Here is a 72,089-nt window from a genome sequence, read left to right on the forward strand (position 1 = left end):
TTTTTGCCTCTCTCTGTTCCCTGACTTGTTATTGCCAAGGGATATTTCTTAGGAAATATAACCGCTTCCACTGGATGTCACCAGTCTTTGAAATTTGGTTGAGGTTATTCCTTTGTGCAATGAAGAAGTAGGCCAACTAGGAACTGGGTACACTTTCGTGAGTTGCGCAAGACGTGAAAAGTGGCGCTGGTTTGTTTTCATTCCTGTATTGAACACAGATTGCCCCGTCTACAATTTGATCAATTATTAACGTTTAAAAATACCTAAAGTATTATTACAAAAGTAGTTTGAAATATTTTGGCAAAGTTTATAGGCAACTTTTGAAATATTTTGGAGTGACGTTGTGTTTTTTGTAAGCTGTTTTTTTCTGGATCAAACGCGCTTTATAAATTGACATTTTGGATATATATGGACGGAATTAATCTAACAAAAGGACCAATTGTGATGTTTATGGGACATATTGGAGTGCCAACAAAAGAAGCTTGTCAAAGGTAATGCATGTTTTATATTTTATTTCAGGGTTTTGTGTACCGCCTGCAGGGTTGAAATATGCTAACTCCTTTGTTTACTGCTGGTGCAGATGGTGCAAGCTATCAGATAATAGCTTCTTATGCTTTCGCCGAAAATTTTTAAAATCTGACACGTTGGCTGGATTCACAACGAGTGTAGCTTTAATTGAGTATCTTACACGTGTGATTTAATTAAAGTTTGTATTTTATAGTATTTTATTTGAATCTGGCGCTCTGCATTTTCCCTGGCAATTGGCCAGTTGAGACATTTGCGTCCCGCCTATCCCTAACTAGTTTAAGGTTAAATACACATTTTTCAGGAAAATACTTTTTCTGTGGCAGTTAAGGTGTTAATGTGTTGACAGAATAGTGTCCAGCTGTGTGTATGATTCAACCTTTTCTCTGCGCTTGCCACGCCATAGACTGAACCTCTTGGTGTGACGTGGGATCTCAACACTAGAGACAGATTTCAAAGCATCTGCCATCATTTTCTTGACAATTGCTGTTCTTGCTGTGAACAGAATGAAAATCTGCAAGCCCTGTGGAGCAAAAGCAAAAACACAAAGACATTATCAAGTATTTTCAGGAACACACAAGGACAAACAAAGGTAGTGTTTCCATAAAGACCAGCTCAATTTATTTATGTTTACTAGGTGTCTAATTTTCATTAATGTCTCGATTCTGTGGTACAATAGTACACTAGTATTTCTAGTTGACGTTTGATTCATTCAGCAGACACTCTTATCCAGAGTGACTTACAGTAGTGAGTGCATACGTTTACTACCTGAGTGGTGGTGAGAACACAGAAGGAGATGTTGAGTATGGTGTACATGGTCTGGTTCTGTGTAATGAGCAACAGATAGCCCAGGATCCAGGAGAGACCGAGCACCACAGCCAGAGAAAAGCTACTGAGGAACTTCTTCTTCATCGATGTGTGTCTTGTACTGGGAAACATAACCAACATACTTAGAGTGCTGTAATAGACTGTTGTAATGCTGTGGTATAAGAACAGTATGCTACCATTGACTGAGTGGGTTAGTGCACGGTGCTCATTAAATTGTATGATTTGATTACTAATGACTGAATTAATAATGACAAAATAATAATACATTTGATTTATAACAGCTTTTCACTGAAATACAATTTTAAAAAATTAACAAGCTCGTTAGTAGGCATTTAAATCAATTATGACTACAACGTTCTACTTTGTGTCCCCAAAATTCCCTCGTTAACGTTACCTGGTTAAATGTGGGTTGGTCTTGCATGTTGTAACTGTAAAACATACCAACACCACTGTGTTGAAGATAAGCATGAACGCCACAGGGATCAGGAACCCCCAAAACATTGGCAGCTTGAAGTCAAAGTTCCCCTTTGGATCGAGGGCAGCAAGCCAGCAACTGAGAGGTCAAATGAATGAGTTAGAGAGTGGGACAGTGACAAAACAGGACACCAGTGATTTGAATAACGTGGTATGAAGTAGACATGGTGGGTGGCATAAGTAAACAAGAAACCTTTGAACAAAACGGATCATCATTATTTTTTTAAGAATAAATATATTTACATTGCCTTTGGCCAATTATTAGCATGCATACGAACATTGATAGGGATAACCTTTAACATCAGGAGTTATGTAATAACTTAACTATAAAGCAATTGCCCCACTTTAATTTAAATTGAACCTATTATAAAATAACCACAGAAGAGGAAGTGAATTGCAGTTCAGCACAGCACTCAGGTGTAGTAGTATAGTACAGTAAAGTATAGTATAGCATAGTATAGTACAGTACAGTATAGTTCAGTACGGCAGTAGTATAGTAAAGAATTTTCTTACAATTCCTCCTGCCTGTATCCCAGTGGATCATCCACTCTGTAACTAATTCCTAAGGTGAGGGCCACCACAACTGCAGGCAGTCCTAAAGGAGAGAATGATGTTGTTATTTCCTGGTAGATTTGCATGCAGCCATATACAGAGTATATATACCACACATACATCCTCTAAAGACATTACATCACTATACAAGTAGCTTTTAAGTTCTATTTCAGGCTTATTAGAGCCTGAAAATATCACCTAGCATTAGTTTTAGTTCAAGGAGCCACGGGCTAATGCCAGCCAAAGCTCCTGAAACTACTAAAATCAAATTTAAAAAAAACTACTAAACTACTAAATACTTTATTTTCCTCCATGCTGTCCTACCCCATCCGATGGCCACGGTATAGGCTGTGAAGTGTGATGGGCTGGTGGCCAGGCTGTTTCTGATCATCAGGAAGACATGTGTGGCGAACAGCGTGTTCCAGGTGAACGTCCCCAACAGGAAGTACTGCAGCAGGACTGCCACTGCAGTACAGGGCCCTCTGTCCCGCTCTGTGTGTGTGTCGGACAGGGGGAGAATGTTGTCCTTCTGTATTTCAGGTTTGCCCAGCTGTTTATGAGGGTTGTCCACTCCCATCATGAAGAGGAGGGTGAAGATCAGGAGACACATGCAGACGCTCATTAAGAGGACCGTTGGGTTGGTTTTGCGTGATTTCCTAGGGACAGGTGATAGACAACACTATGTTAGGGAAGTTATATGTGTAGCTATGGATGTGTTGGTTCATTAATAGTGGGTTTTATAATAGTTTCACCTATCAAGTCCTGTTGGATCAGACAAAGGGCTTCTTTACACTATTGAGAAACACCCAATATTTTGAAATGGTTCTGGAACCCTGTAGGATCTTACTGGGTAACGATCTGGAATGTTATTGTATATTTTGAATTGGTTCTGGAACCCTGTAGGATCTTACCGGGTAACGATCTGGAATGTTATTGTATATTTTGAATTGGTTCTGGAACCCTGTAGGATCTTACCGGGTAACGATCTGGAATGTTATTGTATATTTTGAATTGGTTCTGGACACTGTAGGATCTTACCGGGTAACGATCTGGAATGTTATTGTATATTTTGAATTGGTTCTGGACACTGTAGGATCTTACCTGGTCACCATCTGGAATGTTAATGTTAAACTCAACCCTATGATGGACATGGAGCATCCCAATGTGGTGATCCAGTTTAGCTCATCAGCGTATTTATAATCCCTCCTGAATGACTATAGAAAGAAAGAAAAAATACATTTCAACACAAAGTTTCTGTCACAGTCATACTGTATAAAGTCATCACCCTCATGTGTCTGGATATGCTGCGGTAAACCATAGGTCAGCGGTTCTCACACGAGGGGTCACCTGATATGAAAATGAGAATTTCCAAAATCCTGCAAAAAACGTAATCTCAAAATCCCTGTGGTTAACCTTAATTTAATGTAGTTAACCTTAATTTAAATAAAAATGATTCAAATATTAAACATAAAATTAAACCAGAGTGCGCCTTAGATTGTGGCAGAAGGCTGCACTTGACCGTTGCACTTGAATCATTCCCAGTTAAGGTGACCACATTTCAAATGCACAAATGCGAGACAACAGGAGGATTTATGGGACAGTGTAACCTACCCTGTACCTAACTTCAAAATAGACCAATGCATCATCTGTCAATCACAAATGATAATTCTTCCTGTTTTGCCAATGAAATGTCCAAAATGCATCTGATTGCCAATCGTTTAATCTCAATCAGATTCATGAGAATATGCATTTAGATATTCTTGAGTTACTGTTTCATGCGCAAATTAGAGCAGATGGTGTTAGTATATAGCCTTCCTGAATTTTTTTCAATCAAACCACATTCTGCTTAGTGGCATGTGCACTGTTGAGGTTTGGCTGCATTATCATCTTTTGGGACTGTTCAGCTAACCATCCTAAATCTCATGGGGGGTTGTTTTTAGTGTAACAGTGACATTATACTATGCTATTATATTTGATTCTGTAATGCAGAATACTAATTAATCATTAAGTGATCTTCCAAGAAATTGTTTCAGCTTTTTTATACAATGTGTGGGTCTAATCCTGAATGCTGTTTGGCTCAAACTACATTCCAGCTGGTGTCTATTCCACAAGTGTGCGTCTATTCCACTGGCTAAATCTATGATGTTAAAATGCCTATTTTCTCTGTTCCATCTGACTGCGCTGTCCACTGTCATCAGCCCAGCCAGTCAATGTATAAACTTGATCTCCACTATAAAAAGCATCTAGACATTATCTCACATTTCTTTTAGACTAACATTTCATTTTCAACAACACTTGGAGATTTGACAGGGAGGCAGTGTTTCTTAGCCAGTCGAAATCGTGATTCAACTGGCATAATTTTTATGGATATATATACAAAGAAATGTCAATTGAAAAAAGGTATATAATAAACAGCTTTTATAAAAAGTCTCTCTCTCAACGTGACTGCAAGAGACAGGTTGGAATGTCTGACTGATGGTGGTGTTTGAATTTATGGATACAATCTGGGATGTGATTGTTTGCAGGACAATGTTCCAAAATTCCGCACAATCCGGGATATGTGGTCACCCTATTCTCAGGCGAATTGGGAGGCACAGAAACTCACATCAATACCTTTGTCAGCTAACACTGAATCTAAGAATTGATTCTATAGCTAGCAATCAATAGGAAACTGACTGAACCACTCAAAAAGTCCCCAGCTTTCCAAATGGACATTTGTTGTCAGGGCCAAGATGCCCATTCATTTACTTTTGTTCGCTACATGTCGGGGATGTTATTCACGGTGACATATTGTTCTGTCTCACGATTCTCGAGCATGAAACAGCACAGAGGATGCATGACTATATTGACAAAAAAACAGATTCCATGGGATTGACTGGTGGGCAAAAGAAAAAAACGCCTTTGTTGACTTTCTTTGTAATGAAAAGAAACAACGTGTTGTTGCCTATGTAAATTACATATTTGGGAAATGGAACGAACTGAACGCAAGCATGCAGGGGAAATACAAAACAATCTACAGATGAGTGACTGGATCAGTGGATTCAGAGAAAATATTTATTACTGGAGAGAAATTTGTTCGACTGTTAACCTGCCTCAGTTGACATGCCAGTAAGTGAAATCAAAAGCTTCAAGAGCCATTATTGTCATACCCTGATCTGTTCCACCTGTCCTTGTGCTTGTCTCCACCCACTCCAGGTGTCACCCATCTTCCCCATTATCCACTGGGTATTTATATCTGTGTTTTCTGTCTGTCTGTCTGTCTGTGCCAGTTCGTCTTGTTTTGTCAAGTCAACAAAGTTACGCCGTGCTCCTACTTTTTCCTTCTCTGTTTTTTGCTAGTCCTCCCGGTTTTGACCCTGGCCTGCCGCCTGCCTGACCATACTGCCTGCCCTGACCTCAAGCCTGCCGGACCATACTGCCTGCCCTGACCTCGAGCCTGCCTGACCATACTGCCTGCCCTGACCTCGAGCCTGCCTGACCATACTGCCTGCCCTGACCTCAAGCCTGCCTGACCATACTGCCAGCCCTGACCTCGAGCCTGCCTGACCATACTGCCTGCCCTGACCTCAAGCCTGCCGGACCATACTGCCTGCCCTGACCTCGAGCCTACCTGCCACTCTGTACCTCCTGGACTCTGACCTTATGATCTCTTGCCTGCCCCTTGGATACTAATAAATATCAAAGACTCAAACCATTTGCCTCCCATATCTGCATCTGGGTCTCGCTCTGTGCCCTTATGACCGAATGCATAAAGCATTTTGGTTCCTGACGCAAAGGAAATAAATATCCTGCCGTCTCCCTCCGAGCATTACAACTCATGGTACCCTTTGATAGCTCATATCGGTGTGAAGCTGTATTTAGTGCACTAGTCTGCATTAAAACCAAATAACGATCCAGGTTGGAAGTGACAGCAGAGATGAGGGGAGCATTGTAAATCACACCCCCTGATTTTGAGAAGATCCAAAGCAACATGCATCAAGTACAGTGGGGCAAAAAAGTATTTAGTCAGCCACCAATTGTGCAAGTTCTCCTACTTAAAAAGATGAGAGAGGCCTGTAATTTTCATCATAGGTACACTTCAACTATGACAGACAAAATTAGAAAAAAAAATCCAGAAAATCACATTTTTTATGAATTTATTTGCATATTATGGTGGAAAATAAGTATTTGGTCAGCTACAAACAAGCAAGATTTCTGGCTCTCACAGACCTGTAACTTCTTCTTTAAGAGGCTCCTCTGTCCCACACTCGTTACCTGTATCAATGGCACCTGTCTGAACTTGTTATCAGTATAAAATACACCTGTCCACATCCTCAAACAGTCACACTCCAAACTCCACTATGGCCAAGACCAAAGAGCTGTCAAAGGACACCAGAAACAAAATTGTAGACCTGCACCAGGCTGGGAAGACTGAATCTGCAATAGGTAAGCAGCTTGGTTTGAAGAAATCAACTGTGGGAGCAATTATTAGGAAATGGAAGACATACAAGACCACTGATAATATCCCTCGATCTGGGGCTCCACGCAAGATCTCACCCCGTGGGGTCAAAATGATCACAAGAACAGTGAGCAAAAATCCCAGAACCACACGGGGGGACATAGTGAATGACCTGCAGAGAGCTTGGACCAAAGTAACAAAGCCTACCATCAGTAACACACTACGCCGCCAGGGACTCAAATCCTGCATTGCCAGACGTGTCCCCCTTCTTAAGCCAGTACATGTCCAGGCCCGTCTGAAGTTTGCTAGAGAGCATTTGAATGATCCAGAAGAAGATTGGGAGAATGTCATATGAAACCAAAATATAATTTTTTGTAAAAACTCAACTCGTCGTGTTTGGAGGACAAAGAATGCTGAGTTGCATCCAAATAACACCATACCTACTGTGATGCATGGGGATCAGTATGATGTGAAACATCATGCTTTGGGGCTGTTTTTCTGCAAAGGGACCAGGGCGACGATCCGTGTAAAGGAAAGAATGAATGGGGCCATGTATTGTGAGATTTTGAGTGAAAACCTCCTTCCATCAGCAAGGGCATTGAAGATGAAACGAGGCTGGGTCTTTCAGCATGACAATGATCCAAACACACTGCCCGGGCAATGAAGGAGTGGCTTTGTAAGAAGCATTTCAAGGTCCTGGAGTGGCCTAGCCAGACTCCAGATCTCAACCCCATAGAAAATCTTTGGAGGGAGTTGAAAGTCCATGTTGCCCAGCAACAGCCCCAAAACATCACTGCTCTAGAGGAGATCTGCATGGAGGAATGGGCCAAAATACCAGCAACAGTGTGTGAAAACCTTGTGAAGACTTACAGAAAACGTTTGACCTCTGTCATTGCCAACAAAGGGTATATAACAAAGTATTGAGATAAACTTTTGTTATTGACCAAATACTTTTTTTCCACCATAATTTGCAAATAAATTAATAAAAAATCCTACAATGTGATTTTCTGGATTTTTTTCCTGATTTTGTCTGTCATAGTTGAAGTGTACCTATGTTGAAAACAGGCCTCTCTAATCTTTTTAAGTGGGAGAACTTGCACAATTGGTGGCTGACTAAATACTTTTTTGCCCCACTGTATGTCTCCTATATCACCATCTCATTAGTGGTGGTGAGATAAGAGACATTATGTCAGACAAATTTACAATTGACTATCATAGTCCCACATTAAAAGTGTGTGATGGGAATTGAGAAGACAATCAGAAACACTGTTAGAATGTTTTGTAACTGACTGTCATACCCCATCTTAATTACTACAAAAAAAGGAGAATTATTAGGAGAATTATCACATATCAAAATTGGGTCATGGGCCAAAAAAGTTTGTGAATCCCTCCATAGGTCAGAGTGTGGTCAGTAAAAGGAAGATGAATGCAGCTAGCTACTCACCATCAGCACAGCAAAGTTAGTGGTGTGATTACAGAAACATCGCAGGCCGTCTGCTGAGTGGTTGACTTTGGAGCAGCCAAAGGTGCTCCAGTCTTTCAACGTGTAGTTCCATGACACGCAGGCAAAGTCATAGAGGGAGGTGTTGGGAACAGCCTGAGAAGTGAGAACAGACACAAACTCACTGTAAATCCTTCAGCAAAAGACATGCACTCACAGTATTCCTTATTTAAAAAATAATCATCATAAAGTAAATTGTGAAATACAACAGGTCATTAAGCACATGTGGGAAATAATTATTATAGATCATATTATATACATGACAACATATGCTTCCTGGTTCACTATCAAAAACTTGCTTCCCTGTTCACTGGCCAAAATATAAGCGTCAATGGAAACTTTGATCAGGGTTGTCAAACTCGTTCCATGCAGGGCCTAGTGTCTGCTGGTTTTAGTCTTTTCCTTTCAATTAAGACAGACAATCAGACGAGGGGAGTTCCTTACTAAATAGTGACCTTAATTCATCAATCAAGTACAAGGGAGAAGCAAAAAGCCACAGCAACTCAACCTTCCGTGGAATGAGTTTGACACATGACTAAGATAATGATTAACTTCCCATTATGTTTCCCAGAGAATTTGGACCGCTATGCATTTATTGATTCTAAGATAAATCTTACTGTGGGCTTGAAGAGCATCTCAACATGTAACCCAGACACTTTTCCCAGGTTAGCAGAGATGACCCTTCTGCTGGTCCCTGAAGAAGCACTGAAAGCCCTGGACTTGAAGAACCGGTCGTTTTGGTAGAGCACAAAACCAATGGAGTTGTTTGTGTTTTTACTACGTAAAACTGAGTGTAGTGAAGGAGAGAGAGGGAGAAAGAGAGAGGGGGGAGAGAGAGATTGTTTATCATATCAGGACTTCATATACATAGTAGCTTGACCTTGCCTTATAGGCTTATCTCATGTGACTCAACTTTATTGGACAATCAATATTTGTGGCACTGCTTACCTGTTTTCGACGACCACAAAGAGCAGTTAAGTTCTCTCGGTGAAAGTGGTATAAGGAAGGATACATTATGTTTGCATACCAACATTGACTCACCTGATGGGAATTTTATGACAATCTGGACATCGGTTGAACCTCCTTTGTCAGCTATCAGTTCAGAGGTATTGGTGTTGAGATGAATTCTGTTGGCCACAAAATTACCAGATCTTCCTGGAGACGGAGATTAAACTGATTTAGCAATCGAAAGCAGAACAATATAGTGTTACTTCTGTACTTGTCTGTAGAACAACAGATACAATCCATACCAAACCTTATTGACCAACAGCAGAGGAGAAACATTTGAAAAATTAGAAGTTTTACACAGATATAAACTTTCACTTTAAATGCCAGTGTGTAGGTTCACTAGCAGTCCCACCCACCAGTCAGAGCAGTAAACTGGATCCCTACTGTGTCACTTGGTACTTGGACAGACTGGACTGCCAGGTTGGGCTGAACCACCAAGGACACATTATTGTACTGGTCCAGGGAAAACTTCTCCAGGGTCTCTGTGAGGCTGGGAGAGAAACACAGAAAAACATTAGTGTACACGCACCCATACAGACACGCACTGAGGCACAAGTACACACATAAACTCAAGCATATGTAGAAATACACACCACCACACACGCACGCTCACACAGACAAACACACACACACACACACACACACACTCCTGTACTTTTGGACAGCGTCTCTCTCCTGTGTACTCTCCTCACTGGCATTGAGCAGCTGACTGATGGTGGTTACAGCTGCCACTGCGATGTCCTGCAACATAATCAAAACCAGGGGATGACCCTCAAGTGTTCAAGTCACTGCAGTGACAACCTCACATTTCTCTCCAGAACATGTCATAGTTCACGACTTGATTTCAAAACATCTTATACCTCTGTGATATTTGCAGACTGAAGCAGTGTGTTAGCTATCTGAGCTGCTGTGGTGATGTTGTCAGCTGACAGCTGCTCTGGTTGGGAGGTCAGGATCTGAGTACTGAAGGCCAACTGTAGTAAATCACCTGAACTGCTGGAGATCTGAACAGGGAGAGACAAAGATTTTTAGTATTGTTTGTCAACAGAACATTGTGGAAGTGAAGTTGCACTACCAACTGTGAGTACATTTCAATATTAAAATTGTCACTATTAAATATGTGGATCAGTTGGTAGAGCAAGGCACTTGCAACACCAGGGTTGTGGGTTTCATTCCAATGAGGGACCAGTATGAAAATGTCGCTCTGGATAAGAGAGTCTGCGAAATTACAAAATGCCCCAAATACCATAATGTGAAACAAATAAAAAAGAATGTTCTGCATCAACTGTTAAGCAGAATAAAGGAACAGAATACGTGATCTGAAGGTAGAAGCCAGTTGTTACTGATCTTCAAACTGTAAGATCCACTCCTCACAATGATGACCTAAGTAACGCAACATCGAGACTTGTCAAATTTCAGGATCATAAAAAATATGCTTATTGACTTACATTTCCTTGAATGTCACCGAGGGTAAATTCACACTGCAGTTCATGAGGAGGACCAAACATTGGAGAGCCAGTGTCATTCAAACATCTTGCTGAGGCTCTTGATAAACCAGCTGGAGGAACCAAGATGAAAAGATACTCAAGGTTTTGTGTTACCTAGTCCAACATTAATTAGGACTGTAACAGACAAAACATTTTTTCTCATTTTAGGGACATAAAAGTGGTGAATAACGTACCACTGGTTGTCTTCTCATCACACAACTCTTTTGAATAAGCAGACCAGCCAACCGTTGTTCTTGGGTAGGAGAAATGACCAATGATGGTGGAATTGCAGAAATTCCCTATAGGAAGGAAAATATATTTCAACATGAACCAAATGTATGACTGAACATAAAATATACATTCTGAATGAGAGATCCAGAGTTAGGTATAGTATTGTAGTGGTGTGTACTGTGAATGGTAGATCCAGGGTTGGGTATAGTAATGTAGTGGTGTGTACTGTGAATGGTAGATCCAGGGTTAGGTATAGTAGTGTAGTATTGTGGAGAAGTCTGAATGGTAGATCCAGGGTTAGGTATAGTAGTGTAGTATTGTGGAGGAGTCTGAATGGTAGATCCAGGGTTAGGTATAGTAGTGTAGTATTGTGGAGGAGTCTGAATGGTAGATCCAGGGTTAGGTATAGTAGTGTAGTATTGTGGAGGAATCTGAATGGTAGATCCAGGGTTAGGTATAGTAGTGTAGTATTGTGGAGGAGTCTGAATGGTAGATCCAGGGTTAGGTATAGTAGTGTAGTATTGTGGAGGAGTCTGAATGGTAGATCCAGGGTTAGGTATAGTAGTGTAGTATTGTGGAGGAGTCTGAATGGTAGATCCAGGGTTAGGTATAGTAGTGTAGTATTGTGGAGGAGTCTGAATGGTAGATCCAGGGTTAGGTATAGTGTAAGTGTGTGGATGTACCCTCTGAACAGGTCTCTCCGGTCCACTCATCAGGACAGATACAGACGCCACTCTGCAGCTCACCACTGTTGATACAGACCAGAGGAGGGGTTGTGGTGGTAGAGGTGGTGGTGGTGGTGGTGGTGGTGGTGGTGGTGGTGGTGGTAGTAGAGGTGGTAGGAGAGGTGGTGGTGGTGGTAGAGGTGTTTGGGAGACTGGTACTGGTGATAGGGATAGAGGTAGGGTAACCAGTAGTTGGAAGACCAGTAGTAGTTAGGTATTCGGCAGTTGGAGTGTCAATAGGTGTAAGGTCAGGGGTTATAGCAGAATCAGTAGGTGTAGGGTCAGGGGTTATAGGATAATCAGTAGGTGTAGGGTCAGGGGTTATAGGAGAATCAGTAGATGTAGGGTCAGGGGTTATAAGGGAATCAGTAGTTCTAGGGTCAGGGGTTATAAGGGAATCAGTAGTTCTAGGGTCAGGGGTTATAGTGTAATCGGTAGATGTAGGGTCAGAGGTTATAGGGGAATCGGTAGATGTAGGGTTAGGGGTTATAGGGGAATCAGTAGATGTAGGGTCAGGGGTTATAAGGGAATCAGTAGTTCTAGGGTCAGGGGTTATAAGGGAATCAGTAGTTCTAGGGTCAGGGGTTATAGGGGAATCAGTAGTTGTAGGGTCAGGGGTTATAGGGGAATCAGTAGGTGTAGGGTCAGGGGTTATAGGAGAATCAGTAGATGTAGGGTCAGGGGTTATAAGGGAATCAGTAGTTCTAGGGTCAGGGGTTATAAGGGAATCAGTAGTTCTAGGGTCAGGGGTTATAGTGTAATCGGTAGATGTAGGGTCAGAGGTTATAGGGGAATCGGTAGATGTAGGGTTAGGGGTTATAGGGGAATCAGTAGATGTAGGGTCAGGGGTTATAAGGGAATCAGTAGTTCTAGGGTCAGGGGTTATAAGGGAATCAGTAGTTCTAGGGTCAGGGGTTATAGGGGAATCAGTAGTTGTAGGGTCAGGGGTTATAGGGGAATCAGTAGGTGTAGGGTCAGGGGTTATGAGGGAATCAGTAGTTGTAGGGTCAGGGGTTATAGGATAATCAGTAAGTGTAGGTTCAGGGGTTATAGGGGAATCAGTAGATGTAGGGTCAGGGGTCATAGTGGAATCAGTAGTTGCAGATTCAGGGGTTATAGAGGAATCAGTAGTTCCATATTCAGGGGTTAGAGTGTAATCGGTAGATATAGTGTCAGAGGTTATAGGGGAATCGGTAGTTGTAGGGTCAGGGGTTAAAGGGGAATCGGTAGATGTAGGGTCAGGGGTTAAAGGGGAATCCGTACTTGTAGACTCAGTAGTTGGAGTGTCAGTAGCTGAAGGGTCAGGGGTTATAGGGTCATCAGTAGTTTGGATAGTTATTTCAATGGTGGTTGGAATGGCAGAGGATGTGGTGAGATCCCCCTGTTGAAAAGAGACTTTAAAAAAGAGTATTAACTCAGTAAACAACATAAACAAGGATACATAGTGTCAGTTCCTATAATCATAGCAGATGATCCATGCTGTTCCAGTTTCATCTGCATCAGTGTAGAAATGTTTTCTACTGTACTTTATAACAGAAATAAGTCATTATCACTGCCAATAAACGGTTGATAGCAAAGGCTACTCTGTTATCAACTGTATCTGAGACCTGACAGTAGTCTATTCACCGTCAATAGTGTCTGCATAAAAGAACGTCTGAAACAATGTCTTGAATGACACTAATGTATTCTTCACAGCAAACAGACAAAACATTGATCAATCATAAACCAAACTTTTAAATACTTAAACCAAACTGTAAATACAGTAAATTCACATATTGGTAATAATCAATTGATAAGTTAAATGAATCATAGATTTTTGCACATTTGAAGTGAAAGCAAATTTCCTACACAATTCTCAATCATACAAGAAACTTAACAACATCATCATACACTGAGTATACCAAACATTAGGAACACACTCCCCAACAGACACACACATATTCTGCCCTCAGAACAGCCTCAATTTTTCAGGGTATGGACTCTACAAGGTGTTGAAAGCATTTGACAGGGATGCTGGCCCATGTTGACTCCAACGCTTCCCACAGTCGTGTCAAGTTGACTGGATGTTCTTTCGGTGATGGACCATTCTTGATACAAGGGATCATAGCTTTCACCTGGAATCACCTGGCCAGTTTATGTCATAGAAAAAGCAGGTGTTCTTCATGTTTTGTACAGTCAGTGTATGTCTGAACATCTAAAACCACCCTGAATGAATCAAATATATAGCAAGTCTTACCTGTAGCAAAGACAACCATAATCCATAGCTCCTTCATCTCTGCTGTTTCCAGTCGTCCAGTGTCAGCAGACTGCACATTATTAGACCGTCTGTGGGTCTTATGCTGCTCTCCTCCTGTCACAGAGACTGCAGTAACGCGCAGATACCAGTTAATTATTTACTTTTGATATTAAGGGGGAAGTACTGTACATTGACTCCAACACAACTCACATTGTCAACAGGATCAGTAAAGACACACACAAGTAGATCAGCTACATGACTGGATGAATAAAATGGATACACATGGATGGATACTGTGAGGACCAGTCAACCAATAGCATTAACCAATAGCATCTCTTTGCAAAACATTATTGGTTGCAGCTGGCAAATTACAGTACATGTTTTGGTAAACATAACAACTGTTTTCCACTAGATCAGGTGTAATCAGATCTCCGGATTAGAGTGGAAGAATAAAACAAAGTAATGGAAGTGTCTTGGAGGTTTGGATTAGAATGTGAGGCCACTAGAGGGTGTAATTCTCTAGAACAGGGTTCCCCAAACTCAATCCTGGGGCCCTCCTGGGTGCATGTTTTGCTTTTTTGCCCAAGCACTACACAGTGAATTAACATAACCAACTCATCAAGATTTGATTATTTGAATCAAACCACATCGAAACTATGTTGAAATTATAATGGACCTACATGTATAGTCTCTTCCCTCTGTCCAGCTTAATAAAAGTAAAATAAACCCGAGACAGTCAGGGAGTCTGGAATATTCAAAAAGCGTTTGATAGAGGACTAATTTTATCAAAAGTTGACTGTGAGGAAGTATAGTATCTAAAATACAATGGGGGTCATCACTGTTGGCTCACCTGAAAGGTACTCGCCACCCTGTGTCTTCTGAGAGCCGGATGTCACTGTAATCGTTACTCCTTCTTCCTCCTTCAAGGAACTCAGAATCACCTTACAGGAATTTGACTGGGTGAAATGGAGCTGCTACAATAAACAGAATGGACACACAGGCGCAGCGTGAGTAGAGTTCCACATTTGGCGGCTCCGGTGCGGGACATAGCACCCACTCAGATCGCGGAACCGACCATGGAACCGGGCTGAACGCCATGCCCGAACTGGGCACCGGGCGCAGAGGAAGGCTCTGTGACCTTGGGCACAAAGCACATGGCCTGGGGCACAAAGCAAGATTTACAACCGTGGAAGAAACAACCGTTGTACTCAAACACTGTCTCAACACCGTCAATCTCTCTGTATCCATCTCCGTGAAACGGCCCAATAGCCATCTCCCCTCTATTCAAAGCATGTTGAATAAAAATGTTTTCATCCTGGGCCAAGTACTCCAACCATTGAATGTACCCGCTAGAGTATGACATGAATTGTCGGCGGTAGTTGTCATGCGATGAAATGGCTATAAATGCCGGGGGTAAAGGTAGGTTTTCATGCATGCCGATGCAATAGTTGTACCACTCCAGGGGTCAATGCCGGCATCTTTGATGACCTATTCTCAGAATCTGAGGCATCCTTCACGCAGTATAACCACATCATTGTCACAGTATGACTCCATCTCTTTATAGAAATCCAAGGTAATATGACGTACTGTCTCATACCATGTCATGAATCTCTCTCGCTCTTTGGGAGACATTTGATCACACCAATACATTTCATGGGGCTTGGATAAGATCCAATATAATGTAGATTCTCCTCAGATGTGAAGAAATTAGGAAACCAACCTTTTCACAGAGTTTTCAAAACCCAAGGCCTCAGGCATTAGAGGCAATCGCATAGGTAAGACATTTAGACTGTCAATGTATCTCTGGTTGAAAGCGGGGTCTCCGAAACACAAGCTATTACTACCTTGCGCTATGACCCTGGGTGCAACACCTTGTTGTATCAAGGGGTTCAAAAGAAGATAGGAATCATAGGCTCTAGAATTGTGAGCTACAAACGTGAAGTTTCTGTACTGGGGTTTTCTGAAGTGTTTTAGAACGAGTAGTGCACAGTTGGTTCCCTCTGCCGACCTCTTTTCACCCTTGAAAATCATGGTAGATTACAAAAATAGGCAAATGAACCCCGGATTGCTGATTAGTCTCAAAGTCATAAAACACATATTTCTCTGAATGTTCATCTTCAGCCAAGGGCTTAATATAGCACTCGTGTGGCACTTCTTGAACCACTTCAGTGTCTTTGCTTTTCAAAGGCCCTTTACAGATTGGGCAATTTATGATCCCACACACGTGAGTTTTGGGGTTGACTGTTTTAAGGTTGTAATTGCAATGGCATTTTGGTCATTTCTTGTTAATGTCACAACTGCTTACAGATTTACATGCTTTGGGGTACCAGGTTTCAATTTTGTGTTTTTCATAGCAGTAGGCCGAATGACATGTGCGTTGACAATCCACACAGGGTGTTAGGTTTAAGGGTTGCATCTGATATTTTTCATCCTGACATACTGAACAGTTATAACGACAAGAGTGCCCCCCCTTTCGGGTGTAGCCTGTATGACATGATGGACACACATATGGTGCTCCTAAAAAAATCTCTGATGTTGGTAATAGCATAATAATGGGCGTTTTGCACATAAAAGTACAGAATCTGAGGATGAGGTGGTGGGTTGTTCTGGAATTTCAAGAGAGCTGAATTACCTCTACTATGGTACAAAACCACAATCTTGATGTTCAGAACATTTTCAAATTTGACTACGTCAGAGAAAGCGACAGCCTCCTGTATACCTAGATCGACGGCATTTTGGAGCTCCCTAGCCTTTTGTAAAGCTTCTAGATCAGTACATCCAGGGTTGAGTAAATGTGATAGGCCTATTGCAAAGCATAACTGATTAACAGGATTGTTAACGTTTATGAGATATGCCTTCTTATTGTTTATGATTTCTGATTGCATGAGACTACCAAGTTTCCTTCTCTGACCCCCTCTGCCTAGGGGTTGGTGAACTATTTGTACAACAAGCTATAGGGTCCTATCAGCAATGATGGCTAAATTAGATTGAACAAGGCGCTCCAGCAGTGCTATAAATTGTTCAAGATCTGCTTCGCCATTGGGTAAAACAAGAGATACTGTGTTTTGCAGACTATCTCCACATATTTCAAGTTGTAAGACATCCCGAGGTCCTGCAAAATCTGTAGACCTTTCTAAAAGTTCGCCAAGAGTATCCAAGATCATCACATAAAAACTGCATAATCAAGGCTCTGATTCATACATGTGAAATTAAAAAACAGACAAATATTTGTATTGCTGAATTTATTGCAGTACACAACACGGACACATCTATCAATACGATCACCACTCTGATTTATTACACAATTTTCCAATTCCTCAAAAACATTTTGGGGTTGCTCAGAGTCTTCGGACATAGGAGTTAAAGGAGGTGTGTGTGTGGGGGGGTGTTGAAGATGTTGTGCTCTCATTCATTTGGTTACAGTGCCTTGCGAAAGTATTCGGCCCCCTTGAACTTTGCGAGCTTTTGCCACATTTCAGGCTTCAAACATAAAGATATAAAACTGTATTTTTTTGTGAAGAATCAACAACAAGTGGGACACAATCATGAAGTGGAACGACATTTATTGGATATTTCAAACTTTTTTAACAAATCAAAAACTGAAAAATTGGGCGTGCAAAATTATTCAGCCCCTTAACTTTCAGTGCAGCAAACTCTCTCCAGAAGTTCAGTGAGGATCTCTGAATGATGTGAGTTCCGGGGGGACCTGTGATAATGGGTGTTCAGGTGTCTGAGTTATTGATGGGGAGGTTGGCCCTGTCTCATTCATTTGGGTTGTGCCGTGGCGGAGATCTTTGTGGGCTATACTCGGCCTAGTCTCAGGATGGTATGTTGGTGGTTGAAGATATCCCTCTAGTGGTGTGGGGGCTGTGCTTTGGCAAAGTATGTGGGGTTATATCCTTCCTGTTTGGCCCTGTCCGGGGGTATCATTGGATGGGGCCACAGTGTCTCCTGACCCCTCCTGTCTCAGCCTCCAGTATTTATGCTGCAGTAGTTTATGTGTCAGGGGGCTAGGGTCAGTCTGTTATATCTGGAGTACTTCTCATGCCTTATCCGGTGTCCTGTGTGAATTTAAGTATGCTCTCTCTTATTCTTTCTTTCTCTCGGAGGACCTGAGCCCCAGGACCATTCCTCAGGACTACCTGGCACGATGACTCCTTGCTGTCCCCAGTCCACCTGGCTGTGCTGCTCCTCCAGTTTCAACTGTTCTGCCTGCGGCTATGGAATCCTGACCTGTTCACCGGACGTGCTACCTGTCCCAGACCTGCTGTTTTCAACTCTCTAGAAACAGCAGGAGTGGTAGAGATACTCTTAATGATCGGCTATAAAAAGCCAGCTGACATTTACTCCTGAGGTGCTGACTTGCTGAACTACTATGATTATTATTATTTGACCCTGCTGGTCATTTATGAACATTTGAACATCTTGGCCATGTTCTGTTATAATCTCCACCTGGCACAGCCAGAAGAGGACTGGCCACCCCTCATAGCCTGGTTCCTCTCTAGGTTTCTTCCTAGGTTCTGGCCTTTCTAGGGAGTTTTTCCTAGCCACCGTGCTTCTACACCTGCATTCCTTGCTGTTTGGGGTTTTAGGCTGGGTTTCTGTACAGCACTTTGAGATATCAGCTGATGTACGAAGGGCTATATAAATACATTTGATTTGATTTGATTGATGGGGAGGTTGGCCCTGTCTCATTCGGTTAATTAGGGAAATGAGTTCCAGGGGGACCTGTGATAATGGGTGTTCAGGTATCTGAGTTATTGATGGGGAGGTTGGCCCTGTCTCATTCATTTTGTCAATTAATGATGTGAGTTCTGTTGGTATTTCTAGAAGTATCCATGTTACGTACAGTTTTTATCGCTTGTTTGGGCATTTTTTAATCAGATTGTTGCTTAACAATCTATGTTCTATGCCAGAAGGGTAGATCTTGACTGTATTGACGCCTCAGTAAAGCAACCATACGTGTGTGTAGCTGAACCTCTCTGGCTTTTAGAGCCCTGTAAAAGGCTGTGAGAAACCTATCTTGACGATCTATTTCAGGATCTGTGTCCACATTGAGACTATCTTCAATGAATGTTGTTTCACCTCAGAATTGACTGTATCAAGCTGTTTGGCCGCTTCATACACATCGTCTTCCTCATCATTGTCATTTACGGCATTGGAATTATCATCGGCTTCCTCCTCGGCCTCTTCCTCTCGACATATTGGGCCTTCTGTGTACCCCTGGGAGGAGTCTGAAAGAAAAATATATACAAAATAGTGTATTAAAAATAAATGATATATTATATAAACATTTCAATTTCAAATACATTTAAAATATATTAATATATTAACACAGTTCTCGCTGTTAGGCCTTGGGGTTTTAGTTAAATTACCTCTGGTTGTTTGATGCATCTTATTAGAGAGAGAGAGAGAGAGAGAGAGAGAGTTCCAACAGTGCAGTAATATCTAACATTTAATTGACTGTTGACTGTTAATCCCCCACCCATCCTCAGGAAATAACACCGGTTGTTTTGGGGGAATCCTATGTGCAAAGGACCTCCTAGTGTTTAAAACAATGTTTAAAACAAATGCAGAGACACACACACACAAACACACACACGCACACACACACACTCACACACACACACACACACCTTTTGAGGTACATAGACAGAGAGAGCCTGATATTTCAACCTCCTTGAAGGTAAATGGGATGCTCAGGAAAATGTTTGTTTTGAGAACCCTATGTGCAAATGACCCCCTAATGTTGAATTGTTTCAAACACAATTGCAGAGACACACACACATACACACCTCTTTCCCAGAAGGCTTTCTCTGAGACACACACAGAGACAGAGAGAAAAAGCTGAGATTCCTTTCGTTAAAGGTAAGATACAATTTTAAAACCCTTTATTTAATTCTAAATCTTTAGTACATACCTTTTATACATGTTATAATTAGTTCAACAATTTTACTATGCAATATTTAACCAAGCCAGAATGTTTTTATACACAAAAAATGTTTATACAACAGATAAATATATATTATTACCACACAGTACTAACCTTCAATACCCTTTAACTGCTTATATTTATAACTGTCTGTTGTAAGAAAATATTCATATAAAAATAAGGCCTTTTGATTATATTGAAGATTCTCTAGGTGTGTGTAAACCCTGGGGCGTAACCCCCATCCTCGGGAAATAACACCTGTTGTTTTGGAGAAATTCTATGTGCAATTGACCCCCTAGTGTTTAAAACACTATTTAAAAAGAATGTATGTTTTAAAAACAATTTCAGAGACACACCCCGTGAAAAAAACATTGTTTTGAAACACATTTGCGGAGACACACACACAGCTCTTTCCCAGAAGCCTTTCTCTGAGACAGAATGAGAGAGAAAAAAAATGGAGATTCCTTTCGTTAAAGGTAAGATACAATTTTAAAACCCTTGATTTAATTCTAAATCTTTAGTACAGACCTTTTAACCTCACTAGGGTAGGGGGCACTATTTTCACCACCGGATAGAAAGCGTGCCCAAAGTAAACTGCCTGCTACTCAGGCCCAGAAGCTAGGTTATGCATATAATAGATTTGTAAAGAAAACACTCCAAAGTTTCTAAAACTGTTAAAATAATGTCTGTGAGTATAACAGAACTAAAATGGCAGGCGAAAACCTGAGGGAAATCCATCCAGGAAGTGCCATTATTTTGAAATGGCTGTTTTTCCACTGAAAGCTTATCCACCATTTAAAGGGATAGGACCCAGATTCCGTTCCCTATGGCTTCCACTATGAACAGTCTTTAGACATTGTTTCAGGCTTTTATTCTGAGAATGAGGGAGAATGACAACTTTGAGTGAGTGGATAGTGGGATGTCCCCAGAGCTGTTTGCTGCTTTACTTTTTCTTTTATATTGACGACGCTATTGTCCGGTTGAAATAATATCGATTATTTAGATTAAAAACGACCTGAGGATTGATTATAAACATTGTCTGACATGTTTCTACAAACTTTACTGGTACTATTTGTAATTTTCGTCTGCATTTGAGCCATTGGATTACTGAACAAAACGCGCCAACAAAATTGAGGTTTTTGGATATAAAGAAGACTTTATCGGACAAAACAAACATTTATTGTGTAACTGGGAGTCTTGTGAGTGCAACCATACGAAGATCATCAAAGGTAAGTGATTAATTTTGTTGCTATTTCTGACTTTCGTGACTAATCTACTTGGCTGGTAACTGTATGTAATGTTTTGTGTACTGAGCGCTGTCCTCAGATAATCGCATGGTTTGCTTTCGCCGTAAAGCCTTTTTGAAATCTGACACGGCGGCTGGATTAACAACAAGTTAAGCTTTATTTTGATGTATTACACTTGTAGTTTCATGAAAGTTAAATATTTATAGTAATTTAATTTGAATTTGGCGCTCTGCAATTTCACCGGATGTTGGCCAGGTTGGACGCTACCTTCCCAGGTACCCATAAGGAATTAAACATGTTATAATTAGTTAAACAATTTTACTATTCCTTTGTTACAGAAAAGGGGGAGGCTCTATGGTCAACCAACACATCCATCCGTCTTTAAATCCCCATCTTCAGGGTCTGACTGGTTCAGACAATGTATCTTCCCCGCACGATATCCTGCTCCATCCAGGTTCCGTATGTTTTCTTTCCCTGGATAGATCAACCGTCTTGTCTTTAGGCCCTGAGTCTGTCTTAAGGATAGAAGCGCCCATCGGCGTAATTGTTCACGATGTTGGAAAATATTTTCCAGTTGTTTCATCATGTTAAGGAACGTATGTTAATCCCCCCACCTAAAGCTAAAGACAGGCACAAAATAATTGACCTCCGTGCAGGCTTTTGAAAATACATACGAACTAACTGATTTGGTTGCATTGGAACTATTGAATTCAGGACAAAAAATGGTCACTTTGGAGTCGGGACTATACGCTACTGAAGAGATTCTTATGGCTTTCAAATCATCTCGCCTGCAGATTTCCTCTTGCAGTGCGTCCCCATCAGGGTTGTCCCACTCAGGGTTTGTTCGATCTGGCATAGCGCAAGCCATATCTTAAGCCATTCTCTCATCCGCAGCGCTGGAGAAAAAACCCTGGCTTTTGTTTGAAATAGGGTGCTGTGGTTTTCTTGTTGGAAAACGTAACCCATATGGCCGTCACTCATATCCAGCACTCCATTAAAACAATCAGGGGCATCCCAAATAATGTCTTAGATGGTTTTGTCATTGTGTTCTTGACACGAGGAACACAGTACACCTACAATTTGTCTAGGAGACATGTTTAATTTCTTCTTTAGTGTTCAGGGTTTATTTTAATTTCTTATTTAGTGTTCTGGGGTTAATATTGCAGGCGGGTTGATATTGCAGGTGAAACCCTGAGGAAAATCAAACCAGGAAGTGACTTCTATTTTGAAAACTCCATGTTCCATAGCCTGCCTTTGCTCCATTTAAATGGATATCAACCAGATTCCTTTTCCTATCGCTTCCTCAAGGTGTCAACAGTCTTTAGACATAGTTTCAGGCTTTTATTTTGAAAAATGAGTGAGAAAGATAACATCGCGTCATTGTATGGCCGGGTGCCAGCATCGTTTTGTAAGCGTAACAGAGTTTGGGCAGCCATTGCCTTTCCCTCTCTGACTGAAAAAGACAGTTGCGGTTAATATATTATCGATTATATATTTTAAAAACAACCTGAGGATTGATTATAAAAAACGTTTGACATGTTTCTGTGGACATTACGGATACTATTTGGAATTTGTCTGCGTTGTCGTGACCACTCTTTCCTGTGGATTTCTGAACATAACGCGCCAAACAAACTGAGGTATTTTGGATATAAAAATAATCTTTATGGAACAAAATGAACATTTATTGTGTAACTGGGAGTCTCGTGAGTGAAAACATCCGAAGATCATCAAAGGTAAACGATTAATTTGATTGCTTTTCTGATTTTCGTGACCAATCTACTTGATGCTAAGTGTACATAATGTTTTGTCGAGCGATCGATAAACTTACACAAGCGCTTGGATTGCTTTCACTGTAAAGCATATTTTCAAAATCTGACACGACAGGTGGATTAACAAAAGGCTAAGCTGTTTTGCTATATTGCACTTGTCATTTCATGAATATAAATATTTTTAGTAATATTATTTGAATGTGGCGCTATGCAATTCAGCGGTTGTTGATGAGAATTATCCTATTAACGGGATGGCAGCCATAAGAAATTAAATAAACACTCACTCAATAGCGTGAGAATGGAAGGACAGGATGTACATATATGGGTGTTACCAAGTGACCCATAAAATACGTCATAAATCACTGCTTTGACGGTTGCCGTCTACTATATTCTCTCTGTTAGGTAACCAGTAGTTGGATGACCAGTAGTAGCTGCAGGGTATTCAGTAGTTGGAGTGTAAGTAATTGACCTGTCAGCAGTTGGAGTGACAATAGTTTGAGTGTCAATAGTTCAAGTGCCGGTAGTTGGTGTGTCGTAGTTGGTGTGTCAGTAGTTGGAGTGCCGGTAGTTGGAGTGCCGGTAGTTGGAGTGCCGGTAGTTGGAGTAGTTGGAAGATCAGTAGTTGGCATATCAGTAGTTGGAGTGTCATTAGTTGGAGGAGCACTAGTTGGAGTGTCAGGGGTTATAGGGGCAGTAGTGGTTGGAGGGTCAGGGGTTATAGGAGCAGTAGTAGTTGGGGTAGTTATGTCAATGGTGGTTGGAATGGCAGAGGATGTGCTGAGATCCCCCTGTGATAAAGATCTCTTTCTTTATAAAAGATAATTAACTCAGTAAACCACATAAACAAGGACACATGATGTCAGTTGCTATAAGCATGCTATAAAGATGATCCATGCTATTCCAGTTTCATTGTGTCTGCATCAGGGTAGAAATGTTTTCTACTGTACTTTATGAGAGAAAGAAGTCATTATCACTGCCAATAAATGGCTGATAGCAAAGGCTACTCTGTTATCAACTGTATCTGAGACCTGACAGTAGTCTATTCACAGTGTGTAAACAATGGCTTAACAGTAAATCGAACGTGTTTGGATAAAAGTCTGAAACAATGTCTTCATTGATGTTATTGTATCCCTCGCAGCAAACAGACAAAACTTAAATCAATCATTGACTTTAAACCAAACTTAAAAATTCATAAACCAAACTAAAAACAGTAAGGTTATATATGGGTAATAATCATTTCATAAGTTAAATGCATCATACATTTTTGCACATCTGAAGTGAAAGCAATTTTCCTACACAATTCTCAATCATAGAAGACTCTTAACCTCTTAACCTCTTCATGAACATCTTAAATCACCCTGAATAAATCAAATAGAGTCTTATCTGTAGCAAAGACAGCCATAATCAGCCATAATCCATGGAATAGCCTTAATTTCTCAGAACAAGAATAGACTGATGACTTTCAGAAGAAAGTTTTTTGTTTCTGGCCATTTTGAGCCTGTAATCGAACCAACAAATGCTGATGCTCCATATACTCAACAGTCTAAAGATGGACAGTTGTATTGCTTCTTCAGTTTTCAGCTGTGCTAACATAATTGCAAAAGGGTTTTCTAATGATCAATTAGCCTTTTAAAATTATAAACTTAGATTAGCTAACCCAATTAGCCATTGGAACTCAGGAGTGATGGTTGCTGATAATGGGCCTCTGTACGCATATGTAGATATTCCTTTAAATATCTGCAGTTTCCAGCTACAATAGTCATTTACAACATTAATAATGTCTACAATGTATTTTAAATGGACAATTTTTTTTATTTTCTTTCAAAAACAAGAACATTTCAAAGTGACCCCAAACTTTTGAACATTAGTGTATATATATATAATATATATACATACAGTACCAGTCAAATATACATATATACTGTATATAGACAACATCCATATACACTATGTACACAGTGAACACCAGGTAAAAAAAACTGCAGACTACACGATTAACACCAGGCTAAAAACTACATACTACACTCTAAACACCAGGCTAAAAACGACATACTACACTCTAAACACCAGGCTAAAAACTGCAGACTACACTATAAACACCAGGCTAAAAACTGCAGACTACACTCTAAACACCAGGCTAAAAACTGCAGACTACACTATAAACACCAGGATAAAAACGACCTACTACACTCTAAACACCAGGCTAAAAACTGCAGACTACACGATAAACACCAGGATAAAAACGACATAATGTCGTGGAAGATTCAGAATTTGTTGGTAACATATGTAAGATGTTTTATATTTATCAAATGTGTGTAAGTTAATTCTCATCAGAATGGTATTTTTGTATAATACTGTGGCCAGGTTGCAGTATCTGTTCTATGTCAAGACTAAGTTGCATGGGCCGGAGAGAGGGGAGAGGTCAAAGTATCATCATGTGTAAACATATCTTTTGCTCCACTGTGTGTGTGCCGGTTCACTCCCTAGTTTTCCCATCGGAGATGGCAGTGTCTGGAATCATTCTCCTCTCCGTGAGCTTGTCCAGGATTGGTTGTATTTAGAATTGGTTGTATCTAAATGACAATTTGATATATGCCTGTTGATATGGAGGGTTGGTTTATGGTTCTGGGGTTTGAGTAAGGAGACAAAGCTGAACGATTTATTATGTCTATGCTGTCTTATCCTGTGTGTGTGTCTTTACTATAAAGGACCTCATTTGAAATGTGGAAGGGGCTCTCAGAGAATTCATGGTTAGACACTGAATCGATCTGAGAGTCACAGGGTTGTGATAGAGCTCATATAATTAAAGATGGACTTTGATAACTAACTCTGACTTGTGTGTGTGGTTTGCTCCCATGATTTGGTAAATAGAGGAAATTTCCACGACAATACTACACTCTAAACACCAGGCTAAAAACTACAGACTACACTATAAACACCAGGCTAAAAACTACAGACTACACTATAAACACCAGTATAAAAACTACAGACTACACTATAAACACCAGTATAAAAACTACAGACTACACTATAAACACCAGGCTAAAAACTAGACTACACTATAAACACCAGGCTAAAAACTACACTATAAATACCAGGCAAAAAAAAACTACTGACTACACTATAAACACCAGGCTAAAAAAAACTACTGACTCCACTATAAACACCAGGCTAGAATGCTGGTTGGCAGCATCCTGGAACTAACCCCTCAATCCACCACTCAACTCAGCCCTGAGTCCCTACTGTCTGCTTCGCTCTGCCACAACTCATTCCTTGCCACTCCTTCAATGCCGAACAGCCCCAGGGCTCTCCAGAGTGATTGGCCTGTCAAGCGCTTGCAGCCGACCTCACCAGGTAGATTTCAGGCTCTCCATCCATTCTGCTGACTCTGAGGGTTTCAGCAGGATGAGGGACTGGTATTTCTTGATCTTCTTCTCATGTTACTTTCTAAAATTATCTGCCGAAATTGTTGCAACCCCTATTACTAGCCTGTTCATCCTCTCTTTCGTATCGTCTGAGATTCCCAAAGATTGGAAAGCTGCCGCGGTCATCCCCCTCTTCAAAGAGGGTGACTAGACCCAAACTGGTACAGATCTATATCTATCCTACCCTGTCTTTCTAAGGTCTTCGAAAGCCAAGTTAACAAACAAATTACTGACCATTTCGAATCCCACCATACCTTCTCCGCTATGCAATCTGGTTTCAGAGCTGGTCATGGGTGCACCTCAGCCACGCTCAAGGTTCTAAACGACATCATAACCGCCATCGATGAGAGACATTACTGTGTAGCCGTATTCATCGACCTGGCCAAGGCTTTCGACTCAATCACAACATTCTTATTGGCAGACTCGACAGCCTTGGTTTCTTAAATGATTGCCTCGCCTGGTTTACCAACTACTTCTCTGATAGAGTTCAGTGTGTCAAATCGGAGGGCCTGTTGTCTGGACCTCTAACAGTCTCTATGGGTGTGCCACAGGGTTCAATTCTCGGGCCGACTCTCTTTTCTGTATACATCAATGATGTTGCTCTTGCTGCTGGTGATTCTCTGATCCACCTCTACACAGACGACACCATTCTGTATACTTCTGGCCCCTCCTTGGACACTGTGTTAGCTAACCTCCAGATGAGCTTCAATGCCATACAACTCTCCTTCCGTGGCCTCCAACTGCTCTTAAACACAAGTAAAAGTGCAGCTGTCTGGGCTGTCTGCCAAACCCCCACGTGTGAAGGTTTGTTGGTGTGGGGGGTTGGCAGAGAGGTCAAAGAAAAACATTGTACATAGAGCAAAGCAGAAACTTAATCCGCTGCCCTTCCATGTTCCAGGTGAGTGACCTCTTTCTCACGCTCCCCCAGCATGTCAAGCTGCCCTGTTTTTTTATGGCTACGACTCTGACTTGCCTGATTTCTTCCTCAGCTTTTCATACCTCCCTCTGACATGCCTGCTTTCTTCCTCAACCTTTCAAACCTCCCTCTGACATGCCTGCATTCTTTCTCAGTGTTTCATACCTCCCTCTGACATGCCTGCTTTCTTCCTCAGCCTTTCATACCTCCCTCTGACATGCCTGCATTCTTTCTCAGTGTTTCATACCTCCCTGCTTTATTCCTCAGCCTTTCATACCTCCCTCTGACATGCCTGCTTTCTTCCTCAGCCTTTCATACCTCCCTCTGACATAACTGCTTTCTTCCTCAGCCTTTCATACCTCCCTCTGACATGCCTGCTTTCTTCCTCAGCCTTTCATACCTCCCTCTGACACACCTGCTTTCTTCCTCAGCCTTTCATACCTCCCTCTGACATGCCTGCTTTCTTCCTCAGCCTTTCATACCTCCCTCTGACATAACTGCTTTCTTCCTCAGCCTTTCATACCTCCCTCTGACATGCCTGCTTTCTTCCTCAGCCTTTCATACCTCCCTCTGACATGCCTGCTTTCTTCCTCAGCCTTTCATACCTCCCTCTGACATAACTGCTTTCTTCCTCAGCCTTTCATACCTCCCTCTGACATGCCTGCTTTCTTCCTCAGCCTTTCATACCTCCCTCTGACATGCCTGCTTTCTTCCTCAGCCTTTCATACCTCCCTCTGACATGCCTGCGTTCTTTCTCAGTGTTTCATACCTCCCTGCTTTCTTCCTCAGCCTTTCATTCCTCCCTGCTTTCTTAGTCTTTCATATCTCCCTCTGCACCACAGCACTCTTTTGGATCTGCTTTCTTCCAGCTTGACCTGGTTCTGCATCCCCGAACCAGTCTGCCTTGGTTTACTGACCCAACAATGTACATTTGCAAACATGTGCATTGCCAAAACATTATTGGGCAATAACACTTTTGATATATATAAATGGTGTGTGTATTACTATAGGCAATAATGGAGGTCTATGAGATATTGACAGAGGTTGAACTTGCAGCCAATCAATTAGATGCTTTATACAATCTGCGAGTAACAAGTTGGAAATTAACACTTTAAGAGGCAGCTCAACTGAGTGGCTGACAACCAAATGTAAATTCAAATAAACATAACTTTTGTTCACCATATTTTATCATGCCATTTAGTAAAATGACCATGTGGTTTTCATTATTGGACTCCTATATATTTTTACACAAACATTCAAAGATGGTTAAAAACCCGGACATGAACTTGAGAAAAACTGAACCTGATTAATCACACATTGTCAGTACTAATTGTGTATAAAATGGGATATTACATGACTGTACAATGTTGTTGACCTCTAAAACATCATTTTTGGTATCACAAAATTACTAATATGTTATTTATTAATTTGAGGAACTCTTGAAATGTATGCTCTACCAGGCAGTTGAGTTGCCCATTAAAGGAATGCTATTTAGACAAAGCTAGCTATTATTGACAATGAAAAAATATTGTTGTGGGATTTTTTTGTCTGTGCAAAAACAAATATATTTTCATATTCATATCAGTATTTAAAGTCTGCCTGTTATCTTCAATTTGTTTCACAAATGTTTTCAGGACATGTCATTTTACAGGTATTATGAACATATAAACAGTGTAGATATATTTGAATAGTCATATATTGACACACAAATATATCATATTGTATTCATATTTGATATCAGTCATCCTTTATCTTGGCCTGTCTTCCATTATAAGTAACTGAAGCAGACATGACGTTAATTAATGTACCATTTTCAGATGATTTAAAAAGCATATGTAAAATCCAATACAAAATTAGTTTAACATAATTGGGCAACTGAACAGGCTGGTTGAGATGTTAGCAATCAAATACAAATTATTTATGGCCTATATTAAGGCTAAATACACATATTTTTCAGAAGAAAAAAATGATGTGGCAGTTAAAGGGTTAATGTGTTGACAGAATAGGGTCCAGCTGTGTGTATGATTCTACGTTATCACTGTGCTTGCCACGCCATAGACTGAACCTCTTGGTGTGACGTGGGATCTCAACACTAGAGACAGATTTCAAAGCATCTGCCATAATTTTCTTGACAATTGATGTTCTTGCGGTGAACAGAATGAAAATCTGCAAGCCCTGTGGAGCAAAAACACAAAGACATTATCAAGGATTTTCACGAACACACAAGAACAAACAAAAGGTATAATTTCCATAAAGAGCAGCTCAATTTATTTATGTTTACTAGGTGTCTAATTTTCATTAATGTCTGGATTCTGTGGTACAATAGTACACTAGTATTTCTAGTTGACATTTGATTCATTCAGCAGACGTTCTTATCCAGAGTGACTTACAGTAGTGAGTGCATACATTTACTACCTGAGTGGTGGTGAGAACACAGAAGGAGATGTTGAGTATGGTGTACATGGTCTGGTTCTGTGTAATGAGCAACAGATAGCCCAGGATCCAGGAGAGACCGAGCACCACAGCCAGAGAAAAGCTACTGAGGAACTTCTTCTTCATCGATGTGTGTCTTGTACTGGGAAACATAACCAACATACTTAGATTGCTGTAATAGATTGTTGTAATGCTGTGGTATAAGAACAGTATGCTTCCATTGACTGAGTGGGTTAGAGCGTGGTGATCATTACATTTGATGATTTTCTTACTAATGACAATTAATAATAATAGAATAATAATACATATTATTTATTACAAGCTAAGTAAGTAAGACAATAAAACATTAACAAGCATTTAAATCAAGACATCTTAATGACTACAAGTTTCTACTTTGTGCCTCCAAAATGCCCCAATTAATGTTACCTGGTTAAATGTGGGTTGGTCTTGGCTGTTGTAACTGTAAAACATACCAACACCACTGTGTTGAAGATTAGCATGAACGCCACAGGGATCAGGAACCCCCAAAACATTGGCAGCTTGAAGTCAAAGTTCCCCTTTGGATCGAGGGCAGCAAGCCAGCAACTGAGAGGTCAAATGAATGAGTTAGAGAGTGGGACAATGTGACAGACAAAACAGAACGCCTGTTATTTGAGTAACGTGTATAAAGTAAACAAGAAACCTTTGAATGAAATAGAACATTATTTTAATAACTTATGTTTGAACTTTTTATATTGCTATTGGCCAATTATTAGCATGCATTACAAACATGCATACGAACATTGAGAGGGATAACCTTTTACAGCATGAGTTATAAAATGTTATAAAGCAATTGCCCCACTTTAATTTAAATTGAACCTATTATACAATAACCACTGAAGAGGAAGTAAATTGCAGTACAGCACAGCACAGTACTCAGGTGTAATACTGGTAGTATAGCACAGTAGAGTAAGGTATAGTATAGAACAGAACAGCACAGTACACAACAGCGCAGTATAATATAGTATAGCATAGTATAGTACAATACAGTACAGAGAAGTAGGCCAGTAGTAGTATACTACAGTATCGACTCACAATTGCTCCTGCCTGTATCCCAGTGGATCATCCACTCTGTAACTAATTCCTAAGGTGAGGGCCACCACAACTGCAGGCAGTCCTAAAGGAGAAAATGTTGTTGTTATTTCCTGGTAGATTTACATGCAGCCATATACAGAGTATATATATATACCACACAAACATCCTCTAAAGACATTACATCACTATACAAGTTGCTTTTAAGTTCTATTTCATGCTTATTAGAGCCTGAAAATATCACCTAGCATTAGTTTTGGTTCAAGGAGCCCAGGTCTAATGCCAGCCATAGCTTCTGAAACTACTAAATACTTTGTTTCTCCATGCTGTCCTACCCCATCCGATGGCCACGGTATAGGCTGTGAAGTGTGACGGGCTGGTGGCCAGGCTGTTTCTGATCATTAGGAAGACATGTGTGGCGTACAGCGTGTTCCAGGTGAACGTCCCCAACAGGAAGTACTGCAGCAGGACTGCCACTGCAGTACAGGGACCTCTGTCCCGCTCTGTGTGTGTGTCGGACGGGGGGAGAATGTTGTCCTTCTGTATTTCAGGTTTGCCCAGCTGTTTATGAGGGTTGTTCACTCCCAACATGAAGAGGAGGGTGAAGATCAGGAGACACATGCAGACGCTCACTAAGAGGACCGTTGGGTTGGTTTTGCGTGATTTCCTGGGGACAGGTGATTGACAACACTATGTTAGGGAAGTTAGATGTGTAGCTATGGATGTGTTGGTTCATTAATAGTGGGTTTTATAATGTTTCACCTATCAAGTCCTGTTGGATCAATGGGCTTCTTTACACCATTGAGAAGCACCCAATATTTTGAATTGGTTCTGGATCCCTGTAGGATCTTACCTGGTCACCATCTGGAATGTTATTGTTAAACTCAACCCTATGATGGACATGGAACATCCCAATATGGTGATCCAGTTTAGCACTTCAGCGTATTTAAAATCCCTCCTGAATGACTGTAGAAAAAAACAAACAAAAAATATTTCAACACTAAATTTCTGTCTCAATCATACTGTATAAAGGCCTCGCCCTCATCTGTCTGGATATGCTGTGGTAAACCATAGGTCAGCGGTTCCAACACTAGGGGTCACGACCCCATGTGGGGTCACCTGAAATGAAAATGGGGTTGCAGGAGAATATCCAAAATCCTGCAAAAAAAAAAATATATATAAAATAATTAGTGTCTTTGTTTCTCAAAATCACTATGATGTGGATAACCTTAAAAATCTAAATGAAAATTATTCAAATCTAAAACATAAAAATCAACCAGAGAGCACCCTTAGATCGTGGGAAAAGGCCGCACTTCACCGCTGCACTTGAATCATTCCCAGTTAAGGTGACCACATTTAAAATACAAATGCTAGACAACAGGAGGATTTATGGGACAGTGTAACCTACCCTGTACCTAACTTCAAAATAGACCAATGCATCATCTGTCAATCACAAATTATAATTCTTCCTGTTTTGCCAATGAAATGTCCAAAATGCATCTGATTGCCAATCGTTTAATCTCAATCAGATTCATGAGAATATGCATTTATATCTTATTGAGTTACTGTTTTATGCACAAATTAGAACAGATGGTGTTAAACTATATAGCCTTCATGATTTTTTTTTTCAATCAAAGCACATTCTGCTTAGTGGCATGATAATTTTTTGGGAATATACAGCTAACCAACCACCTGAATCTCACGAGGTGGTGTTTTTAATGCAATAGTAACATTATATTATGCTATTATATTTGATACTGTTATGTAGAATAATAAATAATAATTATGTGATCTTCCAAGATATTGATTCAGCTTTTTTATACAATGTGTGGGTCTGATCCTGAATGCTGATTGGTGACTGCATTCCAGCTGGTGTCTATTCCACAAGTTATCACCGACTAAATCTATGACGTTAAAATGCCTATTTACTCTGTCCCATCTGACATCTGAATCCACTATCTCATCAGCCCAGCCAGTCAATGTATAAACTTGATCTCTACTATAAAAAGCATCTAGATATTATCTCCTATTTCTTTTTGTTTTCTACATTGTAGATTTGACAGGGAGGCAACGTTTCTCAGCCAGTTGAAATCATGAATCAGCTGGCATCATTTTTATGGATATATACAAAGAAATGTCAATTGGTAAAAGGTCAAACAAAACAAAGGGCAGCTAATTTGCATTCTTTCCAGCTTCAGTTTGAAGTGATTGTGTTAGCTGTGTTGTTGTTGGCTAGCTCCTTTAAATAACAGTGTCCTGACTAGTGAGCACATTTTCTCTGTCAGGCTAAATGTCATCCAAATAAATGTCACTAGAAAACAGCTAAAACAAATGCAAATGCAGCTACTTTGCTGTTGTTTTGGCTGCAATTTTTGACGTGACTGTAAGTCACTAATAAAAGACTAGTAAAGGCCCAGTGCACTATTGTTGTGAAAATATTTATTATTATTTTCACTTTTTTCAGAGGGTGTAACACCCTCAGCACCCTACTTCCCACTGCTATGCTTATATCTTTCAGTCTAATATGGCTATTTACTTACTTTTCATCAGAAGCTTGAAGTAGTTAGGAGGCCTAAATGTCCTCTCCACGTTTGCTGGAATTTAGTCTGAAAGGTTTTGAGAAATATTGGTTGATGATAGGCCTAGGTCTCATCTTGTGCTGAGCAGAATGTCAGATCTCAACACTGATTGGAGAAAAGTCTTTAACATCACCATGGCTGTAAGCTACCACATCCTTACTATATACAGGTATACAGGCAACGGGATTGCAAGAGACAGGTTGGAATGTCTGACTGAAATATGGGACAAAATACGTTTTTTTTCTAAATTGTTGGTGGTGTTTGAATGTGTTGATAAAATGTGGGACGTGATGGTTTGGTTGCGGGACAAAGGTCCAAAATGGAGGACTGTCCTGCACAATCCGGGACATGTGGTCACTCTATTCCCATGGTGAATGGCTAGGCCCACTACTGTGTGAAACCACACACTATTTCAGGTATATTACCGCAACAATCGATATGGTGAAAACAAGGTGTGAGGAGGTACAGAAACTCACATCAACACCTTTGTCTGATAACACTGTCAATCTAAGAATTGATGCTATAGCTAGCAATCAATAGGAAACTGACTGAACCACTAAAAAAGTCCCCAGCTTTCCAAATGGACATTTGTTGTGAGGGCCGAGATGCCCATTCATTTACTTTTGTTCACTACATGTCGGGGATGTTATTCACGGTGACATATTGTTCTGTCTTACGATTCTCGAGCATGAAACAGCACAGCGGATGTTCAGCGTGCTGCGTGACTATACTGACAAAAAAACAGATTCCATAGGATTGAATAGTGGGCAAAAAAAAACAAACAGACTTTGCTGACTTTCTGTGAAATTAAAATAAACGTGTCGCACTGCCTATGCAACTGACATATTAGGGAAACTGAACGAAAGCATGCAAGAGAAATACTAAAATATTCTAACATTCTGCAGATGAGTGACCGTAGATTCAGAGGAGAAAATGTCTTATTGGAGAGAAATCCGTTTGAGTGTGATCCTGACTTAGTTGACATGCCGGGAAGTGACATTGAAAAACTGATCCACTCATCATATGACCGAATGCTGCAGACAACACATTTTGGTTCCTGACTCAAAGGGAATAAATACCCAGCCGTCTCCCTCTGAGTATTAAAACTCTTGGTACCCCTTTGACAGCTCATATCTGTGCGCGGCTGGATTTAGTGTACCAGTCTGCATTAAAACCAAAGAAGACAAGCAGAAACACTGTTAAAATGTTTTGCAATTGACTGCCATAGCCCCAAATAAAAAAGTTAACATTGGCTCTTAATTACTACAAAACATTAAAGTGTTATGTTCTGCTAATTACTGATGTCCCCTTTAAGATTGGAGCACCCTTGGTCATGTGCCGTGTTGCTCTATGTTGTACTTGTAAATAAACCTCAGTTAGTGCTAAACACGGCTGCTAGAATCTTGACTAGAACCAAAAAATGTGATCATATTACTCCAGCGCTAGCCTCTCTACACTGGCTTCCTGTTAAGGCTAGGCCCGATTTCAAGGTTTTACTGCTAACCTACTAAGCCTTACATGGGCTTGCTCCTATCTATCTTTCCTATTTGGTTCTGCCGTACATGCCAACACGTGCGCTACAGTCACAAGACGCAGGGCTCCTTATTGTCCCTAGAATTTCTAAGCAAACAGCTGGAGGCAGGGCTTTCTCCTATAAAGCTCAATTTTAATGGAATGGTCTGCCTACCCATGTGAAAGACGCAGACTCTGTCTCAACCTTTAAGTCTTTATTGAAGACTCATCTCTTCAGTAGGTCCTATGATTGAGTGTAGTCTGGCCCAGGGGTGTGAAGGTGAACAGAAAGGCACTGGAGCGACAAACCACCCTTGCTGTCTCTGCCTGGCCGGTTCCCCTCTCTCCACTGGGATTCTCTGCCTCTAAACCTATAACGGGGGCTGAGTCACTGGCTTACTGGTGCTCTTCCATGCCGTCCCTAGGAGGGGTGTATCACTTGAGTGGGTTGAGTCTCTGACGTGATATTCATGTCTGGGTTGGCGCCCCCTTGGGTTGTGCCGTGGCGGAGATCTTTGTGGGCTGTACTCAGCCTTGTCTCAGGGTAGTAAGTTGGTGGTTGAAGATATCCCTCTAGTGGTGTGTGGGGGCTGTGCTTTTGGAAAGTGGATGGGGTTATATCCTGCCTGTTTGGCCCTGTCCGGGGGTATTGTCGGACGAGGCCACAGTGTCTCCCAACCCCTCCTGTCTCAGCCACCAGTATTTATGCTGCAATAGTTGATGTGTCAGGGGCTAGGGTCAGTCTGTTAAATCTGGAGTATTTATCCTGTCTTATCCGGTGTTCTGTGTGAAATATGCTCCCTCTAATTCACTCTTTCTCTTCTTTTGGGGGCCTTGAGCCCTAGGACCATGCCTCAGGACTACCTGGCCAGATGACTCCTTGCTGTCCATAGTCCACCTGGTCGTGCTGCTGCTCCAGTTTAAACTGTTCTGCCTGCGGCTATGGAACCCTGACTTGCTTTTTGACTCTCTCTCTCTCTACTGCACCTGCTGTCACTAAGTCTGAATGACTTACAACTGACATTTACTCCTGAGGTGCTGACCTGTTGCACCCTCTACAACCACTGTGATTATTATTATTTGACCCTGCTGATTATCTATGAATGTTTGAACATCTTGGCCATGTACTGTTAATATCTCCACCCGGCACAGCCAGAAGAGGACTGGCCACCCCTCAGAGCCTGGTTCCTCTCTAGGTTTCTTCCTAGGTTCTGGCATTTCAAGGGATTTTTTCCTAGCCACCGTGCTTCTACATCTGCATTTGCTTCTGTTTGGTTTTAGGCTGGGTTTCTGTACAGCACTTTGTGACATCGGCTGATGTAAAAAGGGCTTTATAAAAAAAATGTGATTGATACTTGTACTAACTAGCTTTAGTAAATATGAAGCTCCAGTTCACTTCCTTGTATTCAGTCTTTCTTATTATATCCATTAGTAATAAGAGCGAAGACACTACAATGGCGACAAGGATGATTACCTACATTGTGCATCACGAATGCAGACGAGGCTCGTAGAAAGAGAGGAACATTTCAACGATGTAGCGCAGCAGCCAGCAACCAGTGATGACGAGGAGAGTGCTGACGATCATGAGGCTGCAGATCAAAGACCCGCAGAGCCGGAGGTAAAGGGAATATATAGCATTGAGTTTGATGACACGCAAGAAAAGGAGGCAACTTACATTGAACGTCTGGAACAGTACTTCATTGCAAACAACATTGTATCAGTGCTGTTGAGTTTGATTGGCCCCAAAACGTACAGTTTGCTAAGAGATCTGACTGCCTCTCTGAAGCCCTCCAAGAAAACATTCACAGAGATTGTGGAGATATTGCAAGATCACCTAAACTACTCCTGATCGCGGAACATTTTCATTTCCAGAAGAGACACCAGAATGAGGGGAGGGTAGCAGAGTTGATGAAACTGTCTGAGCATTGCCAGTTTGGAGAGAACCTAAATTACACATTAAGGGAAAGATTTGTTTATGGACTGAAACATGAACACATTCAGAAACGTTTGCTCACAGAATCAGATCTCACTTTTGCAAAAGCTGTTGAAATTGCTGTAGCTATGGAATCCGCGACCAAAGATGCAATTGAGTTGTATAAATACTGACCTCCTCTCACAAACTTGCCTGCACAAGTTCTCATGCAGTCGACAGCACCCCGTGTGGCCTAAAAATGCAACAGGGATGGTCAGAGCAGAGGACTGCCATTTCAAAGACAAAATTGGTCACAAATGCAATAGAAAGGGGACATTCAAAGAGCATGCAGAGCAAATTACAGTCACAACAGGAAAACTGAGGAAGTGAAAAGGCCTGTGAATGCACTAGCAGAGAACAGTGGCAGTGATTCAGTTGAACAATTCATTGGTACAACGATGTTAAACACAGTGACTTCTCCCAGCAGTAGCGCAATATCGGTGACACCAGAAATCGAAGGCACATCACTCAAAATGGAGCTGGACACAGGATCTGCAGTGTTTATAATTTCCACAACTGGCTACAATGAACACTTCAAGGATATCAAGCTGAAGAAAACAAATGTGTTGCTGAAGACCTACTCAGGAGAGTCATTGAGCCCAATGGTTACAAGACAGAGTGAATTATGGGAAGCAAACACAGCAGTTACAGGTGTATGTGGAGCCTGGAACTGACCCCCTATTTGTTCGCAGGGAACGGCTGTCTAAACTAAAGCTGAACTGTTGTGACTTGAAAATGCTCCACACATCCCAGCCTAAAAGGAAAGGCACAGACCAAACACTGGAACACTTGCTGAAGAAATATGCCACCGTTTTCAGTGATCAGATGGGAACAGTAAAAGGCTTCACAGCGTACTGGGAGATGATGCAACACAAAATTCTGCAAAGCCAGATCTGTTCCATACTCCCTGAGACCAAAGGTGGAAGCGGAAATGGAACGCTTACAGGATACACGAATCCTGCCGAAAGTGAATGGGCCACACCTATAGTTCCTATTGTGAAGAAAGATAGGTTTGTTAACTGTGAAGGCTTATCTGCAGCTACCGGTTGAAGAGAGGTTCAAACAGTACCTGACAATAAACACACACAAAAGGTAATACCGCCTGGTTTTTGGCAATGCAACGGCCCAACCATTTGGCAACAAACTATTGGCCAGAGTTTGCAAGGAATCCCATGAACCCAGTGTATCGTAACAGGACGCACAGACAAAGAGCACCTGGCTAACCTGGAAGAGGTCCTGAGAAGACAAAGAGTACAGACTGCAGGCAAACTTACAGAAGTGTGAGTTCCTCAAAGACAAGATTGTCTTCTGTCGACATGAAATTGACCGCAATGGATTTCCCAAAACACAGGACAAAAATCAATGCAGTGGTACAGGCACCACGACCGCAAAATGTGACTGAAGTGAGATCTTTCACTGGACAGATCAATTACGACAGAAGATTCCTCACAAACCTTTCAGCAGTACTCCAGCCTCTCAATCAGCTCCTGGAAAATAATAGGACCAAGTGAACTTCATAAAGTTTTTACCTCAAACCATACGGACGTCCCCCGAGAAATTGAACGAGAACGTGTGTCGCAGCCATGGGATCTATATATAGGGGCGGACCCCAGCCGTGACACAGTTGTTCACGGGGGTAAATCTGTAAATCCTCACCTTGGATGTGTCCCTCTACTATCGTAGCACTCACGTCGGTGGCCATGAAGTGCTTTGAAAGGCTGGTCATGGCTCACATCAACACCATCATACTGGAAACCCTAGACCCGCTCTAATTTGCATACCGCCCCAACAGAACCACAGATGACACAATCTCATTCGCACTCCACACTGCCCTTTCCCACCTGGACAAAAGGAACACCTACAGTGGGGCAAAAAAGTATTTAGTCAGCCACCAGTTGTGCAAGTTCTCCTACTTAAAAAGATGAGAGAGGCCTGTAATTTTCATCATAGGTACACTTCAACTATGTCAGACAAAATGAGAAAAAAAAATCCAGAAAAATCACATTGTAGGAGTTTTAATGAATTTATTTGCAAATTATGGTGGAAAATAAGTATTTGGTCAATAACAAAAGTTTATCTCAATACTTTGTTATATACCCTTTGTTGGCAATGACAGAGGTCAAACGTTTTCTGTAAGTCTTCACAAGGTTTTCACACACTGTTGCTGGTATTTTGGCCCATTCCTCCATGCAGATCTCCTCTAGAGCAGTGATGTTTTCTATGGGGTTGAGATCTGGAGACTGGCTAGGCCACTCCAGGACCTTGAAATGCTTCTTACGAAGCCACTCCTTCGTTGCCCGGGCGGTGTGTTTGGGATCATCGTCATGCTGAAAGACCCAGCCACCTTTCATCTTCAATGCCCTTGCTGATGGAAGGAGGTTTTCACTCAAAATCTCACGATACGTGGCCCCATTCATTCTTTCCTTTACACGGATCAGTCGTCCTGGTCCCTTTGCAGAAAAACAGCCCCAAAGCATGATGTTTCCACCCCCATGCTTCACAGTAGGTATGGTGTTCTTTGGATGCAACTCAGCATTCTTTGTCCTCCAAACACGACGAGTTGAGTTTTTACCAAAAAGTTATATTTTGGTTTCATATGACATTCTTCCAATCTTCTTCTGGATCATCCAAATGCTTTCTAGCAAACTTCAGACAGGCCTGGACATGTACTGGCTTAAGCATGCACTGCACTGCAGGATTTGAGTCCCTGGCGGCGTAGTGTGTTACTGATGGTAGGCTTTGTTACTTTGGTCCCAGCTCTCTGCAGGTCATTCACTAGGTCCCCCAGTGTGGTTCTGGGATTTTTGCTCACCGTTCTTGTGATCATTTTGACCCCACGGGGTGAGATCTTGCGTGGAGCCCCAGATCGAAGGAGATTATCAGTGGTCTTGTATGTCTTCCATTTCCTAATAATTGCTCCCACAGTTGATTTCTTCAAACCAAGCTGCTTATCTATTGCATATTCAGTCTTCCCAGCCTGGTGCAGGTCTACAATTTTGTTTCTGGTGTCCTTTGACAGCTCTTTGGTCTTGGCCATAGTGGAGTTTGGAGTGTGACTGTTTGAGGTTGTGGACAGGTGTCTTTTATACTGATAACAATTTCAAACAGGTGCCATTAATACAGGTAATGAGTAGAGGACAGAGGAGCCTCTTAAAGAAGAAGTTACAGGTCTGTGAGAGCCAGAAATCTTGCTTGTTTGTAGGTGACCAAATACTTATTTTCCACCATAATTTGCAAATAAATTCATTAAAAAAAATCCTACAATGTGATTTTCTGGAGAAAAAAATAATAATTTTGGCTGTCACAGTTGAAGTGTACCTATGATGAAAATTACAGGCGACTCATCATTTTAAGTGGGAGAACTTGCACAATTGGTGGCTGACTAAATATGTTTTTGCCCCATTGTATCAGTAGTTGGAGTGTCATTAGTTGGAGGAGCACTAGTTGGAGTGTCAGGGGTTATAGGGGCAGTAGTGGTTGGAGGGTCAGGGGTTATAGGAGCAGTAGTAGTTGGGGTAGTTATGTCAATGGTGGTTGGAATGGCAGAGGATGTGCTGAGATCCCCCTGTAGTAAAGATACTTTATAAAATATAATTAACTCTGTAAACCACATTAACAAGGATACATGGTGTCAGTTGCTATAAGCATGCTATAAAGATGATCCATGCTGTTCCAGTTTCATTGTGTCTGCATCAGTGTAGAAATGTTTTCTACTGAACTTTATGAGAGAAAGAAGTCATTATCACTGCCAATAAACGGCTGATAGCAGAGGCTACTCTGTTATCAACTGTATCTGAGACCTGACAGTAGTCTATTCACAGTATGTAAACAATGGCTTAACAGTAAATCGAACGTGTTTGGATAAAAGTCTGAAACAATGTCTTCATTGATGTTATTGTATCCCTCGCAGCAAACAGACAAAACATAAATCAATCATTGACTATAAACCAAACTTAAAAATTAATAAACCAAACTAAAAACAGTAAGGTTATATATGGGTAATAATCATTTCATAAGTTAAATGCATCATACATTTTTGCACATCTGAAGTGAAAGCAATTTTCCTACACAATTCTCAATCATAGAAGACTCTTAACCTCTTAATGAACATCTTAAATCACCCTGAATAAATCAAATATAGAGCAAGTCTTATCTGTAGCAAAGACAGCCATAATACTGATAACAAGTTCAGACAGGTGCCATTAATACAGGTAACGAGTGGAGGACAGAGGAGCCTCTTAAAGAAGAAGTTACAGGTCTGTGAGAGCCAGAAATCTTGCTTGTTTGTAGGTGACCAAATACTTATTTTCCACCATAATTTGCAAATAAATCCATTAAAAATCCTACAATGTGATTTTCTGGATTTTTTTTCTAATTTTGTCTGTCATAGTTGAAGTGTACCTATGATGAAAATTACAGGCCTCTCTCATCTTTTTAAGTGGGAGAACTTGCACAATTGGTGGCTGTCTAAATACTTTTTTGCCCCACTGTATGCGAGAAACCTGTTCATATGTATAGACCCCAGTGGGAGGAGTATATCTCTCCTGCCCAACCCTTCATTCCTCCTGAAGGTTCTGTCAGACAGGCATGTGAACATCCCTTTTATCCTGACTGCTTACAACCCCCCGGCAGTGAGGGGGAGTCTGGGCCTTCCTCCGGGCATGCTGTGCCCTGTGAAGGCACTGGCTGCCTATGTGGAGTAGACACGGTCAGTGAGAACAACAGACCAGCTCTTTGTCTGCTATGGTGAGAGAGTCCTGAGGGCTGGGTTATCAAAGCAGAGGCTCTCTCACTGGATCGTGGACACGATTAAGACAGCATACCGCCTGACTGGCAGGCCAGTGCTGGGATCTGTGGGGGCACATTCAACACGAGGTGTGGCTGCACCCTGGGCTCTACTGAGAGCCGACTGGCATAGCCCCTCGCTGATAACTGTGCTGCGGCCAGCTATGTTTCCACTTGCTCCTTTGCTAGGTACTATCGGATAAATGTGGCACCTCCCTCTGTGGTTGGTTCAGCAGCCCTGGGCGTCGCTGGGACCCCTTCCTCATTGTCAAACCCTGCATTGTGGTCCCGCGCTTCGCCGCTGGCTGGCCATGTTTCTCTAGCACCGACTAAATCTGGTACGTGTATACCAATATATTGGAGTGATCCAATATAGTGAAACACAACAAAAGTTATGTGTATGTGAGCTATATGGATTACTACAATTCTCTACGGTGCTAGAGGCTCCTCAAAAAGTATGTAGAGAACGTGTGTCGCGGCCATGGGGTCTATACATAGGGGCGGACCCCATCCGTGACAGGTGTACACAGGAGTAAATCTGTAAATCCTCACCTCGGATGTGTCCCTCTGCCACGGAGTGACATCAATATATTGGAGTGAACCATATAGCTCACATAACCGTGGTTTCATATGTAACCTTCGATGTTTGATGTGGGGATTGAGAGTCATCATACCCCAGAAATACAAACAGCTTTTACAGCAACTACATGAAAGGCATGTTGTAATTGTCAAAATGAAGCTGCTTGCGAGAGCCACTTCTGGTGGCTCAGGCTGGATCAACAGATAGAAGATATGGCAAAGAACTGTAGCGGATGTTTGGAAACCTTTCACATACTGCTCCTACCCCAGTCCACTTATGGGAATAGCCCATTGCAGAGAATTCATGTGGACGCCAGCCCCTTTGAAAAGCACGTTTCTGGTTATAGTTGATGTCAATTCCAAATGAACAGAGGTGTTTGGCACTGACTCCTCCACCTCAGCTCAGACTATAGTGTCTCAGAACAACTTTTACTCGCTTCGGATCGGTTCTGCAGCTGGCAAGCGACAAAGTGCCAGCTTTTGTAAGTGATGAGTTTTCAAGATTCATGTCGGCCGGGAACGCCATCTCCAAACAGTACAGGAAGTGATGGTGCGAGATTACAGAAGGGTGAGGAAATGGACAAGAGGGACCGTACACACACAAACGGGACCCAGAACTTACCAGGTTCAAGTGAGCCCAGACATAATGTGGCGCCGTCACATTAACCAAATGCATTCCACGGAAAACAGAACAACAATCGAGAGAGAACAGGCACAGAGAGATCCTGAGAGTGACACACAGGGAACTGTAGAAGACGGTGGGACGGTACAGAGACCCCAGGCTGAAAGAAGAGAACGTGTGGATGAAGGTGCTGCTATAGCAGAAACTATTATGGACCAAGCACACACTGCAGATGTGCAGGAGCCTCCAGACAATCCAAGGCGCTACCCAGAAGGAAGACACCAGACAATCCAAGGCGCTACCCAGAACGAAGACACCAGACAATCCAAGGCGCTACCCAGAAGGAAGACACCAGACAGACTGGACTTATAAACAAACAAACACAAACAAAAATGAACTGTTCAAGTTCAAATCAAAAGATGCAAAATAACGACAACAAGTTCTGGGAAATGTTTCAGTTGTGGTTTGGTAGAAGTTACTCTGATTGTATAAGAGAAGGAATGTCATGTTCTGTTAATTACTGATGTCTCCTTTAAGAACAGAGCACTGTACTTGCACTAACTAGCTTTAGCAAATGTGAAGCTCCAGTTCACTTCCTTGTATTGGAGACTTTCTTATTATGTCCAATAGTAATAAGAGCTAAGACACTACAAAATGGCTGGGTCACGAGAATCTTCAGATATCAAAATGGGGTCATGTTTCAAAAAAGTCTAGGAACGCCAGATATGTCAGAGTGTGGTTAGTAAAAGGGAGATGAAGGCAGCTAGCTATTCACCATCAGTACAGCAAAGTTAGTGGTGTGATTGCAGAAACATCGCAGGCCGTCTGCTGAGTGGTTGACTTTGGAGCAGCCAAAGGTGCGCCAGTCTTTCAACGTGTAGTTCCATGACACGCAGGCAAAGTCATAGAGGGAGGCGTTGGGAATAGCCTGAGAAGTGAGAACAGACACAAACTCACTGTAAATCCTTCAGCAAAAGACGTGTACTCACAGTACTCATCTTTTTAAAATTCTCAGTCAATTGTGAAGTCTAACAGGTTTAAGTAAATGTGGGAAAGAAGAAATACCAATTATAATAGATTGTATTATGTACAAGACAACATATGTTCCCTGTAGCGGATAAGCATCAATGGAGAACTTCGATCAGGGGTGTCAAACATGTGACTTAGATCATGAATAACTTCCCAATGCATTTCCCAGAGAATTTGGACCACGTTGTGTTTATTGATTCTAAGAGAAATCTTACTGTGGGCTTGAAGAGCATCTCAACATGTAACCCAGACACTTGTCCCAGGTTAGCAGAGATGACCCTTCTGCTGGTCCCTGAAGAAGCTCTGAAAGCCCTGGACCTGAAGAACCGGTCGTTTTGGTAGAGCACAAAACCAATGGAGTTGTTTGTGTTTTTACTACGTAAAACTGAGTGGGGTGAGAAAGAGGGGAGAGAGAGAGAGGGAGAAAGAGTGATTGTTGTTCATATCAGGACTTCATATACATGAGTAGTTTGACCTTGCCTTGAGGGCTTATCTCGATAGTGACTCTAAATGTAAATGTTTGGAGACCACAAAGAGCAGTTAAGCTCTCTTGGTGAATGCGGAACAAGGAAATTGAAATTTGAGTTCATACACTATGTTTGCATACCAACACTGGCTCACCTGGTGTGAATTTTAAGACAATCTGGACATCGGTCGCACCTCCTTCATCAGCTATCAGTTCAGAAGTATTTGTGTTGAGATGAATTCTGTTGGCCACAAAATTACCAGATCTTCCTGGAGAAGGAGATTCATTTGATTTAGCAATTTAAATCAGAACAATATAGTGTTACTTCAGTACCACAGGAGGTGGGTGGCACATTCATGGGAGTACAGGCTCATTGTAACGGCTGAAGCAGAATAAGTTGAATTGTATCAAATACATCAATGTGTTTTATGCTATTCCATTCGCTCCATTACAGCCATTAATATGAGCCATCTTCAGCAGCCACCACAGTTCTGCAGTACAACAAATCAAATCCATACCAAACCTTATTGACCATCAGAGGAGAAACATTTGAAAATTGAGAAGTTTTACACAGTCTGTCAACACAGATAGAAACTATCACTTTAAATGCCAGTGTGTAGGTTCACTAGCAGTCTCACCCACCAGTCAGAGCAGTAAACTGGATCCCTACTGTGTCACTTGGTACTTGGACAGACTGGACTACCAGGTTGGGCTGAACCACCAAGGACACATTATTGTGCTGGTCCAGGGAAAACTTCTCCAGGGTCTCTGTGAGGCTGGGAGAGAAACACAGAAAAACATTAGTTTACATGCACCCATACAGACACGCACTGAGGCACACGTACACACATAAACTCAAGCATATGTAGAAATACACACCACCACACACGCACGCTCACACACACAGACAAACACACTCCTGTACTTTTGGACAGCGTCTCTCTCCTGTGTACTGTCCTCACTGGCATTGAGCAGCTGACTGATGGTGGTTACAGCTGCCACTGTGATGTCCTGCAACATAATCAAAACCAGGGGATGAACCTCAAGTGTTCAAGTCACTGCAGTGACAACCTCACGTTTCTCTCCAGAACATGTCATAGTTCACGACTTGATTTCAAAACATGTTATACCTCTGTGATATTTGCAGACTGAAGCAGTGTGTTAGCTATCTGAGCTGCTGTGGTGATGTTGTCAGCTGACAGCCGCTCTGGTTGGGAGGTCAGGATCTGAGTACTGAAGGCTAACTGTTGTAAATTACCTGAACTGCTGGAGATCTGAACAGGGAGAGACAAGGATTTTTATTTATTATATTTTAGTATTGATTTTCAACAGAACATTGTATAAGTTGCAGCAACATCCTGAACCAGCTGCATTAAGTACTGCAGTGCATCTCCTCCTCATGGACTGCACGAGATTTGCCTGTTCTTGCTGTGAGATGTTACCCCACTCTTCCACCAAGGCACCTGCAAGTTCCCTGACATTTCTGGGGGGAAATCTAACAGGTCCCAGACGTGCTCAATGGGATTGAGATCCGGGCTTTTCGCTGGCCATGGCAGAACACTGAAATTCCTGTCTTGCAGGAAATCACGCACAGAATGAGCAGTATGGCTGGTGGCATTGTCATGCTGGAGGGTCATGTCAGGATGAGACTGCAGGAAGGGTACCACATGAGGGAGGAGGATGTCTTCCCTGTAACGCACAGCATTGAGATTGCCTGCAATGACAACAAGCACAGTCCGATGATGCTGTGACACACCGCCCCAGACCATGACGGACCCTCCACCTCCAAATCGATCCCGTTCCAGAGTACAGGCATCGCAGTAACGCTCATTCCTTCGACGATAAACACGAATCCGACCATCACCCCTGGTGAGACAAAACCGCGACTCGTCAGTGAAAAGCACTTTTTGCCAGTCCTGTCTGGTCCAGCGATGGTGGGTTTGTGCCCCTAGGCGACATTGTTGCCGGTGATGCCTTACATCAGGCCTACAATTCCTCAGTCCAGCCTCTCTCATTCTATTGTGGACAGTCTGAGCACTGATGGAGGGATTGTGCGTTCCTGGTGTAACTCGGGCAGTTGTTGATGCAATCCTGTACCTGTCCTGCAGGTGTGATGTTCGGATATACCGATCCTGTGCAGGTGTTGTTACACGTGGTCTGCCATTGCGAGGACGACCAGCTGTCCGTCCTGTCTCCTGCAGCGCTGTCTTCGGTGTCTCACAGTACGGACATTGCAATTTATTGCCCTGGCCACATCTGCAGTCCTCATGCCTCCTTGCAGCATGCCTTAGACATGTTCACGCAGATGAGCAGGGACCCTGGGCATCTTTCTTTTGGTGTTTTTCAGTCAGTAGAAAGGCCTCTTTAGTGTCCTAAGTTTTCATAACTGTGACCTTAATTGCCTACCGTCTGTAAGCTGTTAGTGTCTTAATGACCGTTCCACAGGTGCATGAATTGTTTATGGTTTATTGAACAAGCATGGGAAACAGTGTTTAAACCCTTTACAATGAAGATCTGTGAAGTTATTTGGACTTTCACAAATTATCTTTGGAAGACAGGATCCTGAAAAAGGGACGTTTCTTTTTTTGCTGAGTTTATGTGGCTCAGTTGGTAGAGAATGGCACTTGCAATGCCAGGGTTGTGGGTTCGATTCCCACAGGGGACAAGTATGAAAATGTATGCACTCGCTACTATAGGTCACTCTGGATAAGAGCGTCTACTAAACGTAAAACACAATAAATAAATAAATAATGTTTCTCATCAACTGTTAAGCAGAATAAAGGAACAGAATACATGATCTGAAGGTAGAAGCCAGTTGTTACTGATCTTCAAACTGTAAGATCCCCTCCTCATAATGATGACTGTAACTGACCCAAAGAAAGAAGAACGCTAAATTGAGACTGGTCATAAATCAAGAAAATAAAAACATATGCCTATTGACTTACATTTCCTTGAATGTCACTGAGGGTTAATTCACACTGCAGCTTGTGAGGAGAACCAAACATTGGAGAGCCAGTGTCATTCAAACATCTTGCTGAGGCTTTTGGTAAACCGGCTGGAGGAACCAAGATGAACAGATACTCAAGATTTTATGTTACCTAATACAACATTAATTAGGACTGTAACAGACGAATAAATTTTTCTCATTTTAGGTGAATAAAAGTGGTGAATAACATACCACTGGTTGTCTTCTCATCACACAACTCTTTTGAATAAGCAGACCAGCCAACAGTTGTTCTTGGGAAGGAAAAATCACCAATGATGGTGGAATTGCAGAAATTCCCTATCGAAGTAAAATACATTTCAACATGGAGCAAATGTATGACTGAACATTAAATGTATATTCTGAATGTGAAATCCAAGGAATAGTGTTGTGGACTGTGAATGTGAAATCCAGGGTTAGGTATAGTAGCGGAGTGGTGTGTAGTCTGAATGTGAGATGCAGGGTTATGTGTAGTATTGTAGTGGTGTGTACTGTGAATATGAGATCCAGGGTTAGGTGTAGTATTGTAGTGGTGTGTACTGTGAATGTGAGATCCAGGGTTAGGTATAAAAATGTAGTGGTGTGTACTGTGAATGTGAGATCCAGGGTTAGGAGCAGTATTGTAGTGGTGTGTACTGTGGATGTGAGATTGAGGGTTAGGTATAGTAGTATAGTATTGTGGAGGAGTCTGAATGGTAGATCCAGGGATAGGTATAGTAGTGTAGTATTGTGGAGTGGAGTCTGAATGGTAGATCCAGGGTTAGGTATAGCAGTGTAGTATTGTGGAGGAATCTGAATGGTAGATCCAGGGTTAGGTATAGTAGGGAGTATTGTGGAGGAATCTGAATGGTAGATCCAGGGATAGGTATAGTAGCGTAGTATTGTGGAGGAGTCTGAATGGTAGATCCAGGGTTAGGTATAGTAGTGTAGTATTGTGGAGGAGTCTGAATGGTAGATCCAGGGTTAGGTATAGTAGTGTAGTATTGTGGAGGAGTCTGAATGGTAGATCCAGGGTTAGGTATAGTAGTGTAGTATTGTGGAGGAGTCTGAATGGTAGATCCAGGGTTAGGTATAGTAGTGTAGTATTGTGGAGGAGTCTGAATGGTAGATCCAGTGTTAGGTATAGTAGTGTAGTATTGTGGAGGAGTCTGAATGGTAGATCCAGGGTTAGGTATAGTGTAAGTGTGTGGATGTACCCTCTGAACAGGTCTCTCCGTTCCACTCATCAGGACAGATACAGACTCCACTCTGCAGCTCACCACCGTTGATACAGACCAGAGGAAGGATTGTGGTGGTAGTGGTGGAGATGGTGGTGGTGGTAGAGGTGGTAGGAGAGGTGGTGGTGGTGGTAGGGGTGGAGGTGGTGGTGTTAGACGTGGTGCTAGAGGTGGTGGTGGTGGTGGTGTTAGACATGGTGGGAGAGGTGGTGGTGGAGTTGGTGTTAGATATGGTGTTAGAGATGATAGGATAGGTGGTGGTGGTGGTGTTAGAGATGGTAGGAGAGGTGTTGGTAGAGGTGGTGGTAGTGTTGGTAGAGGTGGTGGTGGTGTTGGTGTTAGACGTGGTGTTAGAGATGATAGGAGAGGTGGTGGTGGTGTTGGTGTTAGATGTGGTGTTAGAGATGATAGGAGAGGTGGTGGTAGAGGTGGTGGTGGTGTTGGTAGAGGTGGTGTTAGAGATGATAGGAGAGGTGGTGGTGGTGTTAGAGATGGTAGGAGAGGTGGTGGTAGTGTTGGTAGAGGTGGTGGTGGTGTTAGACATGGTGTTAGAGATGGTAGGAGAGGTGGTGGTGGTGTTGGTGTTAGACGTGGTGTTAGAGATGATAGGAGAGGTGGTGGTGGTGGTGGTGGTGGTAGAGGTGGTAGGAGAGGTGGTGGTGGTGGTAGAGGTGGAGGTGGTGGTGGTGGTGGTAGAGGTGGAGATGGTGGTAGAGGTGGTGGTGGTGGTGGTTGAGGTGGAGATGGTGGTGGTGGTGGTAGAGGTGGTAGGAGAGGTGGTGGTGGTAGAGGTGGAGGTGGTGGTGTTAGACGTGGTGTTAGAGATCGTATGAGAGGTGGTGGTGGTGTTGGTGTTAGACATAGTGTTAGAGTTGATAGGAGAAGTGGTGGTGGTGTTTGAGATGGTAGGAGAGGTGTTGGTAGAGGTGGTGGTAGTGTTGGTAGAGGTGGTGGTGGTGTTAGAGATGGTGCTAGAGGTGGTGGTAGAGGTGGTGGTAGTGTTGGTAGAGGTGGTGGTGGTGTTGGACATGGTGTTAGAGATGGTAGGAGGGGTGGTGTTGGTGTTAGACATGGTGTTAGAGATGGTAGGAGAGGTGGTGGTGGTGTTGGTGTTAGACGTGGTGTTAGAGATGGTAGGAGAGTTGGTGGTGTTGGTGTTAGACGTGGTGTTAGAGATGGTAGGAGAGGTGGTGGTGTTGGTGTTAGACGTGGTGTTAGAGATGGTAGGAGAGGTGGTGGTGTTGGTGTTAGACGTGGTGTTAGAGGTGGTGGTGGTGTTAGAGATGGTAGGAGAGGTGTTGGTAGAGGTGTTGGTAGACGTGGTGGTGGTGTTGGTAGAGGTGGTGGGGAGACTGATACTGGTGATAGGGATAGAGGTAGGGTAACCAGTAGTTGCAAGACCAGTAGTGTTTATGTAACCAATAGCTGGAGGATCAGTAGTAGTTAGGTAACTAGTAGTTGGATGACCAGTAGTAGCTGCAGGGTATTCAGTAGTTGGAGTGTCGGTAGTTGGAGTGTCAGTAGTTGGAGTGTCGGAAGTTAGATTATCAATAGTTGGAGTGTCGGTAGTTAGATTATCAGTAGTTGGCATGTCGGTAGTTGGACTGTCAGAAGTTAGATTATCAGTAGTTGGAATGTCATTAGTTGGAGGGGCACTAGCTGGAGAGTCAGGCGTTAAAGGGTCATCAGTAGTTGGGATAGTTATGTCAATGGTGGTTGGAATGGCAGAGGATGTGGTGAGATCCCCCTGTGGAAAAGAGACTTTAAAAAAGATAATTAATTCAGTAAACCACATAAACAAGGATACATAGTGTCAGTTCCTATAATCATAGGAGATGATCCATGCTGTTCCAGTTTCATTGTGTCTGCATCAGTGTAGAAATGTTTTCTACTGTAGTTTATGAGATAAAGAAATCTTTAACACGGTTGACATTTGATAGCAAAGGCTACTCTGTTATCAACTGTATCTGAGACCTGACAGTAGTCTATTTACAGTCTGTAAACAATGTCTTAACAGTAAATCGAAAGTGTTTGGATTAAAATACAGTCTGAAACAATGTCTTCATTGATGCTATTGTATCCCTCACAACAAACAGACAAAACATAAATCAATCATTGCCTATAAATCGAACTTTAAAATTAAATAAACCAAATTGTAAAAATAGTAAGGTTATATATGGGTAATAATCAATTGATAAGTTAAATGCATCATACATTTTTGCACATCTGAATTGAAAGCAATTTTCCAACACAATTCTCAATCACAGAAGACTTCTTAACAACAACATCAAACACTGAGTATACCAAACATTAGGAACACCTTCCTGATATTGAGTTGCACCTCCACACACTTTTGCCCTCAGAACAGCCTCAACTCGTCAGGGCATGGACTCTACAAGGTGTCGAAAGGGATGGTGTCCCATTTTGACTCCAATGCTTCCCACAGCTATGTCAAGTTGGCTGGATGTCCTTTGGGTGGTGAATCATTCTTGATACACACAGGAAACTGTTGAGCATGAAAAACCCAGCAGCGTTGCAGTTCTTGAACAAAAACGGTGGGCCAGGCACCTATTCCCATACCTGTTCAAAGGGACTTAAATCTTTTGTCTTGCCCATTCACCCACTGAATGGAACACATACACAATCCATGTAACAATTGTCTCAAGGCTTAAAAATCCTTCTTTAAACTGCCCCCCCCCCCTTCATCTACATTGATTGAAGTAAATTTAACAAGTGACATTAATAAAGCATCATAGCTTTCACCTGGAATCACCTGGCCAGTTTATGTCATAGAAAAAGCAGGTGTTCTTAATGTTTTGTACAGTCAGTGTATGTCTGAACATCTAAAACCACCCTGAATGAATCAAATATATAGCAAGTCTTACCTGTAGCAAAGACAACCATAATCCATAGCTCTTTCATTTCTGCTGTTTCCAGTCATCCAGTATCAGCAGACTGCACATTATTAGACCGTCTGTGGGTCTTATGCTGCTCTCCTCCTGTCACAGAGACTACGCGCAGATACCAGTTAATTATTTACTTTTGATATTAAGGGGGAAGTACTGTACATTGGCTCCAACACAACTCACATTGTCAACAGGATCAGTAAAGACACACACAAATAAGTCAGCTATGTGACAGGATGAATAAAATGCACCACTCAACCAATAGCATTACCATTCTCTATGCAAAACATTATTGGTTGCAGCAGGGAAGGTACAGTACAGTGCATGTTTAGTTTTTTTGCCCTAGCACTACACAGTTAATTCAAATAACCAACTCAAGATTTGATTATTTGAATCAAACTACATTGAAATGACCTAAACCACATCGAAACTGTGTTGAAATTATAATTGTATTTTTTATTTCACCTTTATTTAACCAGGTAAGCTTTGCAACTGCGACCTGGCCAAGATAAAGCATAGCAGTTCAACACATACAACAACACAGAGTTACACATGGAATGAACAAAACATACAGTCAATAATACAGTAGAACAAAAAGAAAACAAAGTCTATATACAGTGAGTGCAAATAAGGTCAAATAAGGGAGTTAAGGCAATAAATAGGCCATGGTGGCGAAGTAATTACAATATGGCAATTAAACACTGGAATGGTAGATGTGCAAAAGATGGATGTGCAAGTAGAGATACTGTGGTGCAAAAGGAGCAAAATAAATAAATACAGTATGAGAATGAGGTAGATAGATACGAACAGGTGCAGTGATCTGTGAGCTGCTCTGACCGATGGTTCTTAAAGCTAGATGGGAATGGGATGGGAATCTCCAGCTTCAGTGATTTTTGCAGTTCGTTCCAGTCAGTGGCAGCAGAGAACTGGAAGGAAAGGCGACCAAAAGAGGAATTGGCTTTGGGGGTGACCAGTGAGATATACCTGCTGAAGCGTGTGCTACGAGTGGGTGCTGCTATGGTGACCAGCGAGCTGAGATAGGGCAGGGCTTTACCTAGCAGAGACTTGTAGATAACCTGTAGCCACTGGGTTTGGCGACGAGTATGAAGCGAGGGCCAGCCAACGAGAGCGTACAGGTCGCAGTGGTGGGTAGTATATGGGGCTTTGGTGACAAAACGGATGGCACTGTGATAGACTGCATCCAGTTTGTTGAGTAGAGTGTTGGAGGCTATTTTATAGATGACATCACCGAAGTCAAGGATCGGTAGGATGGTCAGTTTTACGAGGGTATGTTCGGCAGAAACCAAGGCTGTTGAGTCTGCTAATAAGAATGTGGTGATTGACAGAGTCGAAAGCCTTAGCTAGGTCGATGAATACAGCTGCACAGTAATGTCTCTTATCGATGGCGGTTATGATATCGTTAAGGACCTTGAGCGTGGTTGAGGCGCACCCATGACCAGCTCGGAAACCAGATTGCATAGCAGAGAAGGTACGATGTGATTCAAAATGGTCAGTAATCTGTTTGTTAACTTGGCTTTCGAAGACCTTAGAGATGCAGGGTAGGATAGATTTAGCCTGGACCTGCATGTATAGTCACTTCACTCTTTCCAGCTTGATAAAAGTAATCGAAACAAAAGCTAGACAGTCAGGGAGCCTGGAATATTCCAAAATCGATGGATAGAGGACGAGTTTGAGCAAATGTTGAATGCGAGGAAGTATCTAAATGGGGGTCATCGCTGTTGGGTCACCTGACAGGTACTCGCCACCCTGAGTATTCTGGGAGCTGGATGGTACCGCAATCGCTACTCCTTCTTCCTCCATCAAGGAACTCAGAACCAGAATCACCTTTATTCACCAATGCATTTGCATGTACAGGAATTTGACTCTGTGAAATGGTGCTGCCACAGTAAACAGAATATACAGACAGACAATAAACAAACAGATTAGATACGGACAAAATGTATATATATATATATATATATATATATATATATATATACACACACAGTACCAGTCAAATAAACAGATATACTGTATATAGACACATAATTAATTTAGCCTATAGACCAGGCTAAAAACTACAGAATACACTATAAACACCAGGCTAAAAACTACAGACTACACTATAAACACCAGGCTAAAAACTACAGACTACACTATAAACACCAGTATAAAAACTACAGACTACACTATAAACACCAGTATAAAAACTACAGACTACACTATAAACACCAGTATAAAAACTACAGACTACACTATAAACACCAGTATAAAAACTACAGACTACACTATAAACACCAGTATAAAAACTACAGACTACACTATAAACACCAGTATAAAAACTACAGACTACACTATAAACACCAGGATAAAAACTACAGACTACACTATAAACACCAGTATAAAAACTACAGACTACACTATAAACACCAGGCTAAAAAGGCTTCTCAACAGTTTTAACCCCAAGCCATAAGACTCCTGAACAGGTAAACAAATGGCTACCCGGACTATTTGCATTGTGTGCCTCCCCCCAACCCCTATTTTACGCTGCTGCTACTCTCTGTTTATTATGTATGCATAGTCACTTTAACTATACATTAATGTACATACTACCTCAATTGGCCTGACCAACCAGTGCTCCTGCTGCACATTGGCTAACCGGGCTATCTGCATTGTGTCCCGCCACCCCCTACTCTCTGTACATCATATATGCATAGTCACTTTAACCATATCTACACTACATACTACCTCAATCAGCCCAACTAACCGGTGTCTGTATATAGCCTCGCTACTGCATATAGCCTCGCTACTGTTAGTTTTCCACTGTCTTTTTACTGTTGTTTTTATTTCTTTACTTACCTATTGTTCACCTAATACCTTTTTTTTGCACTATTGGTTAGAGCCTGTAAGTAAGCATTTCACTATAAGTTCTACTACACCTGTTGTATTAGGCACGTATGACAAATAAACTTTGATTTGATTTGAAACACCAGACTGGCATGGCAGCAAGCCATCTGTCCTGATGCAGCGGGTGTGTTCTGACCTGATGGGGCGGGTGTGTTCTGTCCTGATGGGGCAGCTGTTTTCTGTCCTGATGCAGCAGGTGTGTTCTGTCCTGATGGGGCAGCTGTTTTCTGTCCTGAGGGAGCAGGTGTGTTCATTCCTGATGCAGCAGGTGTGTTCTGTCCTGATGGGGAGTGTGTGTTCTGTCCTGATGGCGCAGGTGTGTTCTGTCCTGATGGCGCAGGTGTGTTCTGTCCTGATGCAGCAGGTGTGTTCTGTCCTGATGGCGCAGGTGTTTTCTGTCCTGATGGCGCAGGTGTGTTCTGTCCTGATGCAGCAGGTGTGTTCTGTCCTGATGGCGCAGGTGTTTTCTGTCCTGATGGCGCATGTGTGTTCTGTCCTGATGCAGCAGGTGTGTTCTGTCCTGATGCAGCAGGTGTGTTCTGTCCTGATGCAGCAGGTGTGTTCTGTCCTGATGGCGCAGGTGTTTTCTGTCCTGATGGCGCATGTGTGTTCTGTCCTGATGCAGCAGGTGTGTTCTGTCCTGATGCAGCAGGTGTGTTCTGTCCTGATGGCGCAGGTGTGTTCTGTCCTGATGCAGCAGGTGTGTTCTGTCCTGATGCAGCAGGTGTGTTCTGTCCTGATGCAGCAGGTGTGTTCTGTCCTGATGCAGCGGGTGTGTCCTGTCCTGATGGGGCGGGTGTGTCCTGTCCTGATGCAGCGGGTGTGTTCTGTCCTGATGCAGCAGGTGTGTTCTGTCCTGATGCAGCAGGTGTGTTCTGTCCTGATGCAGCGGGTGTGTCCTGTCCTGATGGGGCGGGTGTGTCCTGTCCTGATGCAGCGGGTGTGTTCTGTCCTGATGCAGCGGGTGTGTCCTGTCCTGATGGGGCGGGTGTGTCCTGTCCTGATGCAGCGGGTGTGTTCTGTCCTGATGCAGCAGGTGTGTTCTGTCCTGATGCAGCAGGTGTGTTCTGTCCTGATGCAGCGGGTGTGTCCTGTCCTGATGGGGCGGGTGTGTCCTGTCCTGATGCAGCGGGTGTGTTCTGTCCTGATGGGGCGGGTGTGTCCTGTCCTGATGCAGCGGGTGTGTTCTGTCCTGATGCAGCGGGTGTGTTCTGTCCTGATGCAGCAGGTGTGTTCTGTCCTGATGGGGAGTGTGTATTCTGTCCTGAGGCAGCGGGTGTGTTCTGTCCTGATGGGGAGTGTGTATTCTGTCCTGAGGCAGCGGGTGTGTTCTGTCCTGAGGGAGCGGGTGTGTTCTGCCCTGATGGGGAGTGTGTGTTCTGTCCTGATGGGGCGGGTGTGTTCTGTCCTGATGGGGCGGGTGTGTTCTGTCTTGATGTGGCGGGTGTGTTCTGTCCTGATGGGGCGGGTGTGTTCTGTCCTGATGGGGCGGGTGTGTTCTGTCCTGATGGGGCGGGTGTGTTCTGTCCTGATGGGGCGGGTGTGTTCTGTCCTGATGCAGCAGGTGTGTTCTGTCCTGATGCAGCAGGTGTGTTCTGCCCTGATGGGGAGTGTGTATTCTGTCCTGAGGCAGCGGGTGTGTTCTGTCCTGAGGGAGCGGGTGTGTTCTGCCCTGATGGGGAGTGTGTGTTCTGTCCTGATGGGGCGGGTGTGTTCTGTCCTGATGGGGCGGGTGTGTTCTGTCTTGATGTGGCGGGTGTGTTCTGTCCTGATGGGGCGGGTGTGTTCTGTCCTGATGGGGCGGGTGTGTTCTGTCCTGATGGGGCGGGTGTGTTCTGTCCTGATGGGGCGGGTGTGTTCTGTCCTGATGGGGCGGGTGTGTTCTGTCCTGATGGGGCGGGTGTGTTCTGCCCTGATGGGGTGTGTGTGTTCTGCCCTGATGCAGCGGGTGTGTTCTGTCTTGATGCAGCAGGTGTGTTCTGTCCTGATGCAGCAGGTGTGTTCTGCCCTGATGGGGAGTGTGTGTTCTGTCCTGATGGGGCGGGTGTGTTCTGTCCTGATGCAGCAGGTGTGTTCTGTCCTGATGCAGCAGGTGTGTTCTGCCCTGATGGGGAGTGTGTATTCTGTCCTGAGGCAGCGGGTGTGTTCTGTCCTGAGGGAGCGGGTGTGTTCTGCCCTGATGGGGAGTGTGTGTTCTGTCCTGATGTGGCGGGTGTGTTCTGTCCTGATGGGGCGGGTGTGTTCTGTCCTGATGGGGCGGGTGTGTTCTGTCCTGATGGGGCGGGTGTGTTCTGTCCTGATGGGGCGGGTGTGTTCTGTCCTGATGGGGCGGGTGTGTTCTGTCCTGATGGGGCGGGTGTGTTCTGCCCTGATGGGGTGTTTGTGTTCTGCCCTGATGCAGCGGGTGTGTTCTGTCCTGATGGGGCAGGTGTGCTCTGTCCGGATGGGGCGGGTGTGTTCTGTCCTGATGGGGCGTGTGTGTTCTGCCCTGATGGGGCGGGTGTGTCCTGTCCTGATGGGGCGTGTGTTCTGCCCTGGGTGCGTCGATCCATCCTGACGGGGTGCTTGCATTCCATTCATGCGGGTGTCTGCTATGTTAAAATATGGCTGAGCAATGCCACGCCACTCACCAAATGTGCATTCCTTTAAGTGGCCCAGCATGGTCTTTATTCATCTTTCTTCTCCATCGGCTTCCAGGCTCTGGTCTTGTCATTTTGAGTCTCCAATATTATTTAATAAAGATACAATTAATTATGGCTAGCCCAGTGCCACAACTCACACAATTATCATCAAGATACGTAGGCTAATACATCTTGTTCAAGATGCAATACTAATGTGCATTACCAAATAAAATTGTTAGGAATTTTGTCCCTTATATACAGTACACACATATGCTGAAATACTAAGGCTACCAGCTAGTAGTTATATTGTTATATTGTAATTCAATATGCATGGGGGTCTCGACTGAAGTAAATGATGTGATAAACTTGCATGACTAATACTAAAAGATAACGCTATTTTACTTAGTTAGCTCTTGCAAACACAAACGCAACTTTTCCCTGTGAGTTTGTACAAGCTCCCTGGCAAAACCATATAACGTATATTTGCTCCCTGGCAACTACCTAATCAACCCTGTTTTGCGTTTATTTCAAAGAACATATTGGACGACCTTACTTGAAATGTTATTGGACGCCAGTCAAAGACCCACGTGAAAGACGATTGGAATTAAAATTGAGGTCATTGCTTTGCTGATGCTGACGATGAGTGATCCACGCGGATCCTTGCCACAGATAGTTTGAATTTGCTAAGAAGATAAGAATCATAATCAACTGAATACACTGTGAACGATTACATTTTCGTACCCCAAGGTGAAATAATATCATTTTCAGGGCTATATCAAAATGGAAAATGATAGCGTGCTGTTGTATTTCTGCTGCATGTAGCCAGCTGCATGTAGCTACAGTAATATAACTACAACCGGGTTAGCAGCTAAGAAGAATTGTCCTCCATAGAGACAAAGGTTTTCCACAAAGAAAGTGCAGGATATGTCTCCAGAATTGGACCCAAATGAGCATTCTGGTAAGTACTGCACTAATCTGAAATCATTTGAATGTCTGCTACCTGTAGGATAAGCACCAGGAGAATGTCTCATGTCTCAACCAGTGATCTTTTGAGTGACATAAGGCTTTAACATTTTCTCTCCCTCATTTCAATTTCTCTTTCAGGACATTTTGCTTTTGTGAGGTTTGAGAATGGATGCACTGCAAAAATCTTCCAAACATCTGATATTCTAGGTGAAGAGGCAGTTCCTATCAGACAGCTGCAAGATCTTAGGTCAGGAGTAACCATTCTAGCCAAGTGGTCAGACGGCAGATTTTACAAGGCCACTGTTGAATACACTGGGCAGCCAGACCAGATTGAAAAAAAGGTTTGAAAGAAAAACAATGACAGATTCTTAGATATGGACAAGCAAGAGAAGGGCTTCCCACCTCAACCAACAGTACGTCAGTCACCCACATCTGAACATTTAAGCTTACGTGTCAAGTGACACTAATAATTGAGGAGCCCACTGTCTGAACACGGTGAAGATGTCAGATCAATACCTACTCTCTGCAGACAAAACACAGCCTGTCCATCTCTATGGTGGCAATGCACCCTCCCTGGTGAGACAGCATCAACCAGCCCCAATTGAACAGCACGCACCAACCCCAGTTGGACAGCATTCCCCAACCCCTATGAGACAGCACACACCCACCCTGGTGAGACAGCATCCACCAGCAGTGCAGGGACAGCTTCCCCTAGCCCCTGTGGGACAGCACTCACCAGCCCCCACTGGATGGAATGCACCAGCCTCAGTGGGACAGCACACACCAGCCCATGTGGGACAGCACGCACCAGCTCCCACTGGATGGAATGCACCAGCCTCAGTGGGACAGCACACACCAGCCCCAGTGGGACAGCATGCACAAGCCCTCACTGGATGGAATGCACCATTCCCAGTGGGACAGCACACACCAGCCCCAGTGGGACAGCATGCACAAGCCCTCACTGGATGGAATTCACCAGTCCCAGTGGGACAGCATGCACAAGCCCTCACTGGATGGAACGCACCAGCCTCAGTGGGACAGCACACACCAGCCCTCACTGGATGGAACGCACCAACCTCAGTGGGACAGCACACACCAGCCACAGTGGGACAGCACACACCAGCCCTCACTGGATGGAAAGCACCAGCCTAAGTGGGACAGCACACACCAGCCTCAGTGGGACAGCACACACCAGCTCCAGTGGGGCAGCACACACCAGCCCTCACTGGATGGAAAGCACCAGCCTCAGTGGGACAGCACACACCAGCCCTCACTGGATGGAAAGCACCAGCCTCAGTGGGACAGCACACACCAGCCCTCACTGGATGGAAAGCACCAGCCTCAGTGGGACAGCACACACCAGCCTCAGTGGGACAGCACACACCAGCCCAAATGGGACAGCACACACCAGCCCAAATGGGACAGCACACACCAGCCTCAGTGGGACAGCACACACCAGCTCCAGTGGGTCAGCTCACACCAGCCGCACGGCAGCTATGTGATGAGGGATGAGGTTGAAAAAATCCTGTGTGACAAGGGAAGGATGGAGGAAGTAATTTTGAGAATAGGTAAGTAATTAATATCATGTCACCTATCAAACTTTATTTTGTGAAGTTGAATTGTAAATCATTTTGAACAACTTCTCCAACCCCATTTCTGTTTGTTTGTTTTTTTACATTTGGAAGAGTGATTGGGCCTAATCATAATGAATGTACTGTATGTGCTATTGTCTCATCTCAGACCCAGTCCAGATCCGAGAGCTGCACATCGTTGGAGAGCAACACTGTGAGCTACAGGAGAGAAAGCCATCGGTGCTGTCCGGCGAGCGAGAGTTGTTTCCTGACAGTGGCATGTTCCTCTCATCCTTCCACCTTGCTGCCATCCATCAGGCATCTAGGCAAGATTTCTTGCATCTGTTTCATATCCTTTTTGACTGTTTTTTCTCAGTGGAAGAATGTGTCAATTCATTTGCCTTTGGACGCCATGGCAAGATCCCCGAGGGGAAGCGAGTCCTCGACCGGAAGAAGGTCAGCGGAATTCTAAGTAAGTATTTTCTCAAAGCTAGGTTACTTTGTTCCTTAACTGCCTACAGCAAATTAGGATTGATTCTTGATGAAAAGGATTTACGTATGTTATATGCTAATTCATCTCTGCAATCAAGTCAAATCAAGTTTCTGAAAACTGTATCTTAAATACCTCTAAAACAAACTAAAATCCCCAATGTTTTTTTTAAGATGTTTGTGTTTTGCATACTGAGTCCTTGAGTAGAAATGTCAGGTGTTATTTGTCAAAATATTCATGAAATGTTTTATATACTTTATTCCAGCCTGTCTTGCGATGTGCTTCCTTGGATGGTTGGACCGGAATCGATGGAGGCATTCATCAACAAGTGTAGGACCAGAGCAGGACAGAGTAGTGACTCAAATATTTTTGTTTGTGTACAATGTTCATATTTGCAATAAGGTTCATTTAAGAACATACTGCTATGTACTTGGTGTCACATGTAGGTTAGACTTTTTGTTGACTACATCTGGTGGGTGACAACTGCCTATTTTCATCTCTACAATATTATTTTGGGGTTTAACTAATACAAGAGCATATGTACAAGAGCATATGTACAAGAGCATATGCTGTATATTCATTGTATTTACATTCTTACAGTTAATGGAAACCAATCTCAAATCAAACTTTGTCACATGCGCCAAATACAACAAGTGTAGACTTTACCATGAAATGCTTACCTACAAGCCCTTAACCAACAGTGTAGTTCAAGAAGAGTTAAGAATATATTTACCAAGTAGACTAAAATAAAAAGTAATGCAATAATAATAACGAGTCTATATACAGGGGTCACCGGTACCGAGTCAGTGTGCAGGGGTACAGGTTAGTTGAGCTCATTTGTACATGTAGGAGGGGGTGAAGTGACTATGCATAGATAATAAATAGCAAGTAGCAGCAGTGTGCAAAAGGGAGTGCTGGGAATGAAAAGTGAGATGCTTTGTTGATATAATAAGCACTGTTGAATACATTTGTTGAACTGTATCAGTTTTCATTCTTGTTTTGAACAGCTAATCATTAATACTGCAAATGAATGCTAACAAATTAAATTATCAATTGTCTCATCTCATTAATCAAGCTGATGTATTGCTTCTGTAGTCATTTTAAGATAAATGAGACGAGGATGAGACGTTGCACATACAATGTAGAGATCTCCTTTATGGCTCATACTTCTTAGACATTTCTGAAATGATCCCCTCAGACAAAGATCATTAGCCTAATAAAAGTCTCAAACTTGTCTCCTCTAAAATAACAGAGGCAAGGATGAGCTCAACGGTTTACAATGATGAGACCTCTGCTGATCATACTTCTCAAATACTGCCAAAACGATAATCTCAATTCAACTTCATGTGTCCTATATATGTATCATAGAAGTCTCTAACATCTCAATATTTCTCCCAAGGGGCCTTTAGGAGCAATAACCCAGACACAAATGGTCACAGAATGATTCCGAATTGAGAAGCTCTAGGTAGTCACAAAAGATCTGGAGGATATCCGAGTGAACAACAGATTGTTTTCCTATGGGCAGTACAGTATAATACAGAGAAGTAGTACAGTACAGTATTAACTCACAATTCCTCCTGCATGTATCCCAGTGGATCATCCACTCTGTAACTAATTCCTAAGGTGAGGGCCACCACAACCGCAGGCAGTCCTAAAAGACAGAATGATGTTATTGCCTGGTAGTTTTGCATTTTATTTAACTAGACAAGTCAATTATTTTTCTTATAACGACGGCCTACCCCGGCCAATCCCGGACGACGCTGGGCCTATTGTGCACCGGCCTATGTGACTCCCAATCACAGTCCGATGTGAGACAGCCTGGAATCGAACCAGGGTCTGTAGTGACGCCACTAGAACTGAGATGTAGTGCCTTAGACCTCTGTGCCACTCAGGAGCCCATGCATGCAGCCATATACAGAGCATTCGGAAAGTATTCAGACCCCTGACTTTTTACACATTGTGTTACCTTAGTCTTTTTCTAAAATGGAATAAATACAATTGTTTCCTCATCAATGTACAAACAATACCCCATAATAACAAAGCGAAAAGAGGTTTAGACATTTTTGCAAATTTATTGAAACCCAAAACAGAAATACCTTATTTAAAAAAAAGTATTCACCCTTTGCTGTAAGAAATCAAAATTGAGCTCAGGTGCATCCTGTTTCCATTGATCATCCTTGACATGTTTCTACAACTTGATTGGAGTCCACCTGTGGTAAATTCAATTGATTGGACATGATTTGGAAAGGCACACACTTGTCTATATAAGGTCCCACAGTTGACATTGTATGTCAGAGAAAAAAACAAGCCATGAGGTCAAAGGAATTGTCTGTAGAGCTCCAAGACTGGATTGTGTCGCGGCACAGATCTGGGGAAGGGTACAAAAACATTTCTGTAGGATTGAAGGTGCCCAAGAACAGTGGCCTCCATCATTCTTAAATGGAAGAAGTTTGGAACCACCATGACTCTTCCTAGAGCTGGCCACCCGGCCAAACTGAGCAATCAGTGGAGAAGGGCCTTGGTCAGGGAGGTGACCAAGAACCACGATGGTCATTCTGACAGTGTTCCTCTGGAGATGGGAGAACTTTCCAGAAGGACAACCATCTCTGCAGCACTCCACTAATCAGGCCTTTATGGTAGAGTGGCCAGATGGAAGTCACTCCTCAGTAAAAGTCACATGACAGCACACTTGGGGTTTGCCAAAATGAAACCAAGATTGAACTCTTTGGCCTGAATGCCAAGCATCACGTCTGGAGGAAACCTGACACCATCCCTATGGTGAAGCATGGTGGTGGCAGCATCATGCTGTGGGGATGTTTTTCAGCGGCAGGGGCTGGGAGACCAGTCAGGAACGTGGGAAAGATGAACGGAGCAAAGTACAGAGCAATCCTTGATGAAGACCTGCTCCAGAGCGCTAAGGACCTCAGACTGCCTGGTAGGTTGGATAACGATAATGGCGCTGGAGGGGGTTCGGAGCCCGTAAAGGGCAGCCATCAACTGTGCTATGTTTGTTGTTTTGCATTGTTTGTAACTTATTTTGTACATAATGTTGCTGCTACGGTCTCTTATGACCGAAAAGAGCATCTGGATATCAGAACTGTGATTACTCACCTCACACTGGACAAAGATGTTTTTTCTTTAATGAGTCTGACGCGAAGGATATAGTGCTTCCCAAAGACCAGGCCCGAGTCCTTGTCATTCCCGTGAAGCAAAGACGGAAATACAGGGGGCGGAGATCGGGATGCCTTGTGAGAATTTGTTGGCGAGTGGGTGACCCATCTCTACCATCCGTTCTATTGGCCAACGTGCAATCACTGGAAAATAAACTGGATGATCTCAGTTTGAGATTATCCTACCAGCAGAACATTAAAAACTGTAATATCTTATGTTTCACAGAGTCGTGGCTGAACCACGACATGGATAATATAGAACTGGCTGGCTTCTCCATGCATCGGCAGAACAGAACAGCTACGTCTGGTAAGACAAGAGGTGGGTGTGTGTGTCTATTTGTCAATAACAGCTGGTGCACAATGTCTAATATTAAGGAAGTCTCAAAGCATTGCTTGCCTGAGGTAGAGTACCTCATGATAAGCTGTAGACTACACTATCTACAGTAGGAAGAGAGTTTATCTATATTCTTAGCCGTCTATTTCCCACTAAAAACCGATGCCGGCACTTAGACCGCACGCAACAAGCTGTATAAGGCCATTAGCAAGCAAGGAAATCCTCAGGTAGCCTAGTTGTTAGGGCGTTGGACCAGTAACTGAAATATTTCTAGAACAAATCCCCAAGCTGACAAGGTAAAAATCTGTTGTTCTACCACTGAGCAAAGCAGTTAACCTACTGTTCCCCGGGAGCTGAAGAAGTGGATGTTGATTATGGCAACCCCCCACACCTCTCTGATTCAGAGGGTTTGGGTTAACTGTGGGAGACATTTCAGTTGTACAACTGACTAGGTATCCTCCTTTCATCCAGAAGTATCTGTAGCTGGACTGTCAGTTTGAGTGTAAGTAGTTGAGGTAGTTATGTCAATGGAGGTTGGAATGGCAGATGATGTGCTGAGATCCCCGTTGTAAAGAGACTTTAAAAAAGATAATTAACTCTGTAAACAACATAAACAAGGATACATAGTGCCAGTTGCTATAAACATAGGAGATGATCCATGCTGTTCCAGTTTCATTGTGTCTGCATCAGTGTAGAAATGTTTTCTACTGTACTTTGAGAGATGTCATTATCACTGCCAATAAATGGAATGGTAGAGTTGATAGCAAAAGCTATTGTTATCAACTGTATCTGAGACCTGATAGTAGTCTATTGACAGTCTGTAAACAACAGCTTAGTGATAAATCTAAATAGTTTGGATAAAAATAGTCTGAAACAATGTCCTCATTGATGCTACTGTGTCATGACGTTGGCCTGTTGGGGGAGGTTTATGACCCCCATAAATACCTTTCCCCTTTTTCCTCTCTCTACTCTACCGATGTAACTATTGAGAATCCCTTTGTTAACAGAGTCTGGGAACATCAAAAGGTGGGAATCGGAACCCTATTTCAGCAATCCAACCAGTTGAAAATATGCATTGGTACTTAATGAATGTCAGATCAGTTGGCGTCTGAGACATTATTACTGATGATAGGACAACAAACTGTATCTTGGAAAGTCTACACATTCTAGTTATCAGATTCACATGGAATTGTTGTGCAATTTAAATGTTTAAATATGAAACTATTTGTGAAAATATTAAATGTAATTTTAGCTTCTAAATGAGAATTGGTTTTCATGAGTGAACTTTGCTCAACTCAGTGGCCCCGCCCATGTGAACAGACATCGGTTGTAAACTATGAAACACGGCCCTCTCTCCCAACCCTATATAAGCCCCTTTCTGAAAATGTAACTTTCTGTTCCAAGGACGTGCGGACTTGAGGTCCCCACGTTGAAAGGACAAGTACCACCTACAGAACCAACCTCAGAAAGAACCTAACGAAATTAGCATCGAATTTCAATGTGAAGGTGACGACCTACATGCCAGAAGGTTGAATTTCGACTATACCAGCCAGAATATAGCATGAGCTTAAAGTATGGCATGAACTTTGAACTCTTATTCATTAAAGAAGTGATACCTCCTAGCCATTGTGTTAGCGCAGCAGCTGTAGATGTGGGCAAGGAGAGGACGGACAGAGTATCAGTCCTACCACACGACGACAGTACTACCAAGTAGCCGTTCTACCACCAGACATTCTTCAAAGGACAACCCGGCCTCCCATCTACGACCAACCGATCGAAGCGCAGCTCAGAGTAAATATTTATTACATTTTCCTTTTCCAAATGGGCGGTTATTTAGAATGCATAAGATTCCGTATTTACGATAGAGTAGCTGCCTACAGCCCGATAGACACAATCTTTTTGCTCCCCAACCCCCTTTCTGTATGTAACCAGCCGTCATATCTGTTCCGTCCGCTAGGGACGTTATCCTTTATGACATTTGTAATCAATGTATGATCCATTCTGTGTAGATGTAATTCTGTGTGATTATTTAGTAAATAAATACACCACATTTTGTATTGCTGATTCAACTTGTTAGCCAGGGTTCGTGAAGATAACCAAGAATGTACAACTTTCAGATGAGACTGAATAAGGCAACGATTAAATACGGACTACTATTGATGTAAAAGATTACCAGGTCTTTAAGAGTTTATTCGGAAGATAACAGCTCTATAAACATTATTTTGTGGTTCCCTGACTTTCTAGGTAATTATTTACCTTATTAGCTCAAATCAGGTAATATTAGTTACAGAGAAATTATTTTATAGAACAGCATGCCATATCACCTAATCCGGCATAGCCAAAGACACAACTGTATCCCTCACAGATTATGGCAGCCAGCTCCATAGATCAGGACTGAGACATAAAGAGGACGGTTTCTAAAGGCAGCAGAACAGGTCAACATTAAACCCTGGAGTCTCAGACAACTCCAGTCTTAATCTGTCCACAGGCACCAGAGCCAAGAGATGAGATAATGGAGGTTAGAGGGTTACCAGGAAGACGACAGGACAGTCTGAGTATTCCAATTAGTCCTACAACTATCAATTAGGGATGGGGATGTAGAATTCAAATATAGATGGAAGATGGGCCTAGAAGTGGTGTCAGACAGTGGCAGGCAGCAATAGTCATTCCTTGTCAGTTGTTTAAATAATTTAGTCCTCTATCCTCATTTCTTCTTCTTGTCTTGTGTGGAGGTGAACCAGGCGTCTAGCAGCTTCTTGCTGTAGTAGATCTGCCAGCCGTGCACCTGCACCGCGATCACCATCACCAGGTACATGACGGACACGGCAGAGAAGCCGAAGATGAAGCGGTAGGCCTTGCCGTGGCGGTACAGCTGCTGGGCCACCGGGAACATCTCCATGCCCCCGTAGATGAGCGGTGCTATGCAGAAGAGGCCGGCACTGATCATGGAGATCACCAGGTAGCTGATGTTGTTTTTGGGCAGGGCCATGAAGCTGAAGAGGGAGGGGATGACACTGAGCAGGTAGGGGTACTCCCACTGGTAGGGAGCAGCCACCACACTGTGGGACACTAGGTTCAGCTGGCTCACTGTCACCTGGGCAGCTAAGAGGAGCCAGATCAGAACATGGACGATGTTCAGCTTACGGATCTCGGACTTGAGGGCGACACTGATGAGAAAAACAGAGGAGAAGCACAAGAATGTGATGTTTCAAATGGGTCACTGTGAACAAAACCTGTCATCTTGTTTTATGTAGGCACTTAACCCTAATCGCTCCTGTAAGCCGGTCTGGATAAGAGCGTCTGCTAAATGACTAAAATGCATTAACATTCAAATGAGAGCGAACCTCATCTGGTAGTGTGAGGCCACTCTCTCGCGGTGCTGAAAGTCACTTCCATCTGTGCCAGTAGCTCGAGGTCCAGCTCGGGAAGCCATGGTTCCCGCCTGTCCAAAAAACTCAAAGTAAAACATGTCATTCATTGTGTTAGAGCTTTCTAAGGTGCTCATTAGTGCTCATTAGTTATTTCACAACTGCAGATAAGTATACAGCATTCGCTATCACTCTCGAAGACATTGTAACCTAATGGCAGTCTAATTACATTAGACAACTAGCCTTTAAAATAATAGAACTAATACAATTTGTATGAAATGAGCAATACCAATGAATTAATAATTGCATTAGTCACATGCTCTGTAAACAGGTGTAGACTAACAGTGAAATGCTTACTTACGGGCCCTTCCCACAATGCAGAGAGAATAATAGAAAGACAAAAAATAATAAATACACAATGAGTAACGATTACTTAGCTGTATACACAGAGTACCAGTACTGAGTCAATGATAACATGGCTGTATACACAGAGTACCAGTACTGAGTCAATGATAACATGGCTATATACACAGAGTACCAGTACTGAGTCAATGATAACATGGCTATATACACAGAGTACCAGTACTGAGTCAATTACAACATGGTTATATACACAGAGTACCAGTACTGAGTCAATGATAACATGGCTGTATACACAGAGTACCAGTACTGAGTCAATGATAACATGGCTATATACACAGAGTACCAGTACTGAGTCAATGATAACATGGCTATATACACAGGGTACCAGTACTGAGTCAATGATAACATGACTATATACACAGGGTACCAGTACTGAGTCAATGATAACATGACTATATACACAGGGTACCAGTACTGAGTCAATGATAACATGGCTATATACACAGAGTACCAGTACTGAGTTAATGATAACATGGCTATATACACGGGGTACCAGTACTGAGTCAATTATAACATGACTATATACACAGAGTACCAATACTGAGTCAATGATAACATGACTATATACACAGAGTACCAGTACTGAGTCAATGATAACATGGCTATATACACGGGGTACCAGTACTGAGTCAATGATAACATGGCTATATACACGGGGTACCAGTACTGAGTCAATGATAACATGGCTATATACACGGGGTACCAGTACTGAGTCAATGATAACATGGCTATATACACGGGGTACCAGTACTGAGTCAATGATAACATGACTATATACACAGAGTACCAGTACTGAGTCAATGATAACATGCCTATATACACGGGGTACCAGTACTGAGTCAATGATAACATGACTATATACATGGGGTACCAGTACTGAGTCAATGATAACATGACTATATACACAGAGTACCAGTACTGAGTCAATGATAACATGGCTATATACACAGAGTACCAGTACTGAGTCAATGATAACATGACTATATACACAGAGTACCAGTACTGAGTCAATGATAACATGACTATATACACAGAGTACCAGTACTGAGTCAATGATAACATGACTATATACACGGGGTACCAGTACTGAGTCAATGATAACATGACTATATACACAGAGTACCAGTACTGAGTCAATGATAACATGGCTATATACACGGGGTACCAGTATTGAGTCAATGATAACATGGCTATATACACGGGGTACCAGTACTGAGTCAATTATAACATGACTATATACACAGAGTACCAGTACTGAGTCAATGATAACATGACTATATACACAGAGTACCAGTACTGAGTCAATGATAACATGACTATATACACAGAGTACCAGTACTGAGTTAATGATAACATGGCTATATACACGGCGTACCAGTACTGAGTCAATGATAACATGACTATATACACAGAGTACCAGTACTGAGTCAATGATAACATGGCTATATACACGGGGTACCAGTACTGAGTCAATTATAACATGACTATATACACAGAGTACCAGTACTGAGTCAATGATAACATGGCTGTATACACAGAGTACCAGTACTGAGTCAATGATAACATGGCTATATACACGGGGTACCAGTACTGAGTCAATTATAACATGACTATATACACAGAGTACCAGTACTGAGTCAATGATAACATGGCTGTATACACAGAGTACCAGTACTGAGTCAATTATAACATGACTATATACACAGAGTACCAGTACAGAGTCAATGTAATTGAGGTAGATATTTACATATAGGTAGGGGTAAAGTGTTTAGGCAACAGGATAGATAATAAGCAGTATCTGCAGAGTATGTGATGACTCAAAAGGTAGATATTTGGTTACTATTTAACAGTCTTATGGCTAAGGGGTAGATGCTGTTCAGGGTCCTGTTGGCAGTAGGTACCGCCTGCCGTGCGGTAGTACAGATAACAGTCTTCTGGCTAAGGAGTAGAAGCTGTTCAGGGTCCTGTTGGCAGTAGGTACCGCCTGCCGTGCGGTAGTACAGATAACAGTTTATGACTTGTGTGAATAAGGTCTATGCATTAGGCTAATAGATTAGTTGAGGCATAAATGCATAAATGACTGGTACAAAGCATAGCTGATTCTCCTAGTTTTCCTGAAGGTTACCCAGTTAACTTGACAGTGGACACATGAGGATGATGGGCATGTGGATTAACACTAGCTTGGCTACCCTCTGCTTTCCTGTCCCCTTCTGCTGGCTTATCAGATAACGCCAGGCCAGGTGAGGATGATTTCTAGTTAGCCAGTAAAATATTTAAATCCCCCTGTGGACTATTTAGAAAGAACTGAGAGGCCCTTGTGTTAAAACATTCATCAACAGGTCTGATTCTAATACAGTTTTAAGACCGAGTTAGTTAGCTAGCTAGCAAGCACCATCAGCTATTAGTATGTAGTTTATAAAACGATCTGCTGCTTGTAAACTAAACAAGCATGCTCACAGTTCGTCCTGGACTGTGAGTGGGGAAATGCATGACAATGTAACGTTACAAGTCAAAATGTAAAAAGTCACCCAGACAATTTTAAAGTTACCAAGCTAGCTAGCATCATCAGCTATTAGTATGCAGTTTCTAAATCGACCAGCTGTTTGTACTAAGCAAGCATGATCACCGTTCGTCCTGGATTGTAAATGAGGAAATGCATGACAATGTACAAGTCAACTTTGTGGTACTGCTAGCCAACTTGCCAACTTAGTGGTACTGCTAGCTTAAGTCTCATTGCCGTAGACGCCTTGCAAAAACAAAATACAGACAACTGCGAATAAAGTTTAGTTTGCTAGACATAAGTTAATGTAATACTTACTGTATTTTCAGTACAACAATAGTCGTTACACGTTCAATTAACAAACTTATTGCGATTAAACTCGGTGGACATTCCTCCTTTCTCCCGTAGACATGTGCAATACGGAAGTGTTGACTATTCAGTCTGTGATTGGACAGATGACTGAACGGATGGTAGTGAGGGACAATCCAAAAAGTTATACTACAGTTGGAAACGGAAACGCTCATTGCGACAGGCTATGATCTTCTTCTTCTTCGTGAGGTTCGAAATACGTTTGTTAATTGAACGTTTAAAAATCCTTTGAACAATATTTTAAATCCATTACACTTTGTGATACAAAATAGGAAAAGGGGAAACGGGAAAAATAAATATTTTTAATTACCCTACCAACTAACCTTACACTCATTAAAACCCACCACCTTATTTCACTACTTTAACCGTATCTGATTCTACCCCAGGCCAACGACCTGAGAGGACGGGACACTACCACTCAACACACCCTGTAACTCTTCTGAAGTCAAATCGTACACCCAAGTACTTTTCTGCAGCTGCCACCACAACATATATTTTCTGTGACTTACATTCCATCACTGTGGTACAGTTGATAACCATTGCTAAGGAGCCAACCTTACTGAAACATACAGTATATCGCTCATTAGCCTATCCCTCTGTTCTGGCACAGATCTACTATTCACAGGGATCCTCTCAGAATCCCTTACACTTTATCCACCTTCCTCTACCTTCTTCACTGCCTCATAATAGGACATCTTCTGCACTACTCTGACCCTAGCCACCTCAACCTGCCTCTCTCGCACCGGACACCTCCAATTCTCCGCAACATGGGCACAGTTGACACACACATTTTTTCCATCGAAACTACACATTGCTCTGTCCCATGTCCTCCTTCACACTTCCCACATCTTGGATTATCCCTCCTGCACAAAGCTGCAACTTGCCCATAAATGTGACACCTACAGTGGGGCAAAAAAGTATTTAGTCAGCCACCAATTGCGCAAGTTCTCCCACTTAAAAAGATGAGAGGCCTGTAATTTTCATCATAGGTACACTTCAACTATGACAGACAAAATGAGAAAAAAAATCCAGAAAATCACTTTGTAGGATTTTTAATGAATTTATTTGCAAATTATGGTGGAAAATAAGTATTTGGTCAATAACAAAAGTTTATCTCAATACTTTGTTATATACCCTTTGTTGGCAATGGCAGAAGTCAAATGTTTTCTTTAAGTCTTCACAAGGTTTTCACACACTGTTGCTGGTATTTTGGCCCATTCCTCCATGCAGATCTCCTCTAGAGCAGTGATGTTTTGGGGCTGTTGCTGGGCAACACAGACTTTCAACTCCCTCCAAAGATGTTCTATGGGGTTGAGATCTGGAGACTGGCTAGGCCACTCCAGGACCTTGAAATGCTTCTTACGAAGCCAGTCCTTCGTTGCCCGGGCGGTGTGTTTGGGATCATTGTCATGCTGAAAGACCCAGCCACGTTTCATCTTCAACGATACATGGCCCCATTCTTTCCTTTACACGGATCAGTCGTCCTGGTCCCTTTGCAGAAAAACAGCCCCAAAGCATGATGTTTCCACCCCCATGCTTCACAGTAGGTATGGTGTTCTTTGGATGCAACTCAGCATTCTTTGTCCTCCAAACACGACGAGTTGAGTTTTTACCAAAATTTTATATTTTGGTTTCATCTGACCATATGACATTCTCCCAATCTTCTTCTGGCTCATCCAAATGCTCTCTAGCAAACTTCAGACGGCCCTGGACGTGTACTGGCTTAAGCAGGGGGACACGTCTGGCACTGCAGGATTTGAGTCCCTGGCGGCGTAGTGTGTTACTGATGGTAGGCTTTGTTACTTTGGTCCCAGCTCTCTGCAGGTCATTCACTAGGTCCCCCCGTGTGGTTCTGGGATTTTTGCTCACCGTTCTTGTGATCATTTTGACCCCACGGGGTGAGATCTTGCGTGGAGCCCCAG

The 72,089-nt window shown here is 42.6% G+C and overlaps 2 protein-coding genes across 3 annotated transcripts; both read right to left on the reverse strand.

Annotated features, from left to right (window-relative positions):
- Nucleotides 1-614: 614 nt before the first annotated feature.
- LOC110495492 (adhesion G-protein coupled receptor G7) lies at nucleotides 615-49,086 on the reverse strand. The gene is made up of 15 exons (XM_036951412.1): nucleotides 48,522-49,086; nucleotides 47,521-47,625; nucleotides 47,288-47,397; nucleotides 45,473-45,616; nucleotides 45,268-45,353; nucleotides 44,985-45,118; nucleotides 44,498-44,611; nucleotides 44,092-44,261; nucleotides 8,262-8,414; nucleotides 3,481-3,593; nucleotides 2,704-3,035; nucleotides 2,341-2,422; nucleotides 1,748-1,906; nucleotides 1,294-1,453; nucleotides 615-1,048 (listed from the first exon to the last, which is right to left on the reverse strand). The coding sequence occupies exons 1-15, from the start codon at nucleotides 49,084-49,086 to the stop codon at nucleotides 860-862; spliced, it is 2,616 nt and encodes an 871-aa protein (XP_036807307.1). The 3' UTR covers nucleotides 615-859.
- Nucleotides 49,087-65,663: 16,577 nt separating this feature from the next.
- LOC110495490 (protein jagunal homolog 1-B) lies at nucleotides 65,664-70,261 on the reverse strand. Of its 2 annotated transcripts, none has more exons than XM_021570766.2 (3): nucleotides 70,117-70,261; nucleotides 66,852-66,961; nucleotides 65,664-66,674 (listed from the first exon to the last, which is right to left on the reverse strand). In XM_021570766.2, the coding sequence occupies exons 2-3, from the start codon at nucleotides 66,938-66,940 to the stop codon at nucleotides 66,212-66,214; spliced, it is 552 nt and encodes a 183-aa protein (XP_021426441.1). In that variant the 5' UTR covers nucleotides 66,941-66,961; nucleotides 70,117-70,261; the 3' UTR covers nucleotides 65,664-66,211. The 2 variants fall into 2 exon arrangements, with proteins under 2 accessions (XP_021426441.1, XP_021426442.1); XM_021570767.2 differs by having other exon boundaries at nucleotides 66,852-66,949; nucleotides 70,117-70,253.
- Between the last annotated feature and the right edge of the window lie 1,828 nt (nucleotides 70,262-72,089).

The sequence above is a fragment of the Oncorhynchus mykiss genome, chromosome 18 (assembly GCF_013265735.2).
Source record: "Oncorhynchus mykiss isolate Arlee chromosome 18, USDA_OmykA_1.1, whole genome shotgun sequence".
In the NCBI taxonomy this organism is placed as follows: Eukaryota; Metazoa; Chordata; class Actinopteri; order Salmoniformes; family Salmonidae; genus Oncorhynchus; species Oncorhynchus mykiss.

Bases quoted from the DNA above. Each gene is read 5' to 3' on its own strand.
- LOC110495492 (XM_036951412.1), bottom strand. From the start codon at position 49,086: ATGTCTAACACCACCACCACCTCTACCAACACTACCACCACCTCTCCT. The intron at 47,626-48,521 runs GTACATCCACAC...TTACTTCGATAG, and splicing joins CGGAGAGACCTGTTCAGAGG to GGAATTTCTGCAATTCCACC. The intron at 1,049-1,293 runs GTAGTAAACGTA...TTTGCTCCACAG, and splicing joins GTGTTCTCACCACCACTCAG to GGCTTGCAGATTTTCATTCT.
- LOC110495490 (XM_021570766.2), bottom strand. From the start codon at position 66,940: ATGGCTTCCCGAGCTGGACCTCGAGCTACTGGCACAGATGGAAGTGAC. The intron at 66,675-66,851 runs GTTCGCTCTCAT...TTTTCTCATCAG, and splicing joins GCCTCACACTACCAGATGAG to TGTCGCCCTCAAGTCCGAGA.